Consider the following 64,890-nt stretch of genomic DNA (forward strand, 5'->3'; position numbering starts at 1 on the left):
CTTTTTTGGAGTTTTTTTTTAGCCAAACAATAGTAGACGACTTATTTTTCAGTCGTCCGAAATAACAGATTTCAAAGTCAATTGCAAAAATAACCTCTGCGTTGACCAGACGACGTATAGTTTAGTCGTCTGGAAAACTTAGATTGAAGTCGTCCGCGTCTTCTCCGCTAGTTTTTAAGTCTTCTACGTTAGTTTTTGAATAACTTATATTTTTAAGAGTGATAAGTAACTTCAAGATATGTAAAACTCATATTTACAAAATATGTTCTCTCCCTTAGTTTTACTAAATTTGACTAAGTTTTTCAACCCAAACTTATAATAAAATATGATATGCTTTGACTAGTTACTATTGTTTGTTTCCATCTCTTAAGTATTATTGTTATAGACAATAACGATGACTATTGTTATGAGTTGGAAGAAGGGTTAAAATGCTTCTTAAAATGTTGTATCAATATAAAGCTACCAACATTCTTTTTTATTAAGATGAGAAAAAGGCCATTGGAGTTTATTATTGCATATGAGAGATCCAAAGATAAGAAAAAGGCTACTGAAGTCTATTATTTCATTGATTTGTAAATGTGTAAACACATTGTTAGCACATTTAATACATCTTGGAAAACATTATTACTGATTTTACAAAAAATTCACAACTAAAAGAGTAGACATGCAATTCACAAAACAGACCACAAACAAAAGAAGTCCAGACGACTTCCAGGAAGTTCAGACGACTTTGTCAGAAGACTTTTAGGAAGTTCAGACGACTTCCAGACGACTTTACAGGAAGTCCAGACGACTTTACAGGAAGTCCAGACGACTTTACAGGAAGTCCAGACGACTTTGTCAGAAGACTTCCAAGAAGTCCAGACGACTTACAGACGACTTCCAGACGACTAACAGGTAAGTCGTCCCAGAAGTCTTCCAGATCTGAAAAACCTGCATATTAAATCCAGATCTGAAAAACCTGCATATCCAAAAACGTTCAAATGGCTTAAAAACAGAAAAAATGAGTGAAAGATTAGATAAATCTACCTTTACAGAACACACAAAAATACATATCTAAAAATAATAGATCTACCTTTAAATTAGTGGAAGATAAGTACCATCTAATTAAAAACCTGCAAAAAAGATAGATTAGTAAGAAAGACATGAGACAAAACTGGAAAATTCATATAAAGTTTGGTGTTTTCAAGTCAAAGAGATTAAAGTGGGTTTGGAGAGTTTTAGTTTGGGAAAAAAGTAAGAACTTTATACAACAAGAAGTTACCAAATACAGAAAAATCAGACATAAGAACTTACCAAAACGCTCAGATCTATTATGAAAGGGAGACTTCGTCAGAAGACTTTCATGAAGTCCAGACGACTTCCTGGAAGTCCAGACGACTTCCTGGAAGTCCAGACGACTTCCTGGAAGTCCAGACGACTTTGTCAGAAGACTTCCAAGAAGTCCAGACGACTTCCAGACGACTAACAGGTAAGTCGTCCAAGAAGTTTTCCAGATCTGAAAAACCTGCATATCAAATCCAGATCTGAAAAACTTGCATATCCAGAAACGTTCAAATGACTTAAAAATAGAGAAAATGAGTGGAAGATTAGATAAATCTACATTTATAGAACACACAAAAATACATATATAAAATTAATAGATTTACCTTTAAATTAGTGGAAGATGAGTACCATTTGATTAAAAACCTGCAAAAGAGATAGATTAGTAAGAAATACATGAGACAAAACTGAAAAATTCATATAAAGTTTGGTGTTTTCAAGTCAAAGATATTAGAGAGAGGTTGGAGAGTTTTAGAATGATGAACATTACATTTTTGTTGCAGCCATTTGAGAGGAGGAGAGAGAATGTATAAATTTTTCTTTATATATGGAGACAAAAAATCCAATTAGGTTAAATATTTTTGACTCAGACGACTTCCTGGACGACTTACGTTTCAGTCGTCTGGTGAAGAAATTAAAACAGACGACTTACATGTAAGTCGTCCAGAAGAGTTTAATATTTTTAGCGGGAAATTAAATATTTTTAGCGGAAAACTAAAATAGAAGACTTTCCAGACGACTTACAAGTAAGTCATCTGGTTTAAATTATTTAAGCGAGAAAATAATTTTTTAAAAAAAATTTAGGCGGGAATATTTGGACGACTTACATGTAAGTCGTCTGTTTTAATTTCTTCACCAGATGACTGAAATGTAAGTCGTCCGAGTAAATTATTCAACAGACGACTGAAATATACGTCGTCCGAGTAAATTATTCAACAGACGACTGAAATATAAGTCGTCCACACCCTAAAATAACCCCTAAACTTAATTATCTAATTAAAGACTTCATAAAATCAAATCAAACTTGAAAAGTGTTTACTATACACATAAATAAACACATATAAGTGAAAACTAATTTTTGAAAAAAACATTTTAGTTTTCCAAAATCTAACCCTAACAATACATACAATACTACAACATATGTTTGCCAAACTCCTAAACCAAAGTATTTCATGATTCACTACTTCCACTCATCTATCTTCAAAACAAATCAATTTTATCATATCTTAATTTATATCACTTAAAACTGTTTATAATTACTTGATTTTTATTTTTCACACATCAAAATATTTTTTTACAAGATTTATAAATTATTTTTAAAATAAACCGGTACCAGACGACTTACACTTCAGTCGTCCAGACGACTTCCAACATCTCAGACGACTCAGACGATTTACTAGGGATATATTCGTAAAAATGGCTTCTGTTTTTTTGTTTGGTCACAAGGGGCTGAGCTGTAATTTCACTAGGCTTTTAGGTTAGTTTTGCATTTGATTCAAGTTTGGGTATAAGTTTGGGGTTAAAATCAAGTTGTGGGTTAGTTTTGGCAAAAACCCCAATAATTATTTGATAGAAATTTTATTTTTCTAAGTCCTAAACAAAATATAATAGTAAATGATTATGTAATATTAATTTTATTTTCTAAAATCCTAAAAAACTGTAAAAGAATAATTGATAGTTATTTCCTTTTTATAAAAAATATCCTAAACAAAAGAAATTTGTATCATATTTTTAAATCCTAACCAAAAGAGAATTGTAAAAATTTATTTGATAATATTTTCAAGATAGTATTTGATGAAGAACATGATACTAAAAATTATTTAATTAACAAAAGAAGTGTAAAATTAGTATTGATACGAATTGCAAAAATACTAATTTTAAAATTATTTATTAATAGCTAAAATTAATTATTTGATAGCAATTTATATTTTTCTGAAATTTTAAAGAGAAGATAATTTAATAGGTTATATGACAATAACTCGGTTTGAAAAAAATCTTAAACAAAATTGTAAAAGAGTATTTTATATTATTTTTTATTTTTTAAATTGTAAATAAAAGAAGATTTATGAAATAAAATGTTTTCCTTTTTTAAAAAATCTTAATAAAATAAAATAAAATAAAATTTTAAAGTCTTATTTAATAAAACATTAAATTATTACATAAGAACATGTATAATGTTGTCATTGATTCGATTGGTGTATTTGACTTTCATTTCTTTTTACTTTTTATTCAATTTCTTATTTCGGGTTGTGTTCAGTGTAAACTTTTAGGTATAGTATTTTTTCTAATCCTAAGTACAAAGTTTATAACAATTTATCTATGCACCATGATTATAAAATACAAATATTAACTTGAATTTATGTGTGAAAACGAGTTTTAGTTATAAAATAAATATCAAACAACATATGCAAAAAACAATCATAAAACTATTATAAAATGATTTATTATTTAATGGTTTTTATTAAATTAAAACATCAAATAAAATTTGTTACAACGCAACGGGTTCATATCTTGTGATATAATAAATAATAATGGATTAAAGTTACCGTTTTCTTTGTTACCGTTGTCATAGTTCTAGTGAAAATCATTTTACAACTTATATCTTAAAAGTGTCTTTTTTTTTTTTTGTCACACATATCTTAAAAGTGTCTTAGCTCAACTATTTAGGCTTTAACCTAGGGCCCATTAATATTTAACCGCCAGGGAAATTTACGCCGTTGCCCCTCTTAACTGAAATCACAACAACGGCGCCGTTTTGGTTTAGTTTAATTAACTTCTTTTTTTTTCTTGGTAATCCAAGTTAAGATATTTACGAAGGTTGCTTAGCTTTCGAGCTGTTGTAAAAAGATCACGATCGCAACTTGTGAAAGAGAGAGAGAGATATCGAGAGATTCGGATATGGCTTGGTTAGCTAGATCCATCGCGAACTCACTCAAGCTCGACGAGGACGATGGAGATGATGAAAAGAGACTTTCTGGTGAAGATTCCGTTCCGAATCAGTCGGTGTCGGAGTCACAGTCTCCTCGAGGGGTTAAGGAAGACATCTCCGAGCTCACCAAGACCTTGAGAAGCCAATTCTGGGGCGTAGCTTCGTTCCTATCGCAACCGTCTTCGTCTCCGGATCTCCAGGAGAGAAATCAGAGTCCAGATCATGCGGAGGAGGAGGACGAGGATCTGATCGCTGGGATTAGGAACGATTTCGCGGAGATTGGAGGGAGATTCAGGACGGGGATTTCGAAGCTCTCTGAGAACTTGCCGGTATCCGATTTCACCAAGATCGCTTCGAACTTCTTACAGTTAGGTTCAGAAGGAGCCGATCCGAAGGATTACGGTGACATAATCGGAGTCACCGAGGAGCTAGTTGCGTTCGTGAGGGATCTCGCGATGCATCCCGAGACTTGGTTGGATCTTCCTTTACCTGATGAGGATGATACCTTTGATGGTAAGTCTCTTAGCTTCAGGAGGATCTTGAGCTTGCTTTGTCACTCACTATAGATTGTTTTATCTTGTGAATTTGATGCTATTTTTCAGAGTTTGAAATGACTGATGATCAGCACGAGCATGCTATGGCCGTTGAAAGGCTTGTACCGAGCCTTTCTTCTTTGAGGATTGAGCTTTGCCCTGAATACATGAGTGAGAATTGCTTCTGGATGATTTACTTTGTGCTTTTGCATCCTAAACTCACTCAACACGATGCCTCGCTTCTCTCCACTCCTCAGGTAAAAATAGTATCATCTCAGGTTTCTTGGGATGTAAAAGTTTAGCTGATGTGATTCTTGTGTAGGTACTCGAAGCAAGAGCAATGTTATCTCACGAGTTACAGAAAATAAACAGAGCACCTGTGGAAGGAGAGAGTTCCGAAGCTAACGCTGCAGTGGTTGAACCTCTTACCGTAAATCCGCAGGAGTTTGAGACAGACAAGCACACAGTTGAGAGCAAGGAGATACAAGTCGTTGACAAATCTGTGATTGAAGAAAGAAACTCATCAACTGATTCTTCTTCTTCATCCAGATTTGTCAACGTGCAAGCTGAGGACGAAGAAGAAGAAGAAGAAGACGCAGATGATTGGCTGAACGATGAAGAGAGTTCAGATGCTGTGAGCGGCATGGAAGGAGGAGCAACTACTAAGCATCCTCTTGGTGAAGAAGACGAAGAAGATGTGTCATTCAGTGATCTAGAAGATGACGATGAGGAAAGAGACGTACAGGTGAGTTCCAAGAGATCTACTAACTCTAGTTCACCAGACTGGGTACAGATATAAGACAACCAACACAGGTCAGGTAAAAGAGAACAAAGAATCAAACCATTTGCTCAATGTCGATGAAATGTAATTTAAATGACCTCTAGTGTTCTTTTGGTTATATAAAAGATATAATCTCTTCTATCAATAATCTGTTCGATGAAAACTCACTCATACGAGGCCTTTATTAGAAACTACAATGTTTGTATAAAAGGTAGAATTTGTTTATCATTACGATTGTAGATTAATAAGAAATTGATCTTTAGATCCTGGATTCGAAGCATGGTAACTAAACAGAAATGTTTTAATGCAAAAAAAAGAGAGTAAAATGCTCCCAAGTGTATCAAGGACAAAACTGGTCTCTCTTGTCTTGTCTCGTCACTATTAGTACCTCTCGAACTTAGTTTTACCGCCGGGTCTGCCACCACGACCTCTGTTAAACTTATTATTAACAGGTTCTCTCTTGCTCCTGTACCCGTCTCCTTCTCGATGTATCTTCAGCAATAATTTGGGTGGTGATGAGAAACAGAACGAAGCCGCAACCTCCTGCAGAAAAAAAAAAAAAGATTTGCGTTTTACTCAACTCAAAACTGCAACGTATACTAAGATCATATAACAGCAGATTTTGGTTGGTTACCTTGAGATCGAGTCGGTGAGCATTAAAGACATCTTTCATAGAGTGAGAATCATATCCTGATATGTAAGTCTTGTATGCTTCTTTTGCTGACACGCTCAATGCACTGTTTTCAGATATCGTCTTTTCCTGCAATTTTATTATTTAAAAAACATTAGTTAAACAAAACCTCTATGCTCTTGAACGTAGTATATAAAGAGTGAATAAAGTTTTCGGAGAGAGACAAATGTTTTACCAGGAAAGCCTGCACATTGAGCAACTTCTCTTCCTCAAATTCATGTTCTTCAACAGGAATTTTAGCTGCCTGGAATAATTCAGATTCTTCACTCAGTTATATAGTCCGTGCAACAATGTCATCAACTTAATGAAACAATTACCTTGAGATACTGAATAAACTGCAACTCCGCTGGAGTTAGAACAAGCAGAGCCTTCCCTTTTGCACCCTCTCCACGAGCTGTTCTACCTACTCTATGAATGTATTCCTAAATATTAAAAGTAAAGATACATCAGAGTGATTCTCACATGCATATGAAGTACAAATTATATAAGTAACATACCGTAGGATCATCTGGAGGATCATACTGCACAATCCAATCCTAAAACAAGCAGACAATATTCAATCAAAGACCAAACACCAACTAATAAGATTACTTACAACATTTAAAAAAATTGTTGAAAAGGAAACATACCACACGTGGGAAGTCAAGACCACGGGCACCTACATTAGTACACAATAAGACACCAGTTTCCAACTTTACGAACTGGAAAAACGTTGAAGTCCTTTTGCTCTGCTCCATCCCTCCATGGATGGCGAGGCAATCTATTTTGATGTACCGAAAGAGTTCCGTGTGAAACTTTGTCGATTTGCAAGTGGAGAAAAATACCATGATCTTCTTCTTCCCGTGAAACGTCTTCAAGAAGGTGAGTAAAAAGAGTAACCGCTTTGCACTTGGCACAACACAGTAACCTTGCTCCAAGCCTTCATTTGTAACCTACAGTTTTCAATTTCCACTTTAGGAAATGGAAAAGAAGAAAAATGTAAGAATAGATCAAAGAACAATGTGATCATCTGCTACCTCTTTTCGTCCTTCGTCCACATCAATATAAACAGGTGATGTAAGTGACACCCTAGCAAGATCCTCAACCTGTGGGTTTAACCGAATGTAACCAATCTTAATAAGCCTTTGCTAATAAAATAATGAAGGAACTATACAAAACAAACCTTGGATGTCTGTGTGGCGGAAAACAGTGACGTCTGCCTTGTCTGCATCAAATAAAAAAGACAATTTAGACACTATGTCCTTATTGAATCATTAGTTACTTCAGTATGCAAAGCCGCGAGAATACCTTTGGTAGAAGCTTAATGATCTTCTTCATGTCTTCTTCAAAGTTCTGTTCCAGTATCCTATCAGCCTCATCCATAACCAGAAACTGCAGTTTAACACATAACAGTAATTGCATTAACTCAAAAACCATGACAAATAGACAGTACTACCCAAAAATTGAAAATCAGAGTTTTTGTGTGTTACCTTCAAGTTCTTGAATACAAATCCATCAGTATTCTCAAGGTGATCGAGAAGTCTGCCAGGGGTAGCCACCAACAGGTTAACACCTTTGACAAGAATTTCAACTTCTTTCTTTCTGGGCTCACCACCAATAACCTTTCCCACGGTCTGAGAATGGAACTTAAGAAGCTCTTTCGCCACTAAATACGACTGAAACATGAAAGATGTTTTGAGTATTCACTCATTGACTTGATTCAAGTAGTGACAAATATAGAAGACCTGAATGGCAAGCTCTCTTGTTGGACAAATCACAATAACACCGGTTCCATTGCGAGGAGTAAACCGGACATGGTAAAGAAGCTCTACAGCGGGTATAAGAAAAGCCAAGGTCTTTCCAGAACCGGTTCTGGCAGCTCCGAGTACATCTTTCCCCATCATCAACGGCGGAATCGCTTTAGCTTGAATCTGCAACATTCAAGGATTAGTTTTGTAAACGGGTTAATAATAAAAAAGGTTGAATCTTTTTACCTGAGTCATGCGTGCGAATCCCATCTCTTTGATGGATTTATGAGTGTTATCAGATAGCCCCAATGACTCAAACGTTTCGTTAGTCATTATACCGTTTCCACCACTTTCCTCTCCTTCTTCTTCGACCTGCTTCGCTTTCTTCTTCTTCTTCTTCTTCTTTGGTTCTTCATCGCTAATTGCTTCGGTCTCTTCATCCTCTGTCGCAACCTGCTTTAGTTTCTTCTTCTTCTTCTTCGGTTCTTCATCTGTTATTGATTTTGGCTCTTTAACCTCCCTCTTCGCTAGCTGCTTTAGTATCTTCGCTTTGTCTCTGGATCTTTTCTTCTTCGTCTTCATCTCTTCCTTTTCGGGTGAATGCTGCTCCAAATCCAAATTCCCCATGGTTTGAAGGGCTTTTCTTCTTCTTCTTCGATTTGAGGCAAGCAGAGAGACTTTGGTTTTTAACCTCTATCAAAATCGAAATAGGGATACAAGATTATTAGGGTTTATCAAGGTCTCTCTGTATATCAGTATTTCAAGAAACCGGACCGGAACAGAGTTGGTTTAACTGTATTAAACTAAAAAAAAATCTCTAAACCGACGAACCCAAAAGAACTACAATGGGCCGGGTTTTATGTTTCTATTTAAAAAAAAAAAATTCCAAAATTTGCCACATGTCTAAGATTACCAAAGAAATTAAATGCATGTCATTGATTTTGACATAACGTAATGACTAACATTTATGTCATTTATTATCTGGTTCTATCATTTATTCATGTAATCATCCAGTGACTTTGTGTTGTTAGTGATGATGTGGCAAAAAAAAAATATGCTAAATAAGATATTTAAATATGATGTCAACAAAATGAAATGTGGCTAAAATTTTGTGCACACTATTGACAACGACATTGTCAAAATCATCCAAATCACTACTTTTTACCTCTAATAAGTAAATCTATACTATAATCACAGTAAATTATAAACCAAATATAATAGATAACTATTTTACTATATATTTAAAAATTTTCAGCAATGGAACATACATATTAAATCCTATCCACCCATTTAAATATTAAACCCTAGACAATCCCCCTAGTTACTAAATCTAAACCCAAATATAATCTTAACCATATGTTGCAAGTGTACAATTCTATCTCAGTGACATAGTACAATACCCAAGATACGGTAAAAACTATACATAACAAACCCACCTAAAATCGCTGACTACTATACACAAACCTCTATTTAGTAATTCTAAACTCAAACCAGAAACCTATAAATCCAAATACATTCTATAAACTATTTTTCAATATTAGACAATCTAAACCCTAGCAAGAAACCTATAACACGGCAAATTATTACATATTTAATAAATAGTATAGAACTATTGACTCAAATAGTATAGAACTTATAAATAGTATAGAATGCTGACTCACACCCAACTTTAAATATTAAACCCTAAACTGTTATCACTAAACCCAAAACTCAACCCTCACCTTTCAAATACTAAACCATAAATCTTAATCACAAAATCTTAAACCATACCACTCATTTAAATATTAAACCTTAAACAAACTCCCTAGTTACTAAATCTAAACTCAAATATAATGTCTATAATTGCATGAAAGAAGTTAATGTTGATCCCAACCATACCCCCTCACCTTCTAAATAATAAACCCTAAATTCTAGTCACTAAACTCTAATCCAAATATACCCTAAACCCTAAACCTAAATAAATAGATTAAGCTAAACCCTAATCAAGGAAGTATAGACCCAAATAGAATGTATATAATATGGTTTACTATACCCAAACCTTTACTTTGTAAATCTAAACCCTAGGCAGGAACCTATAACCCAAATACAATCTATAAATTGTTTTCCAATATTAAACACTTCAAAACACATTTACTTGGTTAGCATGTTCCATATCTTATATTCCATATAGTCTAAGTAGTATAGTAAACGAATGTTCCAAATAATCAAATTTGTCCAACACTCGAAAAATGAATTTCATATTACAATCAATCACACAAAATGACAAAGAAGAGACCTATCAAATTTAAAAGCATGACATATTATTACATTTTTAAGGAGTAGTATAGAAATATGTCTCAAATAGTATGGTAACCGTACATAGGTAGCTATACTTAAAAATATATATTATACTATTCATTTCACCAAATATAGTATAGACGGCGAGTTCATCTTCTTCAATTCTTTTTTTAAACAGACTGATACACATTCATTTATTTCACCACCATATAGAGATCGTCTTCATCTCCTCTCTTTTTCCCGACACGATGATGCTTTTACTGACTCGCCATCGTTGTTCTTCACCACTGGATCTGTAAAATAAAAACAGAAACGAAAACAGAGTATGTAAACAAAAGCATAATTGTGAAGAATCAATTGATTTAAGAAAAAAAAGGAGAAAAAAATGAAAGAGTTGTTGTGTGTGTTCACCGTCTACGCTTTCATCGTTGTTTGTTCTTCACCACTGGATCTTTAAAACAAAACACAAACGAAAACAAAGTATGAAAACAAAAGCATGATTGTGAGAATCAATTGATTTTTATTTTTAAAAAGGAAAAGAAATGAAAGAGTTGTTGTGTGTGCTCACCGTCTATAACTTCATCGTTGTCTCTTCTTTTGAACAATTGATTGTTCTTTTGGTGAAGTATTAAAAGAGAAAAATTATGTGACAGAAGAAAATGTATGATTTTGTTGATAATCTGAAGAAGAAAGAGAGACAGTGGAAAGAGATGGTGGAGTAGAGACGTGGCGGTGGTGGTGATGGATTAGAAGAAGTGACTAAAAGTTTTTTATATATTTTTTAATTATTTTTGTTAGTAGATTTCACCGGTTGGTTTTAGAAGGTTAATATGAAAATAATCTATAATGTGTATAGTGTATATTGAAAAAATAGAGCTTTTAGATATTGGATGAATTATAATTTGTTTGATGGATGTAGGATGCAATTTCCCATTTTTTTTTCTTGATCAAATCTATTAAAAAATTTAGGAAAAATTTACTGGATATTCATGGGAGACTTAAAAATTAAGAATATGTTCATTCTACCCCGCAAGACCCTAGATGTGACAGGTTTAGCCAAAGATGTCTTGTGTTTTCAAGGGCTTTGGTTCTTCGGCACTTAGTTAGCAATACAATTTGATGATGATGTTGTCACAACACATGAGGGTCTCTTTAACCCAGTTTTTTATTTTTAGTGAAAGAGTAACCAAATTAAAGTCAAATCGAAAACGATCGGTTAAGACTTTATGTTTTCGATTTCAGTTTTCTTAATTAGATATATCTCTGTGGGCGATGAAGAAGAAGCCGATGGAGATCACGTTCAGTTCCTTGGTTAAAGGTGACGTCCTCTTTTATTTCTTTTAGTTATTTTCCATTTTTTTTAATTTTAATTGTCTTTTTAATTAATCTTCCGTGTCACTTTGATTGGTTTTACGAATTGAGGTGAATTAGAAGGTTGTGTTATAAATCATATTGTAAATGTCCATAACCGGCCCGGTCCATAACCGACCCGGTTCATAACCGGCCCAATGCTAGAGAGAGAGACTCGACCGTGAGGAGAGAGAGAGAATCGACATCTTGTCTTTTCCTTATTAGATTATGATTTGTACTCTTTCCATATTTGTATTTCATTTCTTTAGTCTTTCCATTATTCTATGACGGTGTAATTCTCTATATATAAAATGCTCCTTATGTTTATGAATAATATAGAAACATAGATTTCATTCTCTTGTTTCACAACACGTTATCAGCATGATCACGCTCTAAACCCCTAAGCTAAACAAACCCTAGCCGACGAATCCATAATCCCCTCGACGATAAACCCTAACCGTTGAGAACTCCCGATCACGAACCCTAAACCTAATTCTCATCTTGTTCCCGTTCGTGACACGATCCCACCTCGCGACCTCAGACCGTCTCAGCTCGATCCCGAGACACGATCTCAGCCAGCTCACGATAGACGACTCGATACCGCTCGCGACAACAGCTTGTTTCCGTTCGTGATCAGACGATCTCAGCTTCAGCTCGCGTTCCCGATACCAGCAAGGACAACTCGCGATCCGTTCCAGCTCTAGACGACCTCAGTTCGTTCGCGTATCAATCTCAACGTTCAGCTCGCGGTTCTTCTTCTCATTGGAGGTCCATTCAACCCCACTTGAGGTTAAGGTAATTCGAAACCTTAAAGAGAACCCATAATCGAATGTTGATTGCTTGATATGAATTGAAACCATAAAATCTTAAACCCTAATCGAAACCATAGGGTAATAGATCAAAACCCCAATGAGTAAATCGAAGCTCATAATCATAATTTTGATACCCTAAACCCTAATAGAGATTGATTGTTTAATCAATTAAAATCAAAACCTTAATGGTTTTGAATCTCAAAACCCCAATGATCTAAGATCAAAATCGAAACTCTAATATCCATGATCCTAGCCGGCATACATGCTTATTGCATGAATGCATGAAATCAATTTTATTTAAAACCCTAATATTAAAACACATTCGATTTTATAAACCTTAATTCGAAATCAAATTGATTGATTGAATGAATTAAAATCGAAACCCTAATCTAATGATTTGAATCGAAATTGATTGTTTGAATGATTGTATGTTTGGATATAGTATGCTAGCCTTGATTAATTAAAACCGTATTGAATTTGATCACATAGAAATCGATTGCTAGGATTGATAATCTCATTCTTGAATTTGGTTGTTTGAATTGATAAAACCGATTGAATGATTTGTTTGATCGAAACCCTAATGTCTTGAAATTAAAATCGAATATTATCTTGTTTGACTGATTAAAACTGAATGCTTGAATTGAAATAGAAATTGCTTGCTAGGTTAAATGATTTATGCATTCACGTCTTGATAATGATCTGTCTAGTATTGATAGTTTTCATACATTCTCGAATGAACCATAATTGTTGCATTGCTCGACTGTTTGATTGCAATTACACATTGAACTCTTAGAAAACCGTTTGCTAAGATTGAAAACGAATAACCATTGTATTGATTGCATTGAAACCGTTTGCTAAGATTGTAGTCGTGCGGCTTGTTTGCATCATGCATGCATAATAGTATGAACTGATTGCATATAGAATCTGAATGCTAAGATTGAACATGTATGCATCATATACGAATGACCTATTTGCATCATACCTAGAATCCGGATTGCTTGAGCATATTGATTGCATTCGCTTGAACACTTTTCAATCTAAATTATGAAACATATGATTTCAGATGTCAAAAATCAACAACTTGGATTTTGCTGCCCTAAATCTCTCTGGAGATAATTACTTGCAATGGACACTTGATGCTAAGATCATCTTAAAATCCAAGGGACTTGGTGAGTGTATCACCAAGGACAATAATGCAAGTGAGAAAGATAGATACAGTGCGATATTAATTATACGCCATCATCTTATTGAGAGTCTCAAAGATCAGTATTTGACTATTGAGAACCCTCTAGACCTTTGGACAGAGTTGAAAACGAGATATGATCACCAGAGAACGGTATTATTACCAAAGGCTACATATGATTGAAGGAATCTCAGAATCCAGGACTTTAAGTCCGTGGACGAGTATAACTCAGCCCTGTTTAAAATAGTTTCGAAACTCAAACTGTGTGGTGAGGATATAACGGATAAGGATATGCTTTAGAAAACCTTTTCCACCTTCCACACAAGCAATGTGTTGTTACAACAACAATACCGTGAGAAGGGCTTCTCTACTTATGCTAATCTGATCTCTTGTTTATTGCTTGCGGAGCAGAACAATGAACTGTTGATGAGAAACAGTGAATTGAGACCTCCTGGAACAAAACCCATTACTTGAGGCACATGTGACCGTAGAGGCTAAGAAAGAGTTGAACCATGTCCAGAGTGATAGCCAACACAACCGTGGTCGTGGAAAATGGCATGGACATGGTGGTCGAGACCGAAACTCGTTTGGTCGAGGCCAAGGCAACTCATATGGCTGTGGCTCCTATGGAGGCTGTGGTACATCTTTCAAGCCACAAAACTCGACCAAATCCGAGTGCCATAGATGTGGTATGGATAATCATTGGGCTAAGACATGTAGGACTCCCAAACATCTCGTTGACCTCTACCAAGAGAGTTTGAAAGGGAAGAATCCTGAAGCTCATATGACTTATCAAGATGGTGAAGATGATTTCAATCATGAACGAGACGATCTTATGGATTATTAAACTTCAGATTGTTTAAAAGAATGAAGTTGAATTTGACATCTATGTTTTCGTGTTCTTTGCTTTATGTTTTCTATGTTTTGATTGCTTTGAACTTATTTTATCAATGAATGAAAGTTTTTATATGAAGTCTCTAAAGTATCATTCCGGGTATAGCCAGTCTCATAGAGGGCTACGGCCAGGCTAACATCCTGTTGCCTAAGGGTACGCATCTAGAGATATCTGATGCATTGTATTCACCCAGCTCTAAGAGAAGCCTATTGAGCTTTAAAGACATTCGAATGAATGACTTTCATATTGAGACTAAGGGCGAAGGAAACAAAGAGTGCCTTCAGATCATAGAGATCGGCCAAGGCTATAAGAAAGTCTTAGAGTCTATACATGCGCTTTCTACTGGGCTTTTACTATGCTAAGGTCGGAATGTTAGAGACCAATGCTGGTGAGTTCACGTCCCAAGCATTTAATGATTACTGTATGTCCATGGGAGTAAGTGTGGAACACTCCGTGGCACATGTACATACACAAAACGGCTTGGCCGAATCATTCATAAAACGAATTCAGCTAATAGCTATACTATTGCTTATGAGGTCTAAGCTTCCGGCCACAGCTTGGGGACACATGGTCTTGCACGCGGCCGAACTGATTCGTATCAGACCGTCTAGTGAACATAAATATTCCCCATCACAATTGCTTATGGGTCTTGAGCCAGATATATCCCATCTTAAGACATTTGGTTGTGCCGTCTATGTACCAATTGCTCCACCACAGAGAACAAAGATGAGACCTCAAAGGAGGATGGGGATATATGTTGGATATGATTCCCCCACGATTATAAAATACCTTGAGCCAACTACGGGTGATATATTTAAGGCCAGGTATGCGGATTGTCACGTTGATGAATCCGAACATCCAACATTAGGGGGAGATATCAATAAGCTCGTAAAAAAGATTACATAGAATCAAACATCTTTATCTTGGCAGGATCCTCAGAGTCAGGAATGTGATTTAGAAGTTCAAAAGATTATACATTTACAAAAGCTAGCTAATCAATTGCCAAATTCCTTTGCTGACCCGAAAAGAATGACTAAGTCATATATACCAGCTGCTAATGCACCAATCAGAATTGATGTTCAATAGGGACACAATCAAATTGCTACAAAGTCTAGAAAACGTTTGAAACGTGGTAGACCAATAGGTTCCAAAGATAAGAACCCTTGGAAAACTAAGAAAGGTGCAGAGAATGAAACCGAGGTTGTTGAAACCCTAGACACGACCGCGGCCGTTCCTAAATCCCGGGACTTAACCGCGGCCGATCCCAAAACCCTAATAGCGATCGCGGCCGATTATGAATGCTTAGATGCGGCCGGCCCTGATGTATCTAATCCTGATTCTTGGGACGCCAAGATTCAAGGTACTGAATGTCCTGATAATAATGAGATCTCAATAAATTATGTCTTGTCTGGGATACAATGGAACAGAAAGAATGTCGACATTTATGATATATTTGCATATAAGGTAGCACTTGAACTTATGGATTTGAATGAGGATCATGAACCCACGTCTATTTATGAGTGCACTCAATGATCAGATTGGATCAAATGGAAAGAAGCTATAAACGTGGAGTTAAACTCTTTAAAAAAGAGAGATGTCTTTGGACCAAAAGTCCGGACACCATATGATGTTAAACCAGTCGGCTATAAGTGGGTCTTTGTGAGGAAAAAAAAATGAACACGGCAAGGTCGTGAGATATAAAGCACGGCTTGTTGCACAAAGATTCTCACAGAGACCAGAAATCGATTATGAGGAAACATACTCCCATATGGTGGATGCTACTACTTTTAGATTCCTGATAAGTCTGGCTATAAGAGAAAAATTAGACTTGCGGTTAATGGATGTTGTAACTGCATACTTATATGGGCCACTGAATAATGAGATTTATATGAAAGTACCAGAGGGTTTATAGTTGAAAAACTAATCGAGTACTCGAGAACAACACTGTATAAAGTTGAATAAGTCACTTTATGGATTGAAACAATCAGGCCGAATGTGGTACAATAGGTTAAGTGAGTACCTAGAGAGAGAAGGATACAAGAATGGTCCGATCAGCTCTTGTATCTTTATAAAGAAATTCAGCCAGAGCTTTGTGATTATAGCAGTGTATGTTGATGATTTAAATATCCTAGGAACCTCTGGAGAGATTTCCCAAACAGTTGAATATCTTAAGAAAGAATTCGAGATGAAAAATCTTGGAAAAACAAAGTTTTGTTTGGGATTGGGATTACAGCTTGAGTACATAAGAGATGAAATCATTGTGCATCAAATGGCATATACAGAAAAAATACTCAAGAGATTTAACATGGCCGAGTCTCACCCCTTATCTAGCCCCATGGTCGTGAGGTCTCTCGGCATGGACACTGATCCATTCCGTCCTAAGATGGATGATGAAGATGTCCTTGGTCCCGAAGTGCCATATCTCAGTGCCATAGGAGCTTTGATGTATCTGGCTAGTCACACAACCAAATATATGTTTTGCCGTGAATCTATTGTCTAGATTAAGCTCTTGTCCAACCCAAAGGCACTGGAACGGGATTAAACATGTTCTTCGTTACCTGCAAGGAACGAAAGACTTGGGTTTATTTTATACTAACCAAAACAAAAAAGGTTTAGTTGATTTTGCTGATGCAGGTTATTTTTCGGATCCACACAATGCTCGATCACAGACATGCTATGTTTTAACACATGGTGGAACGGCCATATCATGGTGTTCCATGAAGCAGGCGATCGCAGCCACATCTTCAAACCATTCGGAGATCTTGGCTGTTCTTGACGCCAGCTGCGAGTTGTTCAGAACAAGGGGAGTAATACGTGTTGTACTCTTTTTCCTTCACCAAGGTTTTGTCCCACTGGGTTTTCCTGGTAAGGTTTTAATGAGGCAACATCTTAAGCGTATTACAATCCCTGTATGGTTATGACATCCAAGGGGGAGTGTTATAAATCATATTGTGGATGTCCATAACCGGTCCAGTTCATAACCGGCCCAATGCTAGAGAGAGACTCGGCCGTGAGGAGAAAGAGAGAGAGAGAATCGACATCTTGTCTTTTCATTATTAGATTATGATTTGTACTCTTTCCATATTTGTATTTGCTTTCTTTAGTCTTTTAATTATTCTATGACAGTGTAATTCCCTATATAAAAGGCTCTTTATGTTTATGAATAATATAGTAACATAGATTTCATTCTCTTGTTTCACAACATGTTCATGGGGTGAACCCAAGTTTTGATCAATGTCAATTTACCTCCTTTCTTTACAATCCTCTGCTAAGAGAAAATTAAAAAAAAACAATGAAAATGTAATTGGGTTGAGTCAACTATTACAGTTTTGGTTTAATAAATCCATTTCATTATGTGATATATGTCAAAACTAAATCCAATCCCTTTTAATTACATTTCATTCAGGAAAACACATTCCTAGTTCAGCTATATTTACAATGATAAATCACGTGGACAACCGAGAACAAATAAAGAGAGAACTGGAGACTTCACAAGGATCTTATCGTCTTATCGACGTCGACAACCTCTCCAACTTCGACCATAACAATCTTCCGATGGACGACTTAGCTCTGTTTTCCTCCTCCACATCACTTGACGAACCTAACCTCGTCGACACCATCCCAACTGTCTTAACCGCCGACACAACCACTCCATGCAATTCTCTTACAACCGCTTCAACCGCATTCGCATCCTTCTCACCACCGCTCACCCCCGCAACATAAAACGAACCAACCGCATTCTCACCTTGAGTACTCATCTCTGCTCTCGTTATCGACAAACCGTTTTCTCTCACAGTTCTCGTCACATCCGACAACAAACCCATCTTGTTCTTTGTCCGAACGTCAAGCTTGAACCCGCGTGAAGCGCGTCTCGATATCGCAGCTACCAAACAATGCCTTAGTCTCTCCCTTTGTCCTTCCGTTTCTAACGTGCACCCGTTCTTCTTCCTTATGAAATACTCTTGCTCCGCCGTTGAGCCCCTTGCTCCAGCGACGGCATGAAACACAACGAATTGTAACTCCTTTAACGCGCATACCGTGTCGAACAATAGTTTTGGTCTGTCTCTACACTTAACGCTCACCATTGAATAACCATTGCATGCTTCGATCGCTACGTGTATCCTCTCGCATCTTCCCCTCCACAACGCATCACACCTGTTACATATAATGTGGCATGTAACTAAACAAAATATTAATGTAACAATATTTTTTTTATTACGCACCTGTCTCCACTGCAGCAGTCGCAGCCAAAGCAGTTCTCGTAGTCTCTCTCAGCGTACATTAGCTCGTGAAGACGTCGCTCAGTGTGGGCCCATCCGACCGGAGCTCCTTTAGCCTCGACCACACTCACGACGACACGAGACTCATCGCCGACTCTTTGATGGGCCTCCATGACTATATCAAGATGGTCCTTCACTTGGGCCTTTCTTATTGGGTCGATAATCGGCCCACCGTTGAACCCGTCTTCTAGATAAATCACCATAGCCGCTCGCTCGTGGTGGGTCCACGCAACAGCTGCAGTCACATGACATCCAATGTCGGAAAGTACGGCAGAGATCTCAGACAGTAGACCCGGTCTGTCAATTCCGGTTATCTCAAACGCCGTGTGCTCTGTTGACACGTGGCGCTGCTGCACTTCACGTTTTAGATTACTCTGCATCTCTTTTGTGATGCCTCCCTTTCTACTATAACATATTGCCTGAATTAAACAAAAATTAATTTTAGAAAAAAGTTTAAATTGCTCAAAAAAAAAGTTTAAATTATGATTAAAAATTATTATTTAACCTGCTGAATGTATAGAATCAGGCTTCGGTCTGTGAGCTTGTTCCCGAGTTGGTCCGTCACGTGAAAGACTAACAAAGAGAAATATTTCAGATGTTATGTCAAATAGCTGGTCCACCATGACGACATGTGATGATGAAGAAGCTGAGACCTACCATCCATGAACCAGTCGCCATCAGATGAGATGTAAGATTTGGAGATAACGAGATCGAGATCAGCTAAAACCTGGACCATGTCCAGTAATATCCCGTACTTATTCGCGCTATCTACCTGATTATATATAAACACACACAGATGATTAACTAGGCTTTTTATGAGTAATTAACTAATCGTTAACTGTTAGCTTAATGATTAATTAAGAAAAAAAAATCATCAAGAGCTTTTAGATTACCTTAACGAGTGTACAATTAGGGTCTGAGTCGTTGTCTACACAAACACTAATTAACGCAAGAACCCAGCAATAAAACAATAGGATTATCATAATGATTGGTTTAAAATAGATGAGAATCTACAAAGCACGAACCTGGGAGGATTGATTCTCTCGACGAGTGATTCTATCTCGGAATCAATCCGAGGCTGATAAGCTACCTCCATCATCTTGTTATTCACCGCGAGTATTGTTTGGTTAGCTCTCAAAATTCAGACCTATATATAAAACAACACATAAACCTGTTTTTAGTAGGAATGCGAAGAGGATTTTTGTTATTTACTATTTATATTTTTAATGTGTAATAGCAATTGTCTAATTTCACCAAGTAAACGAGGTGGTGATATATAATGAAAGAACAAATAAAAGGTTAATGATTGTATTATAGTCTAGATAAATAAGAAAGCAACCCGTATCTTCGGGTTCAGATTTCATATGCATTTATCTCCTTTTTCACTCTAGGATTAATTAATTAATTAAAAGTCCGTACAAGGCTAATCATTCAAGATAATTAAAACTGAATTAAGCTTTTCTAGATTACGATAATATCTATGACTTGTTCGTATAATTTGAAGAAATACAAACAAAAATGAACTCGCATTGGAAAAAAAAAAAATACTTAAAAGCAGAAGACGAACCCAAAGTTGTCTTCGTGAGAAAAGAAAAACAAATATTCAATCCTTTGTGCTCATGAACGCATTTATGAGAGAATCTGAATCCAAATTGTCTTGAAAACCTAGAGATTTTGGTTCTTGTTTTTTTTCTCAAGAATTTCAAGACGAAAAGAGAAAGGAAAATGAAGGGAGAAAGATATACCTTTGTGTTGAGGTTCTGATTCAACAGAGACTAATGGATGAAGAAGAAGGATCCTAAAAATGGAGAGATTTTATGGAAGAAAATAGTGAATAATTCTTCTTTAGCTATAAAAGAGGAGGGATACTTGTGTTGGTGGACGAGAAAGAGAGAAGCGAAAACCCAAGTTATATCGTATCTATTTATCACATGTCTTGTATCTATGTATATACACATACATTGTAAACTTAGGGAGAAAGTATATTTTGTAAACTGTCTGTCTTTCTCATTGATCACGTCGGATACATATACTCTCGGATATATATACTCGATCATCGTATCTTTACAAGGAGATTCTACTATATCTACAACTACCCTTACATTATTATCTTCTAATATGTTGTACTTATCTCAACAACCCGAAACTTATCTCATTGGTTTGGTTCAGCAGACTTCACTTAACCATACCACTCTTAACACTCCCCCTCAAGTTGGTGAGTGTAAGTTCCTTACTCCCAACTTGTTCATTAAATAGTGAAACGCGGAACTACCCAAAGCCTTTGTCATTACGTCAGCTAGTTGTTCCGTTGTCCGAACATGTCGTATTGTTATTAGCCGATCTTGCACTGCGTCTCGAACACTATGACAGTTCGACTCGATATGTTTGGTCATTTCATGAAACACCGGATTAGTAGCGATGTATATGGCTGATTTGCTGTCACAGAAAAGCTGCATAGGTTCATCATGCTTCACTACCATGTCCGCAAGAAGCCGTTTCAACCACTTTAGCTCACGCAGAGTCGCCGCCATTGACCTGTATTCTGCCTCCGCGGAAGAGTGAGATACTGTATCCTGCTTCTTCGTCTTCCAAGAGATGGGTGAGTCTCCCAACACTACAACAAACGCGGACATGGACCTTCTCGTCAGAGGACACGCAGCCCAGTCGGATCGCAGAAGGATCTTATGCGAAGATCACTAACTGCTTTCAACATAATTCCTTGACCAGGACAACCCTTCAGATATTTGAGTACTCGCAACGCAGCATCCCAATGAACTTCTCTCGGCTTCTGCATTACCTGAGACAAGACGTGTACATCATAACTCAGCTCCGGTCTTGTGATCGTGAGGTACACGAGCCATCCTACCACTCTTCTAAACTTCTCGGGATCCTTAAACATAGGTCTTTTATCTGCCAATAACTTGTGATTCTGCTCCATTGGAGTTGCTACCGGTTTACAACCCAACAATCCCGATTCAGCGATGATCTCCAGTGCGTACTTTCTCTGTGTGAGGAACATCCCCAATGGTCCGCGTGCCATCTCTATACCGAGGAAGTATTTCGCTTTGCCTAGATCCTTCATCTTGAAGCAATCGCTCAAATAAGATTTGAACTTCATCATCATGCTCAAGTCATTACTCATAAGTATCAGATAATCCACGTAGATCAAGAATCTCAAGCTTTTACCATCTTTGATAAACGTGAATAATGAGTAGTCAGAGTAAGACTGCTTGAAACCGAAACGCTTGAGTGCAGTGGTGAGCTTTGCAAACCAACATCTCGGTGCTTGCTTCAACCCATAAAGTGACTTTCTCAGCTTACACACTTTTGTTGGGCTATCACCATAGAACCCAGGGGGCATTTTCATGTATACTTCTTCTTTCAATTCTCCATGCAGGAAGGCGTTTTGTACGTCCATCTGGTGTATCTCCCAATTCTTCGCGACTGCTACTTCCATCAGAGTTCGAACTGTGGTTATTTTAGCGACAGGCGCAAAGGTTTCTCTATAGTCCCTTCCTTCTACTTGTTTATTACCGCACACCACCAGCCTTGCCTTGGGCCTCTCCATCGTTCCGTCAGCATTGAACTTGTATTTGTACACCCACATACACGCTAATGCCTTCTTCCCTCTCGGCAACTCCGTAACATCCCAAGTTCTCTGATCTTCCAGAGCAACTACTTTAGTTGACATCGCTCCTCTCCATATGGGATCTAACATCGCTTCTCTCCAGTTCCGTGGTTCTACATACGATGAGAGAGCTGCAAGAAATGCTTGGTGTTTCTCGGAAAACACCGCATCAGTAACATAAGCCAAGATAGGATAGGAGCAGGCAGAGTTACCTGGACTCGTTTCTGAGTTCCGTGAAGGAGCAGGATGAACTGGAGATGTGTTGTGTTTATCGATAGTGCAGCTTGCGTTGTAAACCACGTAGTCACGTAACTTCACTGACGGCCTAGAAACTCGTTGTCCTCTCCCGAGACTCTCATCAGGAGCTTGACCACTTTCCTTATTTTGATCCGCATCACTAGCTTGTGTCTGCTTCGTTGCTGGCCCGACAACTGGTATTACCGTCGATGTCGTCATTTCTGTTTCAACTTCGTCACTGACTAGCTCTTTTGCTGATACATAAACATCATCACCCCCCCTGGAGTCCAGTGCTTGCTCAAGTTCCTCACTATAGTCAACATTCGGAGGAGAAGGATTGGCTGGAGGTTTTGTACTCTGGGAAACTTCTTGGTACGGGAACACTGTCTCAAGTCTCGACAAACTCCACGTCACGCGAGACAAAGAACTCTTCACTATCCAAATCGTATAACTTCCATCCCTTTTTGCCGAAGGGATAGCCAACGAAGATGCATCTCCTGCTTCTAGCCTTGAACTTGTCTTTGTCACGCAATGACTTGTGAGCGAAGCAAAGACACCCAAACGTTTTAAGACTCTCATATGACGGACGCTTTCCATACAAGCATTCGTAGGGTGATTTACCGTGAAGAAAACTAGAAGGGGTTTGGTTTATCACATGCGCTGCGGTGAGAACACTCTCGCCCCAGAACTTGATCAGAAGATTTGCCTGAAACATTATTGATCTCGCAACGTTGAGAATGTGTCGGTGCTTCCTCTCCACTCTACCATTCTGCTGTGGAGTTGCTACACAAGACGTGTGATGCACAATCCCATTCTCTGCAAAATACTTCGACAAACAAAGAAACTCCGTCCCATTGTCGCTACGTACAGTCCGAACTGGATGCCCAAACTGACGAAGCACAAGGTTACAAAAATTTGGCAAGACGATTTTCACTTCCGATTTTTCGAGTAACAAATGTATCCACACTGCTCGAGAGTAATCATCTACGATCGTCACGAAATAGACAGCACCACACGAGGCTGGTTCGCGATAGGGACCCCATAAATCAACATGAATTAACTCGAAAGGAACTGAAGCTTTATTAGAACTCTCGGAAAAACACCACGAGTCTGCTTTGATTTAAAACAAATGTCACAACCTCCAAACTTGTCGGGGTTGTTTGAAACACCAAATAAAAGTGGTAAAAATCCTAAAACACCAAAAGACGGATGCCCCGTCTGCGATGCCACAAAGCCTTGTCCTCCGCGGCTTTAACCCTGAGACCTTGCCTGACTGTCACATCTCGATAAACATACACACCGTTCCGTTCTTCACCGGGTCCAATCAGGGTCCTCGTAAAACGGTCCTGCAAAACACACAGTGTATCAGAAAACACGGCAAAACATCCTGTCTGCTTTAGTAATTTCGCCACAGACAATAATGTACAATTCAGATCGGGAACTAGTAAAACATTAGGCAATATCTGTTTCTCCGACAGTCGCAGAACACCACAGCGAGTAGCCTGAACTGCACTTCCATCTGCAAACCTTACTGGGCAACCAACGACATCACACATATCACTGAGCAAACGAGCATCTCCAGTCATGTGGTGTGATGCTCCAGTATCGAGAATAACCTCTCCCATCTGTTTCTTACCATTTAGTTTATCTGGTATCGGGTGTGACCTCTGCTGCTCCAGGAGTGCAGTCAACGAGGCCCACTGGTCCGCCGTCAAAGTAGGAATATTCCTCCCACCAGAAGGTTGAGCCTGCATTGCATTTGATCGTGGCTGGTTACTGCGTCCACAACCTCTACCTCCTCTGGCTCGTCCGCTCCGATCTCCCCCTTGGTTACGCTCAGTCCACCAGTCAGGAAACCCAATGATCTGCCAGCATTCTTTCTTCTCGTGCCCCGTCCTACCGCAACGAGTACACACTACACCACCTCAACTCTTTGCTACCGCAGAAAGCAAGCCATTGATGTTCGCATTGTCTGACTGAGACGGCTCTGTTTTGGTCACAAAACCAACAGCATCTTGCCTTGTCTCGACACGAGTTGAAAGAAGTCTCCTCTCTTCTCGCACGACTCTTTGATAAACAGAGTTTAAATCTGGTAACGGATCCAACCCAATAATATTGGTGCAGACATTACCAAACCGTGCGTCATCAAGCCCCATGAGAAACATGTGGACTTTCTCTTCTTCGTAGTCTTGGCTGATCTTCGCCGAAGCTCTGCAGGTACACGCCGGAAGGGGCTTGTAGTTCAGCAGTTCCTCCCACTTAGATGAGAGCCGTCCGAAGTAGTCCAGCATGCTTGAACTTTCTTGCTTGCACCCTGCTAGTTCTGCTCTCAGCTGATGCACGCGCACCGTGTTCCCAATCGAAAATCTCCGCTTCACGTCATTCCACATCTTGTAAGCGTCCGGTGTGAACGTCATGGTGGATCGGACAGTTGGAGATATCGAGGATCAAATCCAACCTACGATCATGGAATTGACTTGTTTTCACAACTCAGCCTCCGTTGGTTTCTCGTTCTCATCCGGCATCAACAAGGTGCCATTGATGAATCCGATCTTACGCTTAGCACGTAGCGCATTCTCCATCTCCAAAGCCCACTCGGCATAGCTCTCACTAGTCAACGAGACCGGTGTGATAGACACGCCTGGATTGTCAGACGGTGCTAAGAAATACGGAGACGACGTGATACTCGACGCCGTAGTATTGTCGCTGCTACCAGCAGTCGAAATGATTTCTCCCTTTGTCATGATTTACGATCTCTCAAAAAAACTTTCGATATGATCGTTGTTACACAAGCTCTGATACCATGTAAACTTAGAGAGAAAGTGTATTTTGTAAACTGTCTGTCTTTCTCATTGATCACGTCGGATACATATACTCGATCATCGTATCTTTACAAAGAGATTCTACTATATCTACAACTACCCTTACATCATTATCTTCTAATATGTTGTACTTATCTCAACAACCCGAGACTTGTCTCATTGGTTTGGTTCAGCGGACTTCACTTAACCATACCACTCTTAGCATACATCCTACCTTTTATACTGCCATCTTTTGATATTTTGGAAAAGAATACTTAATTTCCTAACAAAATTATTTGATCATGATCTCATACCCTTAAACGTGTTTATTGTTATCAGACTTTAACGGTAAAAATAATTATGAATACTGAAAATTAAGACTAATACAAATATTTTCTTTAAATGTTTTTTTTGGGTGGGGGGTGTCAAGTTGTCAACCTTCCTTTAAATGTTGTTATTTCGAATATTTTGTGGTTTTAAACGAAAAACGCTAAATTCAGAAGACGCCTGTCGACTCTCATTAGGATCTTGGATTTGCTCGACGCTGATTACGCAGCACCACATTCACCTAAAATTCATACAAAACTTAAAATAAAATAAAGATAAGAGAAGAGAATATCAAACGTGTAAATTCTGAAAGATGATGTGTTTTATCCAGCCAACACTAGATATGCCACGTATAAAAATTATAAAGCCACATGGCATTATGGGTGGACGTTGAGAGTCGCGACGGCTCGACTCTTCAGAATCGCAAGAAACAAGCTGGCTACGTGTTTGGCTTCCGTTTCAAGTCAGTTTCTTAAATTTCGTCTACAGAAGATGCACTTTCTACACTCGTTAGTCTCATTACTATTGAAATTTGAGCAGGTAAAGGTGTATCTATATAGTAATACATACGTGTATGAATGTTTTGATGTGGTTTACTTACAAACCGTGTTCTGATCACACAAACTAGCCCAGCCCATGTGTAACTTAAGTCTTTGTAATGGCTTATACAATTGGCAAAAAAAAAAATCATTATAAAGTCAGTATATTTTTGTCAAAAGTCAGTTGGTTACTTAGTTATACCATTTATTAGCACGTTTTAACAAAAAGTATAATTATGATATCAGTTAGTTATATAACATTATTAACACATACTATTGTTTTCTAGATTAACATTCATTAGTTTGTTCCCTACTAAATTATATTCCAACAATAAACTGAATTAGGTTACCAGTCAATTGGATCCTAATACACAACGTTTGAATCATTTTTATGACTAGAGTGATGAGGTACAAGAAAACTGTTTGGTTCAAAATGTTATATTATTGATGAATCTGTCTAGGCAATACGAGAAAGAATTTTTTTAATGTTCTTCCTATGTTGGATATTATGGAGAATAAGGAACGTTCTTATCTTCAGAATAGAGAAATAGTACTATTCAATATGGTTCTTATTGATAAAATGTTTTGAAGAGAATAGCATTTAAGCTTTTGACTGATACATTATTGATGACTTATAGGCAGGAACAGATATATATCAATGCAAAATGTACTAGTAAAAAAAACTTATGTTTATTGCTTTTTGATAGATGCATGGTGGAGACTCTTTTCAGAGAGCAAGCGTTGTTGACTGATGCATCCGACTTAACTCTGAAGCGGAAGTTATAGTTCTTCTAATGATTGTGCAACGGCAAAAAGTTGCTGGTTATGCAAATATAACACCAAGTGTTGTTGTATGATCCTTGTTGTCCTGTTCGCTCCAAGGCAGAACGGTTTGAGGCTCGATTGTCTTCTTGATTACATGTTTTTAATTTTTTTGCCGTGTAATCAAGCATAGAAGTCTACAGTTTGTTTTAACATCTTGTAAATTTCAAAGTTCATTTCGTAATGATATTTACCTTTTAGCAAAAAAAAATGTCGTTGTATGATGTCCTGCAATTCAAGGATAAGCATTTTTTTTTGGTATAGAAACCCCAAACCTCCAACCCTAGTATATCTATGTAAAATACATCTTTAGATTTAACATTTATATAACGTACGTTCTTATGTGTTCACGCAAAGCGTCGTATGATGTGATGCAACATATTGTATACTTAGTTTTTTTTTATAACTAGATTTTGATCCGCGCGTCCGCACGGATATATTTTTTTAAAAATATGATGCTATTTGTTTTTTATGTCATTATTTAGGGTTGAGAAAAAAACTCGAATTCGAAAAATCGAACCGATCCCAATCCGAATAAGTAGTACCAAATCTGAACCGAAATTGATTAAATATCCAAATTATTCAAAATTTTGGTATTTGAAGAACTGAAACCTAATCTGATCCGAACCGAAGTATTTTAGGTATCCAAAATAGATTTATATACTTATATATATTAATTATTTGTAGATTTAATATATATAAAAACATCAAGAATATATATGATACTTTTAAGTTCGTTTAAATACTTGAAAATATATACAAATAATCAAACGTAAATATCTAAAATAGTTAAAATATACTCAAAACTCCAAAAATACTTAAATAATTATTAATTCTCTATCTAAATATTATCTAAATATTTAAACCAAACCAATTTAAATTGGTTATACAAATCCGAACCAAATCCTCAAAAATCTGAACCGAACACGAAATCCCAAACAAACCCGAAAACGAACCCGAACGCCCACCCCTAATCACTATTATATATCATATATGTGTCATCATAGGTTACAAAAATATGTGTTATCATATAATTAATCGTATTTTATACTTACCATCAAATAAATTTTCTTATAATTAATAATATTTTATACATACAATCATATAAATAATCACATATATTATATTTTTAAATTTCAATGTGAAATATACAAACCGTAATTTAAGTTGGTGTTTGAAATTGGACTTTGTATTGTGTTTTTCTTATATATATTGAAAACATTTTTGTAATGGTTATTGGAAAATATGTTAGTAAAAATCAAATTTTGAATATATGTATATTTTTGAATGAATTTTTGATATAAATCAATTTTAAATTATTATTTTGATTTGAATATGTATATCAAGTAATATAAACCTATTACTTTTTAATATAATGTAATTGACTTATAATTTTTTTTAATATCATAAACCCATTATTTTTTTTCCTAATTTACTGTTATCCATGTTTTCTAACAACGCTATTTCTTTTAACTGATATTTATGTTGCCAAACAAAAACTTAACAAAAGGTTAAAATACTTCTAATTTAATAAGATAGATAATATATGGATGACGATGTATAGCCTATTTCTACCATAAAAATTATTTTCCAAATAACAAAATCAGACCTTTGTAGCAACAAATAACTCCGTATGTAAAAGATGTATTGAGCACCATGAGAGATGAGAGAGAAGAGAAAGTAATCTGTTCTGTTACGAACTCAGCAACGGCATTGAACGTCATTCCAAACTCTTATCCAATATGCCAATTCTCTTTACATGTTTATATTCGTCCCTTTGAAAGAATCTCAACTTGTTCTTTGTTGTATTGTCATAGCTTGCAAGAGATTGACTGATCATATGGAACAGAAAAGTTGTTTTCGATTCTATTGAAATCCGAAAAGTGGAGACCGAAGAATTTTGATAATCAATGTTGATGATATAACGATTTCAGGTTAACAAGAATAGCTTTTATCAGGTTAGTTTCCTCATCTGTAAACTGTAACTAAAATGTGTCAAAAGGGATTTTGACTTCATTCCAAGGAAGAAGTGAATGATGCTTTAGGGTTTATCATTCTCCTTCGATTTGCAAAAACGTAATACGCAAGGCACTTACAACATTATTACACTTTCTGGCATTTTGTATCGCATCCTACACTAAAGAATGCTTCTTTATATAGTTTCGCAAACAATTATCGAAGCTCTTTAGTTTATGGTCTGTGATTTTACACGAGTCTCTGGTCATAAAACCAAAATCTTTAGGAAGATTATGCTGCTTTAATCTGAGCTCTTTTCAATAGCTTCCTTGGCAGCAGCTCCTCCTTCGAGCTTCTTCTGCCAATACTGATCTAGTGGTGGCCCGAAAATCGCTTTACCTGAAACGACACCAATCCTGCAGAATAACCAAAGAACGACAAAACCTATTCAGATCGCTAATTACTGATCCCGAATGTCCGATCCTCAAAAAATCATCTCGAATTCCACATTTACAATGTTCAGATCCATTCTTACAAAACCTAAGGGCTTTCGAGGAACTATGATACGCAATCTAACTTATCACTCAATTAATAAACTTTTATCACCAGATCTTCCGAAATAATCGTAATCTAAAGGAAGAACGCGAAGAACCATATAAAGCAAGATTTAGATTTCGCCGAGGAGACGAGTGAGGATGAAAAGAGCACTTACACAACAGCTCCAACGACCATCGGAAGAGACAAGAACCTGTTCCTCCGAAACATTCTTTCAGATCCAAATCAATCGCCGCCGCTCGATCCGGTCGCCGTCTTAAAAAGCCATCACAGTTTATTATCACGTCCTAACTTCTAAATGGGCTTGACCCAATCTTAGATAATCTAACATGTCTGCCCATTTAAAAAGCCTTTTGTATGCTTTAATATTGGTTGTCAACTCAACGCCTTCCTTATACACGAGGGAAAGAGAAAAAGACAAAGGCAAAAGGGACCACAGATACATATGTCACCGACCCTTCTTTCTTCTCCATTTCTTTTTCTTTTTTGATTTTGAAACCTCGTGGTCTGATTTTGACCCTTTCGAAAATCTCCATGGCAATATTTTTCTAATTTTGTTTCTTTCATACTCATAAGGGAATCCAACGAAAATAATTTTATCGTTTTAGATGCTGACAAAAATGATTTTAGATGTGGCAAAAAAACATTTTATATCACTTAAGAAAGTCGTATCTTCAATAACATTATGTGTTGAAAAATCTGTTCTCCCAGTAAGCATTTATTAACATATAACCAGTTTTTGAAGAATTTATAACAAAAAAATTCACAGGAAAAAAAAAGAGAATTTGCTAAAACATGTGTATGTTCATTGACCTAAGCTGTTAATCTGTTATTGATAAGTTTGTGGTTATGTTTTTAACATCCACACAATTAATGTTCATTGACCTAGCTAAGCTGTTATTCGATAAGTGTGTGGTTGTGTTTTTAACATCCACACAATGATCTGAAAGTATGTATGTCTACACATACTTAGATGGAGATGTGTCATCATTTTGATAGGTGTATGCTTTTATTATCTTTAATGCGTTTGCGAGATATGGAAATAAAAACTGGTGATATATGAAAAGTAGGGAATTAATTTCCACAAGAAAGTCAGCTGCTTTCATTTAAGACAACATAAGGGAAGTAATGACGGAATGAGAGCTTGTGTGGTTGCAGACTCAAAATAAATATCAGAACTTATTATTATTGAAGATGAGAACATATTCACATAATACTTGTAATTAAGTTTCGCGTTAATAATCAAAACCCATAGTATATATTCATATTTTAAGTAGCAGCGATGATTACAAATGTGACGTAGCACTACGAGAAAACAGCGGCATACTGAGGGAAAAAATTGTCGGTATGTCGTCGGAATAACGCTATTCCGACGACATACCGACGAAAAAAGTCCTCGGAAATATCTCTCCGGAAATTCATCTTTCCTCGGAAATCCCTCGGAAATTTCCGACGGAATTCCGAGGAAACCCTATTTCCTCGGAATTTCCGAGGACCACAAGTTCGTCGGAAATTCCTCGGAATATTCCGAGGAAGATGTCGTCGGAATATTCCGAGGGATAAACTTCCTCGGAATATTTCCAAAATTAAAAAAAAAAATTATAAATTTATTTTTTTAAATTGAAATTCGAAAATATAAAATTAAAATTGAAATAGAAAACAAATTAAAAATACAAAAAATAATAAAATAGTTTTTATAAATAAAAAAAATGTTTTATAAATACAAAATTAGTTTTAATAAATATGAAATCATCTTTTTATAAATACAAAATAGTTTTTATAAATACAAAAAATAATAAAATAGTGTTTATAAATCAAAAAATATTTTATAAATACAAAATTAGTTTTATAAATATAAATATTTTTATAGATATGAAATCATCTTTTTATAAATACAAAATAGTTTTTATAAATACAAAAAATAATAAAATAGTGTTTATAAATAAAAAAAAATATTTTATAAATACAAAATTAATTTTAAAATATGAAATCATCTTTTATAAATCCAAACATCGAATTTATATACAAAGAACAATTTGTATATTTAAAAATATTTTTTATAAATACAAAAATAAAAAAAATAGTGTTTATAAATCAAAAAAATGTTTTATAAATACAAAATTAGTTTTAATAAATATAAATATTTTTATAAATATGAAATCATCTTTTATAAATCCAAAAATCGAATTTATATACAAAAAACGTTTTGTAAAATCGAATTTATATAGAAAAAACGTTTTGTAAATACAAAAATAATGAACAATTTATAAAAAAAGTTCTAAATCAATTCAACACAACCAAATCACAATTCTAAACCTATTACACAACAAATCACAATCCTACCCAATCACCCTAACAAAAATCTATCAAAAACCTTCTAAAATCATCAAATCTACTTAAAACTTAACAAATAGGACCTAAGAGAGTGGGATAGGGTCCTTACATGATTTGTAAGGGAATGGAAAGGATTCGCCGGAGAGATCGTCGCGAGAGAAGGTGGAGAACGCCGGAAGGAGAGAGAGATCGCTGGAGAGGAAGAAGAGAGAAATGGGGAAGAAGATGCGTTTGGAGTTTATAAAACCTTGGGTCCGACGGATATTTTCCGTCGGAATTCCCTCAGTATTTTTAATTTCAATTTTCCCGAAATATTTGGCGGCTTGTTTTCCCGGTTAAATGAAAATATTCCGAGGAAATTCCGACGGCCACTTAAATATCCGTCGGAATTTCCTCAGAATATTTTCATTAATTCGAGGAAAAAGAATATCATGTGCATGTATTTCTATTAATTTATATTGTTCCTCGGAATTTCCTCGGAATATTCCGAGGAAATACCGAGGAACTAGTGTTTGGGGTTTCAAAACATCAATTTTTTTTGCCGTATTTCATTTCTTATACAATTGTAATGCATACCATTGAGGATTCTTTGTATAGATGAGCATAAACCATGAAATAACAAATTTCAAAACGAATTGTAAGTATTCCCTTTACCGTTCATTAAAGTGTATAAGTGTTTCTCTTATGTTGTGGGGATTTCGTTCATACAATCGGAAAAGTGTTTATTATAGGGTAAGGAACAAATTTTTGACTTCATAATGAACGTAAGACACTTAATAAGAGTCATATAGGTGTTATTCAAACCGCAAAAACGTTGTTTTCGGTTTAAAAACCCTATTTCCTAGGAATTTCCTCGGAATATTCCGAGGAAATTCCGAGGAGCTAGTGTTTGGGGTTTCAAAACGTCAATTTTTTTTTTAAACGGATCGATCGATGGATATATGTCCAAAACCGCATCGATCGATCACTAAGATGGACCAAAGCGTAACAATGTGATCGATCGATGAGATTATCCCATCGATCGATCGAGGATATCAAGTGTTCCTCAGAATTTCCTCGGAATATTCCGAGGAAATTCCGAGGAAATTCCGAGGTACTAGTGTTTGGGGTTTCAAAATCTCGAATGTTTTTTTATAAACGGATCGATCGATGGACATATGTCCAAAAACGCATCGATCGATCACTAAGATGGACCAAAGCGTAACAATGTGATCGATCGATGAGATTATCCCATCGATCGATCGAGGATATCAAGTGTTCCTCGGAATTTCCTCGGAATATTCCGAGAAAATTCCGAGGAAATTCCGAGGAACTAGTGTTTGATGTTTCAAAATCTCGAATGTTTTTTTACCAAAAATATAAATCAACATTAAATGAAATTATCCATGCCATATTTTTCCGGAAGCCATGTCATCAATTTCAGTAGTAATGTCATATTTGTTTTGTGAAATTGATTGTAAAGGGACATGTGGCAAAATCACTTTTCAAATATAGTATAAGGGATTTAGCCTAAATAATAGTTATAAAATTTGTAGATATATAAGAAACTAATTTTCTTACGATTTGATATTTAAATTTTTAAAAAAAATTGTAGAAATTTTTGAAAGTTTTAGTAATACAAATTGTATAATTATACAAAAATAATAATATTTTGAAATTTGAAATGTTATATATGAATACATATTTATTTTATAGATGATGTATGAGCTATTGCCATATTTAAAAAAAGTTTACCAAAAATAAATATCAATATTAAATGTAATATATGAATTATTACTATATTCTAATAAATTTATCAAAAATATAAATCAACATTAAATGAAATTATTCATGTCATATTTTTCCGGAAGTCATGTCATCAATTTTAGTAGTCATGTCATATTTGTTTTGTGAAATTGATTGTAAAGACGATTTGCGACAAAATCACTTTTCAAATATAGTCTAGGGAGTGAGCACCATGAGAGATGAGAGATGAGAGATGAGAGATGAGAGAAAGTAATCTGTTCTGTTACGAACTCAGCAACGGCATTCATTCCAAACTCTTATCCAATATGCCAATTCTCTTTACATGTTTATATTCGTCCCTTTGAAAGAATCTCAACTTGTTCTTTGTTGTATTGTCATAGCTTGCAAGAGATTGACTGATCATATGGAACAGAAAAGTTGTTTTCGATTCTATTGAAATCCGAAAAGTGGAGACCGAAGAATTTTGATAATCAATGTTGATGATATAACGATTTCAGGTTAACAAGAATAGCTTTTATCAGGTTAGTTTCCTCATCTGTAAACTGTAACTAAAATGTGTCAAAAGGGATTTTGACTTCATTCCAAGGAAGAAGTGAATGATGCTTTAGGGTTTATCATTCTCCTTCGATTTGCAAAAACGTAATACGCAAGGCACTTACAACATTATTACACTTTCTGGCATTTTGTATCGCATCCTACACTAAAGAATGCTTCTTTATATAGTTTCGCAAACAATTATCGAAGCTCTTTAGTTTATGGTCTGTGATTTTACACGAGTCTCTGGTCATAAAACCAAAATCTTTAGGAAGATTATGCTGCTTTAATCTGAGCTCTTTTCAATAGCTTCCTTGGCAGCAGCTCCTCCTTCGAGCTTCTTCTGCCAATACTGATCTAGTGGTGGCCCGAAAATCGCTTTACCTGAAACGACACCAATCCTGCAGAATAACCAAAGAACGACAAAACCTATTCAGATCGCTAATTACTGATCCCGAATGTCCGATCCTCAAAAAATCATCTCGAATTCCACATTTACAATGTTCAGATCCATTCTTACAAAACCTAAGGGCTTTCGAGGAACTATGATACGCAATCTAACTTATCACTCAATTAATAAACTTTTATCACCAGATCTTCCGAAATAATCGTAATCTAAAGGAAGAACGCGAAGAACCATATAAAGCAAGATTTAGATTTCGCCGAGGAGACGAGTGAGGATGAAAAGAGCACTTACACAACAGCTCCAACGACCATCGGAAGAGACAAGAACCTGTTCCTCCGAAACATTCTTTCAGATCCAAATCAATCGCCGCCGCTCGATCCGGTCGCCGTCTTAAAAAGCCATCACAGTTTATTATCACGTCCTAACTTCTAAATGGGCTTGACCCAATCTTAGATAATCTAACATGTCTGCCCATTTAAAAAGCCTTTTGTATGCTTTAATATTGGTTGTCAACTCAACGCCTTCCTTATACACGAGGGAAAGAGAAAAAGACAAAGGCAAAAGGGACCACAGATACATATGTCACCGACCCTTCTTTCTTCTCCATTTCTTTTTCTTTTTTGATTTTGAAACCTCGTGGTCTGATTTTGACCCTTTCGAAAATCTCCATGGCAATATTTTTCTAATTTTGTTTCTTTCATACTCATAAGGGAATCCAACGAAAATAATTTTATCGTTTTAGATGCTGACAAAAATGATTTTAGATGTGGCAAAAAAACATTTTATATCACTTAAGAAAGTCGTATCTTCAATAACATTATGTGTTGAAAAATCTGTTCTCCCAGTAAGCATTTATTAACATATAACCAGTTTTTGAAGAATTTATAACAAAAAAATTCACAGGAAAAAAAAAGAGAATTTGCTAAAACATGTGTATGTTCATTGACCTAAGCTGTTAATCTGTTATTGATAAGTTTGTGGTTATGTTTTTAACATCCACACAATTAATGTTCATTGACCTAGCTAAGCTGTTATTCGATAAGTGTGTGGTTGTGTTTTTAACATCCACACAATGATCTGAAAGTATGTATGTCTACACATACTTAGATGGAGATGTGTCATCATTTTGATAGGTGTATGCTTTTATTATCTTTAATGCGTTTGCGAGATATGGAAATAAAAACTGGTGATATATGAAAAGTAGGGAATTAATTTCCACAAGAAAGTCAGCTTCTTTCATTTAAGACAACATAAGGGAAGTAATGACGGAATGAGAGCTTGTGTGGTTGCAGACTCAAAATAAATATCAGAACTTATTATTATTGAAGATGAGAACATATTCACATAATACTTGTAATTAAGTTTCGCGTTAATAATCAAAACCCATAGTATATATTCATATTTTAAGTAGCAGCGATGATTACAAATGTGATGTAGTTTGACTAATTAATAATAAAGAAATTACAAGGACACAATATAACGTTTACCAAACTGTTCAAACGATTATAAAGTAATTAGTCGTTTAAGGATGATTGTGGTTTTGGGTATAGATGTAATCAGTGTGAGCAACTAAAGTTCTTCGTATCAAGACACACTCTTCTTCGCCAACACCTTCACAGTTTTCCTCTCCTTGTTCTAGTTTCTGCGCATAACAAAAATATATACGCACGTGAGTATATTGTATCTCGACCATAATTATTAAGAGGTGTACAACATAAATGATTTGTATACAATAAGAACAGTGAGGGTATTGTTGAGAGACCTCGATGGAGATTTCTTCTGGATAAACGGAGGTTGAAATAGGCCGGGCTGATGCGTATGTTAGCGTGGAGAAGAGGAGGAGGGCGACGATGATGAAGAAAGTTGTGAGCTTCGCCATATTTTTATGGTATCTGACTAAGTATTGAGTATTTTTTTTTGTTTTTGAACACACTAAGTATGGAGTATATATCGGGTTAAAGTGAGGAGGAAGATATGTGAGACTTAACAAGTTTTATAGTTGAAGCGTATTTATAGAGAAAACCTGCGATGAGATACTAGTTCAGCAGAAACGTGAGCCATATAATCTTGAGTTTGCGTCATGAAACCATTACCATACCAAACACGCACATGCATATTTATTACTCTCTCCGTTTCATATTAAATGTCGTTTTAGAGAATTTTTTTCGTTACAAAATAAGTGTCATTTTCGATTTTCAATGCAAAATTTATAAATTTTATGCAAAATGTACAAAATTAATTGTTTCTTTAATCCGTGTATCGAAACCTAAAACGACACTTATAATGAAACAGATGGAGTATATGCTTAATTTGAGCTATCTATATATAAAGTTGGTTTTTTCCTTTCTTATGACATGTAGAAGAGGAGTTTGTTGACATGTGCCTTCATGTTATTTTTTTGTATTTTAAATCATTTTTCTTTTAAATTATTGCAATTTACTCCATAAATTTCTAATTGTATACTATCTAATCTTTTCTCGCACTTATTGGTCCGAAATAAATAAAATAATATAAATATAGTTTTAATTTTTAATTTATTCATAACTAAAAATAGCATAAACTTTCACCATTTTATTATTTTTACTAATTTTTTTTATTTTATTTACAAATTATATATTTATTTCACTATTAATATCATAAGATAATCAAACCAAGAATAAGAAATTAGAGCACCAACACAAATAACCAAGAAAACAGGCCAGATGGAGAATAATAATCGAAAGTCCAAAGCCACCAAGAAGCAGAAAGATATATGCTTAAAGCACCGGAATCACAACCAGTATTTAAAAGGTAAGAAACATCTCATAAACTAAACACGAACATACAATACGATCATGCAAGTGAAAAAAAACACAAAGCTCTGGATAGAAAGGACCAAAGCTCCAAGAGACTAACTCCGCACACCTATACCAAAGGAAATATGGAAAGAAAAGAAACAACTTGAGGGAGGGAGAATGGAAGACAACCAGCAAAAAATCAGAAACTAAACTTGAGACCAAAAATAACCTTTCAAGCCCACATAGCATACACGAACGAAAACATTATCTAAACCTCGAGTGGCAAACATGGTGAAAGAGAGAGCCACCAGAGATGCGATGAAAGCTGCAAAGAGATGCGAGAATAGAGAGGGAAAGAGAAACGAAACGAAATCAGCAAACTATGGAGCCGGCCTCGAACTATGAAAGAGAGCATAGAAGTCAGAACACCAAAAACTAGATCTTGAAAACCAAGACGAGCAAAGACTATTGACGGTATGCCAACGACGAGGAATAAAACATCAAAGACGACTAAACTCTGACCCAACCAAGGAGATGCAGTTCCTAACATCAGCTGAAATCTAAAGAAAAAGATGAGCAATCAATATTGACTGGAACAGCCTACAATACCGTGAGAATCAACCGAACAACTGAAAACTCAGAAATCTGATCTACAACAAATACCATATAATCTCACATGTGAAGAATCCAAAGAAAAACAAGAGAAAGAAGTGAGTCTTTTTGCGGTGATGGTAAGAAGCACCGCACACCAGAAAGATAACGAACTATATAGACGGTGACGGCTCAAGGTCAAAATATGGGGAGAGGACAAAAAATATCTTAAAAGTTATAATTTTCAAAAATATGAAAAATATAATACAATTTTGACGTTGAAACCGTTAATCTTAGAATTAATCAACAAATGCGTAGATGCGAGGTTATTGAAATTCAATATTCTTTTACGTTAGAAATTCACTTCATTATTAACAAGTAATATACACACAACAACCCATCATTCAAAAAAAAACACAAAATATATTAATCTATCACATACTACTACATAACACATTAAAACACCAAATAATGTTTTTAACAAATAAAAATGACAACATAATTACATTATCCAAAAAATCATGCTTTTATCAATAATAAAACAATATTCTGCGCGTAGCGCGGACACTCCGAGTACATATATAATGTTGACAAGAATAAACAAAAAATATAATTAACGATTGTTTTGGGTTGGTTAATCAGGCAGATTCTAGTGAAATTTATCAACGTGGAGTCAACTATATCTTAAATATTTTACCGAGGAAAGTTGGTGGCGGATGTATGATGGATCTGTATACTCAGAGATTAACCTTATGATTCGCATGTGAAGTTAACTGCAGTGTCACTAATGAGTGTTGTAGTTACTTTGTCTTCTTTTTTTTGTATCCCTTTTCTTGTTGAAATTAATGAATAACTGTTTATTACTTCCAACTGTGTTTGGTTATATTTGTATATATTCTTTACCATCTTTTGTTGTATTTAAGTAATTATTGTACATATAGTATATATGAGGTGGTGATAGAATCACTATATAAATTCTAATGCGAACAAGTTGAATGGAGATAGTACTGTGCTATGTTTGACGTTTTCATCCATGTTTTTATTGTCGGTCATCCACGTTTTCACACATATGTAAATTTTTGCTGCAGATTTGATGTAATATTTCATCAGATACAGTTGCATGTATTATAAAATCATGTTCACTTTTTAAAGTGGTTGATGTTACATAAGATGAGCCGTGTTCGTTGAATATATATAAAGGTGTGGGACTCGCTGCACTATTTGCACAGTGAATCATACTTTTTTCACGTCTATATAAACGAACGTTTGTGTTCGACGAAAGATACACCATCTCCTCTCCTTTTTAATAACAAATTTTCTATTGGTATCAGTGTTATCTCCTATCTACGGGTATAAAATTTTGCCCTTATTTAAATTTCCGCGATACAATAAAATTCCAGTTCCTTTTATAACACGTTATCAGCATGATCATTCTGCGATTCGGTAAAATTTATTTGTATCATTTATACCCTGTTATAATGGCCGGAATACCGTCTATATTATTTACTAGTAATTTAATTTATTTATTGGTCGGCCGAGCCGCCTTATATTCTGTTTATTATTTATTGGTCGGCCGAGCCGCCTTATATTCTGTTTATTATTTATTGGTCGGCCGAGCCGCCTTATATTCTGTTTATTATTTATTGGTCGGCCGAGCCGCCATATATTCTGTTTATTATTAATTGGTCGGCCGAGCCGCCGTATAATTTATTTATTACTCTGCATTGATCGGCTGAGCCGTCGCATGATTTGTTGTTATAACATAAATATTTCATAGCCATAATTTTTACTTTTATGAAATTTTATAGATTTGATTGACCGTTTAATACGATATTTTCAGACTGATTTTTAGTGCACTCGATTTAACCCCAACGGTCACAAAGAAATTTTTTCAAAATTTCCCCTTTCTCCAACGGTCATGAACAGTAATTTTCATCTATAAATACAACTCATTTTCACTCCATTTTCTCATCCAAAACATTTCATCTTCTCTCAAAAATATTCAAATCGCTCTCCTCCGATTTTTCATTTCAAGAAAGATGATTCGCGCACTTTTGTTTTTATGTGCCATTTTTATTTGTGTTTCTATTTATGGTTTATTCGTTGGAGAATTTACTCCGAGTGAATTTAAGATGAATATCGGTTTAATTTTCTTTACATCGCTTCTCCTTGTAATTGCTTGCATGATTAATGTAAACGGTTCCTTTTAATATTAATAATATTCTAATAATTTTTATTTATGTGCTTTAGAAATACAAATGGCAAAAATCGAGAAACTTCAGTTTCCGGCATTGGAAGTAACTGGGACAAACTACACGGCATGGGTTACAAACATGGAGCTTCATCTAGATTCCGAGAAAATACTCGGAACAATAAAAGACGGCAATATATCAACCTCTCATGAAAAGGCTAAGGCCGTGATATTTCTGAGAAGGCATCTAGATGAAAATCTTACGCATGATTATGCGAGAACCAAAGATCCCTTAGATCTTTGGAAAGCTCTGAAGGAGAGGTTTGATAACCAAAAGAAAATTACTCTCCCCCATGCACTCGATGAGTGGAAAAATCTACGATTTCAAGATTTTGAAAAAGTGGAAACGTACAATTCCGCTATATTGAGAATAGCGGCGCAATTAGATTATTGCGGTAAGCCTGTCTCGGAAGCAGAAATGCTCGAGAAAACTTACCAAACGTTCCACAAAAATCATTATGTTCTACAAGAACAATATAGAAATTGTGGGTATACGAGGTTCTCTGAACTCGCTGTGGCGCTTATAATAGCGGAGAGAAATAATGAACTCCTCATTAAAAACCACAATGCCCGACCCACGGGAACCAAAGCATTTCCTGAGGTAAATGCAACGGATATAAAAAATCCGGAAAAAGGAAATTATTCCTATCGTGGGCGTGGTCGTGGCCGTGGTCACAATCGTGGTTTTGGTCGTGGTCGTGGTTATCGATTTAACCGCAACCATGAAAGGAGTAACAACCCAAGAGGAAGGGGATCCAACACATGGAATCGATCTGATCGGGTAAAAGGAAAAGAAACCCAAGAAAACCCTACTCATAAAAATGAGAACGTCTGTTACAGATGTGGATCGAAGGGACACTGGTCTCAAGTATGTCGAACTCCTCGGCATCTATGCCAATTGTACCAAGAATCTATTAAAGGCAAGGCAAAGGAAGTAAATCTCAATGAACACCTTGTGGGTACAACATCGACATACCTCGAATCCTCTGACTTTATGGGAGATTTCGACGAGGCCACTCATCAAAATAATTGAAGTGCTTGTACTGATCAAGCTTAATAATGCCTAGTGATGCCATAAAATATTATGTATTTCACTTTCAAAATAATGTTGTATTTCAAAATATCTAATGTATAATTATTGTGTACTTGTTATTGATGCATAATATGTTTACTTATGAAAGTTTATTTTCTTTATTGATATTAACTGTGTGTTACAGAAATGGATAAGAAAGCAAATGGAACAACAACTAAACAAATTGGTAGAGAAGTTTGCATACCAGATAGTGGCACAACGCACACTATACTGAAGGATAAGAGATATTTCTCTACTTTAAAGTCAGTAAAAATGACTATAAACACAATATCAGGTCCTACAGACCTGATCGAAGGAATTGGCAAGGCGAACTTTATGTTGCCTAATGGAACAAAGTTTTCCATAGATAATGCCTTATATTCTCCAAATTCTAAGAGAAATTTGTTGAGTTTCAAAGATATATACCGTCAAGGGTATAACACTCAGTCTGCAACTGAGAATGGAAAGAAGTATTTGTATATAACTTCTGAAAAATCAGGCAAAGGCCTTGTACTGGAAAAATTTCCAGAACTTCCTTCTGGATTGCATCACACTTATATTGATGCTATAGAATCACATCTTGTGATAAAAAGAAATCCAGAAGATGTTACATTATGGCATGATCGCCTTGGTCATCCAGGCACTACAATGATGCGAAAAATCATTGAAAGCTCACATGGTCATTCAATAAAAACCCAAGATATATACCAAAGTAATAAAATGACATGTGATGCGTGTGCTCTTGGGAAATTAATCATAAGACCATCACCAACCAAAGTTGACAAAGAATCACCAAAGTTTTTGGAAAGAATCCAAGGTGATATTTGTGGACCAATACATCCACCGTGTGGACCATTCTACTACTTTATGGTATTAATCGATGCATCGAGTAGATGGTCACATGTTTGTTTGTTATCATCTCGAAATATGGCATTTGCGAGATTTCTAACTCAGATAATCAAATTAAGAGCACAGTTCTCAGATTATCCAATTAAAAGAGTTAGATTAGATAACGCTGGTGAATTCACATCCCAAGCTTTTAATGATTATTGTATGGTATCAGGGATTGAAGTAGAGCATTCTGTTGCTCATGTTCATACACAAAATGGTTTGGCAGAATCATTAATTAAACGGCTGCAACTAATTGCAAGGCCATTGATCATGAGATCAAAACTCCCAACCTCTGTATGGGGACATGCTATTTTGCATGCAGAAGCACTAATTCGGATAAGACCAAGTGCATACCATAGATATTCCCCATTACAGTTAGCATTTGGAAAAGAACCAAATATCTCTCATCTAAAAATCTTTGGTTGTGCGGTTTATATTCCAATAGCACCACCACAACGTACAAAGATGGGACCGCAAAGACGGTTGGGAATATATATTGGCTATGATTCTCCATCAATAATAAGATACCTAGAACCACAAACTGGTGATGTGTTTACGGCACGATTTGCCGATTGTCATTTCAATGAGAAAGAATTCCCAACTCTAGGGGGAGACAATAAACAAGTAGGAAAAGAGATCAAATGGAGTGTACCATCGTTATTACACCTTGATCCTCCTACGAAACAGTCAGAACTAGAAGTTCGACGTATCATGCATTTACAAAATATAGCAAATCAGCTACCTGATGCATTTGCTGATACCAAAATGGTAACTAAATCACATATACCCGCTGCAAATACTCCTGCTCGTATTGAAATACCACAAAATGGTGGAACGGCAGTTGATACACGTGAATCAGGAACACGTTTAAAGCGCGGTAGACCTATTGGTTCAAAGGATAAACTTCCTAGAAAACGTAAGGAATGTGAAAAGCATGATACTCCCAAAATAACAGAAAATATTTTGGACGAAGAAAATTGTGAATCTAATGACAATATAAAGCATCTTGAATCTGAAGGAAATCATGAGATTTCTATCAATTACATCCATAATGGAAAGATATGGAAACGAAATGAGATGGATGATATTGATGACGTTTTCTCATACCTTTTAGCAAAGGAAATAAATGAAGAAAACGAAGATCCAGAACCAAAGTCTGTATATGAATGTCAAAAGAGACATGACTGGATAAAATGGAAAGATGCAATTCAAGTCGAATTAGATTCGCTTAACAAACGAAATGTATTCGGACCTATTGTGCTCACACCCAAAGATGTAAAACCAGTTGGGTACAAATGGGTGTTTGTCCGAAAAAGAAATGAGAAAAACGAGATTACAAGATACAAAGCTCGTCTCGTAGCCCAAGGTTTCTCTCAAAGGCCAGGAATTGATTATGAGGAAACTTATTCTCCTGTCATGGACGCAATCACATTTAGATTCCTGATGAGCCTAGCGGCCAATGAAAATTTAGAAATGCGTCTCATGGATGTCGTTACGGCATATTTATATGGATCATTAGATACTGATATCTATATGAGAATCCCAGATGGATTTAAAATGCCAGAAACGTTAAGTTCCAAACCTAAAGAGTTATGTGCAATAAAATTGCAAAGATCATTATATGGGTTAAAACAATCTGGACGAATGTGGTATAATCGTCTCAGCGAACACTTAACAAAAGAAGGATACACGAATGATCCTATATGCCCTTGTGTTTTCATAAAGAAAACAACATCCGGATTTGTGATAATCGCGGTGTACGTTGATGATCTTAATATTATTGGAACTCAAAACGAAATCCAAAAGGCATCAAACTATCTGAAAGGAGAATTTGAGATGAAAGATCTCGGCCAGACAAAATATTGTCTAGGATTACAAATTGAGCATTCTCGAAAGGGTATATTTGTACACCAGTCTACATATACCAAACGAGTATTGAAACGCTTTAACATGGATAAAGCAACTCCTCTTAGCACCCCGATGGTCGTTAGATCACTTAATGTTGAAAATGATCCGTTTCGACCATCTGAGGAAAATGAAGAAATACTTGGTCCTGAAACTCCATACTTAAGTGCAATTGGAGCTCTTATGTATCTTGCAAATTGTACTCGACCTGACATATCTTTTGCCGTTAATCTTTTAGCGAGATTCAGTTCGTCTCCTACGCGAAGACATTGGAATGGAATTAAACATGTCTTTCGTTACCTTCAAGGAACAACTGATTTAGGCTTGTTTTATCCTAAAAGTTCAAAAGGTCAAATGATTGGTTTTGCAGATGCAGGTTATTTGTCAGATCCACACAAAGCTCGATCCCAGACAGGATATGTTTTTACAATTGGAGGCACCGCCATATCTTGGCGTTCTCAGAAGCAGACACTTGTTGCTACTTCTTCAAATCACGCTGAGATCATTGCACTCCATGAAGCAAGTAGAGAATGTGTATGGCTAAGATCAATAAGCCGACACATCTGTTCAAGCAGTGGGATTAACGAAAATACGGAGCCAACTATTCTATATGAAGATAACGCGGCATGTGTTGCTCAAACGAAGGAAGGATATATCAAAAGCGATAGAACCAAACATATACCTCCGAAGTTCTTCTCATACACTCAAGAGCTCGAGAAGAATAAAGAGATTGAAGTAAGATATGTTCGATCATGCGACAATGCAGCCGACCTCTTCACAAAATCACTCCCTACCTCGGTATTCAGAAAACACATCCATAACATTGGGATGCGCCATCAGAAGGATCTATGACTGTTCATTCGAGGGGGAGCTTACGTAGTTGTACTCTTTTTACCTTACTATGGTTTTTCCCATTGGGTTTTCCTGGAAAGGTTTTTAACGAGGCAACAAAGACGTTAAGCGAGAATGGATAGTGACACCGGTCCCCAAGGGGGAGTGTTACGAAAGACAAAAGATAAGATGAGCCGTCTTCGTTGAATATATATAAAGGTGTGGGGCCCGCTGCACTATTTGCACAGTGAATCCTACTTTTTTCACGTCTATATAAACGAACGTTTGCGTTCGACGAAAGATACACCATCTCCTCTCCTTTTTAATAACAAATTCTCTATTGGTATCAGTGTTATCTCCTATCTACGGGTATAAAATTTTGCCCTTATTTAAATTTCCGCGATACAATAAAATTCCAGTTTATAAAAGTTGATATAATAATAAAGAAGGATCAATAGCAATGAAAACAAAACAAAAAGTCAGGTCAATAATAGAGGGAAAAGGGGCTCCGCAAGATTCGTTTCAAACATGAAAACAATTTGTATATTACCGTTATTTTCAACTGTTTTCATTTGATTATTCTGTTTTATTCTTTCGTAGTGTGGATCTTATAAATCAAGATCAGCCATCCGTGAACTTCAGGCCTTCACTCACTTGGGCCTGTACTTTTATCATATGAATTGCATGTTTGGTCCATTTCAAAAACACCTTGCGTTTGTTTGTTTCCTGGTCTTGTTATTCTCTCCCTATAATATAACGAACCTCTTGGAAAGGTTAGAAGTATATTTTAAATAAAGTACTAGATCCTGATCCGCACGCCAGCGCGGATATGAATTTTCATTTTTTAATTATTTATTTTATTAAATGATGTATTTGTAAAATTCATTCATATTATATCCATTAAGTAAATATTTTTCTTTTTGCATCTTAAACTATCTATTTTTTTACGAATGTGTGATATCATATAAAAAATGAGTATACATAGTTAATTAGAAAATTGTAAAAACATAAATTTTTCTTTCGTTTGCGATATCATATAAATAATGATCCGCCCAGTTAACAAAAATCATGATTTTTTTTAGGTGTAATTTTTTTTTATTTTGACAATTTCTTTAAAACTATATTAAATTTTACATATTTTAATTAGAGTATTTTTACCTTTTTATTTGAAATGCAACTCAATATTTTTTAACAATTATAAAAAAATATTTAAAAAATATTTTTAGAATTTGTTTGAAAAATATAAAAATTACATTTTAAATTAAAATTATCCTAAAATATGATAAGTTTTGATGTAAACGAGAACTCAAATTATGTCAAAAATAATGATATTCAATGATAATAACAATTTTAATTGATTATTTTTTAAAAAATACATTTACAAAAATATTGTTTGAAAGAAAATTCATTTATCTTTCAAATATAAAATAAAAATATTATAATTAAATAATAAAAAATATAAATAAAAACCATAAATTTAGCAAATGACAACTGAGTTATATTATGCTAAAATTTTCTTTCTAACAATTTATCAAATGACAAATGAGTTATGAGCAAATAATACCATATAATTTTTCAAAACATAGCCATTCTTACATATTTTTTGAATAAATAATTATTTTTAAATTTAATCAACTGAAAATAATATCCGTACAATTGTGTGAGTCAAATTCTAGTTTTATTGATGCATGTTATATATTAGTGCTGCATGTTTTAGGTAACATTTTAATGAAGCACATTTTTAAAAATCTCCATTATTAAAATTATGCACATAAGGATAACTCATGAGTTTTTTTGGTTGATTAAATGACATTATGTCCAAATTTATTTAAGGATATTTCATTAAGGTAACTGAAAAAGATAAACAATAAAATAGGAAGTTTAAATTCATTTAAGCATATTTCATTAATGTAACTGAAAAGACAAGTAATAAATTAGGCAGTTTTATTCGTTTTAGGATATTTCATAAATGAAACTGAAAAAAGCAAGCAAAAAAAAGAGACTTTAATTAATGAAGTAAGAACATTTTCAAATGGATACTTCTCTTTTAATAATATAGATTGTGATCAATTTTTAAAATATATCTAATCGGCTGATCCGACCGATACGAATTTAAAGCTACAAAATACATTAGATACCACATTGCATGAGTCGGAATGAATTCCGGCCGATTGATGTTTAAGGTAGTTACATTGTATGTTACTGAACTATATGTAAACTTTTTAAATCGAAAACTAAGCTCAGGCCAGTTAAATAACAGTAATTTTGTTTGTAACGGGAAACAAACTTAACATATACAGGTTTACGCCGTGCTCCAAACGCTTTTACTACTAGATTATCACTATAATTTGATTATGTATTGTGATAATAAAAGACATATTTATTTTTAACTAATCTTTGATTGTTAAGAATCCAATCCACTAGTAAATGATAAATTCAATAGATTTATAGGTTATCTTGGTGTTTGTTACATTGCTACCTAAGTTTACTGAAACCTAGTTGTAAGGAGAATAGTGATTTTGAAATTTTTTAAAGCTTTTAGTCTGGTAAAAGTATTTAGTAGTTAGATTTGATTTACTGATGAATTTCTGATGGGTAAGTTTGTGACAAGTTCTTTTAGATTGAGAAAACTGACTTCAACTTTGATACCTGATCAGGAAAACCTAGTGATTTCCACAAGAGGACTTCAACTTTGATACCAGATCAGGAAAACCTAGTGATTTCCACAAGAGGAGGAGTTGCCCTGTTGGTGCAGGCCAGGGATCGAAATTATTAGTTTCATATGTGGCCACGCGGATATGGGCTAATGGCCACGCGGATATGGGCTCATGCTTACGGACCATTTGAATATCCGGGAGATTATCCATCTGTGAGTTGCACGTCCCACCCGAGATTAGATCTGTGTCTTTAATAGATCCAAGTTTAATCTTTTTAGTTTTAAAAAAAAATTATTAGGAAAACATGGTAAATATATAGTTTAAGTCGTTTATAGATAAAAGGAAAGTTGAACACAAAAGTTAAGAGAGACCAAGAGAGAAAGAAAGAAAGAGAGAGAAAGAAAGAAAGAGAAAGTAGATCTGATCGAGGGTCCGGCGGACGGCCGGCGCGTGAGCGAGCGTGCCGTCGCCGGAGCCCTCCATTCTTCCGATGAGAAAGTTCCCCGGTTTATATTACGCGTCCTCTTCCTTTTGCCTTGTCGAAGCTCTGGTCCGGGTCTTTTCCGTCGTCGTCACCTCCGGGAGTGAACCATCATCTTTGGGGGCGCGGCGTCTGGAGTAACGACGCAATCGTGTGGAGGATTGGGTGGTGAAGCTGGCTGTTTTAGAGTAGGTTTCGTTTCCGGGAGGTAGAGGCTTCTAGAGCTCTATCGCCGCCGGCCTTGTTTTCGGGAGGTGGAGGCTTCCTCAGCTCCGCTTTCGCCGGCTCTAGTCTCCGGGGGGTGAAGGTGTTCTTTGCCTTGCGTCGCCGGCTCTTGTTTGTTTCCTAGTTGCGTTTTTTTAGGGTATCATTTTCGTTTGTGCGATGTCGAGATTGATCTGATGGAGGTGCTCTCGTCGGAGGACGATTGATGCTCTCTGGTGGCTTTGTGCGTTTCAAGTGGTTGTCGGCTTGCTTTAAGCGGAGGAGATCTCGATTGGTTCGATGCATCTCTCCGGGAAGAAAGATCTAGCGTTGAAGAAAGGTGGTGGTTTCGACGGAGGCTCTTCGGTCTTATGAGCTCCGTCGGAACGAGTTTTGCGGCGAGGCAGTTCTGGCGATGTTTCCAAGCGGTGACGGTTGAGTGGAGACGGAAGCGATGCGTGTCACTCCGACGGTCCTGATCATTCCACGTATCCGGTCTCCTCGACGCGTGGACCAGCCGAAGTCGTCGGGTGTCTCGTGGTTTGGGTGTTGGGTCGTTGGCCCATTAACTGTTCTTGGACGGTCTGTGGGCTTGTTGTCTTTTTCGGATTTGTAGTGTATGTGGACTTCGGTCTTGTAATTGGGCTTGGCCCCTTCTCCATTTATATCAACAATTTGGGGAAAAAAAAAAGATAAAAGGAAAGTTAGTGTACTATGTGCACATGTATAAAGTTGAATGTGTCTGTCATTCTTTTGTTTTAAAATTTTGTATTTTTAGGGTGCATAGGGCTGCTTAAGTGACCCGGCTTCGCCGTTAAGAAAACTAACTCCAAAAATATTATCAAAATAAAATTGTTCAAAGAGATGTCTGGCTTAGTATCCAGAATCATGCCTTATACACACTTCATTATTATTTATCTTTTTGCAACCAATACATAGTACCTAATAACATAGAGGTTATACTATGCAAAAATCACTATATTTAAAATGTGTTTTCATGGACGGCTACGTAGGCCTGAGACTTTTATCCGAGATTTGGATTCGATCTGAGATTCGATCTGAGATTCGATCCGGATCCGATCCGAAAATCTGGAGGAACCGAATCCGGATCCGGATTGTAAAATATTGGATCCGTTAAAGCCGAATCCGGATTCGGATATCTTGATTTCTTAGTCCGGATATCCGGATCCGTAAGTTTTATTAATAACTATTTTTAAGATAGTAATATCTATATATAAAAACTAATTTTATTTAATATATTTTCATTTTTATAATAGTATATGTAAATTTTATGTAAATTTTGTAATATTATACATAGAAATAATTAAAAATATTATATACTTTTATTTTTAAATCATTGTTAATATTTTATATGTATTAATATTATTTTTTTATTTATTTTAAAGATCCAAATCCGGATCCGGATATCCGCCGGATATTACAATTTTTAGAAGGATATCCGACACCCGAATATTCGAGAATCCCGGATCCGGATAAAGATAATAAAATTATGGATCCATCAGATAAGGATCCGGATCCGGATACTTTAAAATTGTCTGGATATCCGATCCGTCCCAGGTCTACGGTTACGTAAGTTAAAAGTTAAAAATGTACACTTGAACGGGTATTTAAAATATATATATATATATATATATATATTAGATATATAACTTTCAAGCACACGTGCTGACTTGACTGAATGTCGGACAATATTGTTTATCTGCAGCATGAAGTGTTAACAGCATTTGAAGAACTAAATCCAGAGCCGTGATTCAAGCATAACCAAAAAGACTTTTGTCTAGGGCCCCCAAATTTTATAGTTTTTTTAGGGTCCTAAATTTCAGAAAATAGTTAATATAGCATGGTGGTTTAAATTTGCCATTTATTTATTCAACCCAAATTCAATTCTTTAAATTGTTTTTAGAAAAAAATAGTAGTTTATTTTATTGTCAATTTTCCAAATTGAAAAGGAATATATGTTTCGTATATCAAACTCCTAAATAAACAAAAAAGTATGGTTACTTTATATATATTTTCTATATATTCCTAAGTATTCTACATACAGTTTTCATATCAGTCTAGTTTGATGTAGTCATGGGCATATTATTCGAAACCCGAAAACCGAACCGGAGCCGAACCGAAAAAACCGGGACCGAAACCGGACCGAAAATTACAAAAAACCCGAATGGTTCCTATATTTCTGAATCCGAAAAACCGAAACCGAACCGGGACCGAACCGAGAACCGAACGGGTACCCGAATATTTTGAATATACTAAAAAAATTATTATTTTTAATTTTAATATATATAAAATATAATTTATAAATAAAAAATATCTACAAAAATCCGAACTACCCGAATAACCCGGATATGTTTTCGGTTTTTTCCGGGTTTAGATTGGGTTTTCGGGGGTTTTTCGGTTTTTTGGGCTTTAAATCCGAACCAAACCCGAATTATTTGTAATACGGTTCAATTTCGGGTTTTATAAAAAAATAGAAACCCGACCCGAACCCGACACTATTCGAACCGAACCGATCCAAAAAATGTCCGGTTCCTAAACGGTTCCTAAACATCCCAATCCGAATAACCCGAAAACCGAATAAACCGAACCGACAACCCGAATGCCCAACACTAGTTTGATGGCATCTTGTACCAATTTTGAAGCAGCTTTAAAGCTTGGAAATCATTTTGATGTTATTGAGGATCGATGATTTGTGTTTTGAACTGATGGTTTTAAAAGAGGCTTTGCCACGATATTATAAAAGACCTCTTGAAGTTTTGAACTTCTTGAAAAGAACGGAAGAGTGTTATCCAAACTCATGGATTTCTTATCAAATATTATTTGACAGTTTAGTCGCTACTACTAAAAAAAAACTTTTCCAAGTTAAAGTTAATAAATTGTTATATGCGATATGTCACAAAAATGTTAAATAGTCTAGCAATCATCTTTATATATAAAAGAGACTTTCAATCACTCCTGGTGCTGCTAACAGGGACGATACGTCAGAAATTCGTTGCACGAGAGGACGACACGTGTCCAGCCAATGAAACACACCGTTTCATTTAATCCAATTCGGGATGGGCTTTCATTGTTTATTGCCTGTTGGGCTGTTAATTTGGACCCTCTTACATGATACATGAAGATCGTCTCTCTTCTCAGTGCGACGGCGAAGCGTGACGTCTGAGATTCCTTTCGCTGTCTGAAACGGTTCGACTAATCAAATCGAACTCTCATCTTCTTCTTTTATTTTCTCTTCTCTTCCCTCTAGAGTTTCAGGCAATTTCTCTTCCGCCTCCCTCCGTCGCCTTAAGAGGTTCTCAGTTTGATTAATTTCAAAATTATTATCCCGAATTGTGTCTGTGCTGGGCATGTCAATGTTCTTTCTTCTCGATCCTGTGATTTAACCTTTTAGGTGAGCTTAATTAATTAGTATTTGTTTCACTGGTAGATTGCCTTTGTTGAGTTTGTGTAATCTATCATTAATTGGGTTAACATTACTCTCTTTGCCCTATTCTTTCGCTTAAAAATCTGAACTTTGAGAGCCTTTGTGACTGCTTGTGCAGGATGTTAGTTGGGTTCAGAACATCAGATATTTTGGTTCTAGATGTCTGGCAACAAAGATGGATGATTGGGGTAAGATGTATACATTAACTATTCTTTATATATATATATAGATACCGACTACTTTCGGTTAGTAATCAGCCCTCTTGGAGCGAGCAGTACGTGTACGAGACGCTCTTTGTGGTGTTAGCTGAGTTTGAAGAGCGATGCAAGGAGCCGGAACGTGCTAGGTTTATCTACAATTTGCTCTTGATCATATTCCTACAAGGAGAGCTTAGGATTTGTATAAAAAGTTTGTGGCGTTTGAGAAACAGTATGGTGATAAGGAAGGGATTGAGGATGCCATTGCTGGGAATAGGAGGTTTCAGTATGAAGATGAAGTGAGGAAGAACCCTTTGAACTATGATTCTTGGTTTGATTACGTTATGCTTGAAGAAACTGTGGGGAACAAAGATAGGATAAGAGAGATCTAGGAGAGGGCTATTGCTAATATTCCACCTGTTGAAGAGAAATGATACTGGCAAACACACATCTATCTCTGGTGAGTTTATTCTTTTTCAGTTTGGTTTTGGCAATAATGCATAATCGATTTAGCTAGAATTAGAATATTTACTTCTTATGTAGTTATGTGAATCATGCTTTGGATAAGAAGGTTAATTTTTTAAACTGAGTTGTTAGAGTTTGATCATGGTTTGCATAATTAGTTTCTTTAACAGTGAAAGCTATTATTGTTTGTCTTTTATTTGCATATTCGGTTCTGCGATTTTGAAATATTGCAGAATTATTTTAGAATGTTGGGTTCATGGTTTGCGTAAAATGTTGATCATGCTACGCTTAAGAATGTTAATATGAGTTTGGGTTTGGTTGACTTAGTCAGTATTAGCTCTCATTGAGTTTTAACCTGCACATTGAGGTCACAATTAATTTATTGAAATAGATTGTTGCATTACGTGGAAAGCTATTGTTGTTTGTTTGTCTTTTATTAGCATATTTTGATGTGCGATTTACTGAAATTGACACTGATATAACTAATTGGTGTAGGATTAACTATGCATTGTATGAAGAGATTAAAACGGAAGATGTGGAGCGTACACGAGATGTATACTGGTACGCCAAAGCCTACCTATTCTGAAACTTGTGAAGTTACTTTCATTTGTGTTTCACTCTAGCAGTTTAGTCTGACTGTTTGTATTCATCTTACCAAACATTACATAGAATGTCTTAAGCTTATCCAAATTTTTCTTTGCCAAAATATGGTTGCTTGCTGCTCAGTTTGAAATCCGGCAATTGAATCTCGCCGGTGCTCGGTAGATATGAGGAAACACTATTGGGAAAGGTCCAAAAACTAAGGTAAGCATGAAATGTGCTTGAACGTTATATGTTTCATTGCTCTCATTTAACGTACTTATTTTTTGTTATATTTTTCTTCTGTAAACAGATATTCAAGAACTACATTGAGATTGAGCTCCAGCTGGGAAACATAGATAGATGTAGAAAGCTTTATGAGCTTTATCTTGAGTGGTTTCCAGAGAATTGCTATGCTTGGAGCAAATACGCTGAGCTAGAGAGGTCTCTTGCTGAGACTGAACTAGCTAGAACTATCTTTGAGCTTGCAATATCTCAGCCAGCACTTGACATGCCCTAACTGCTATGAAGGTAAAATATTCAGTCCAATAGATTCAAAAAAGTAAAATATTCCTCAGACTTTTGAATCGCTTGGATCATTGAATTTTTTTTTTTTTGTGTGTGTGGCAGGCGTTCATGATATCAAAAGGAGAATCGGAGAGGACACGAGCTTTATATGAGCGACTATTGGACCGCACAAAGCATTACAAGGTGTGGCGGTGTGGGTTTGGTTTGCAAAGTGTGAAGCTTCTGCTGCGGAACAAGAAGAAGACGAGGAAGAGGAAGACCAATAAAAAATAGATGCTATTGAACTCAACAAAGAGTGCATCAGACGTACAGGTAACATTATAACTACATGTTATAAGAATGTTGATTATAACCTTGAGACATGTATTAACTGTTAAGAGGGAATATTCAATGCAGAAAAATGTATTAATGGATCAGCTGCAATCACCAATTTATATTAAAATGAACAGGGGGTGGTGCTTGATATTTTTGTAAACGATGGAGGCTCCATCATGGAGAATCGGGGATGGTCTCTCAAGTGGTATATGGAGCTACACAATGTCTTTATAAATTAATCCAACTCTCAGAACAGATTTTTTTTTTCCGATCTCAACAATTTTATCATGTATTTTTCTCTGTTTTTCAATAAATTTTGAGAGCTCTGCAAATCTGTCGAGAACACTTAGCAATTGTAAAGGAGATTCCTTTTATTCATATTTGATATCGTGACATCATTTATATGTAACAACATAGTATGTAACCTACGGCTATACACATTAAGTTACAGAACGTAACCGATCTATATATGGTCAAATACTTATCAAGGTTACAAACATCCAACTTGAATAGAAAACACTTAACTCAAAATTTGTATTTATAAAAATTTGTAAATAAATTAAAACGCTTCAATTTATAAACCACTTTCTACTAACAAATTCATGATAAAGTACAAGATGTATCATGAATGGTTATTCGATTGTTTCTTATAAACTTTAATTTGAGATATGAGATTAATATGTAGTGTACAAATTAAATAGGATAAAAGTAATCACTGTTTTGTTAAAATGTATGAAAAAAAAATATAATTGTAGGATTATATTGACGCTTAAAATTTCTAAAATAAATAGATAAAATTGTTGTAAAACAATTATGAATCTTAATACTATTTTTAGTTAGAGTAAATTAAAAATTAAAACATAAATTTTCCTATTAGTTTATTCACATGCCCGTCCGTACGGGGGGTTTACCCTAGTATCTATATATGAAAGAAAATTAGTTAAGAATCTAGATTATGAAATTTGGATAAAAAATTTATCGAAAAATAGGAAAGAAATTTTTTGTGTTAGTTTCTTTAAGTCATTATTTTTTTTCAAATATATATTATATTCTCATAAAGATTACTTTTTATAAAAAAAAGGCTCCATTTTTATATTCGCCTCAAACCTCCATTAAACCTTCGCACGGCACTGACTAAATCATACAGTGCGCTCGCCAAACTTAAAGTCTAAACACAACTTTCTTTGGTTATCGAAAAAGAACAAACCGTGGCCGTCAGTTCTTAGAAATAAATAACTCATACTCATTAATGTATGGTTGAAAACTACGAAGAGAAAAAGAAGGCGATCGACAGGTTAGCAGCTTCACATGATCAGTTTAAGGAATCTATACATATTCGTTAATATCGTTTCCATTATTTAGTGTTTAAAAAAAACTAAAGGAAGTTTTATTCCAAGAAAAATTCTCATTGAAATCACAAAAGGGGCCATGCATGGTTTGTTTTCCTACGCGGTCGAATCCATCCATGCAGTATTTTACTATCACAGTTTTTTTTTTTTTTGTGAACTGACACTTTTAAAATTTATTGTCCACCAATATTTATCGGTTTGGCATACCATAAAAGATTAGCGAGTTACCAAGTATATATAAGCTGCTTATACATATAACCATCTCTATAATATTATTTGAGAAATTTCTTATTTTCTAAATATAAAAGTGATCACTACAAGAAAACGTGCCCATAACAACGAACATTTACGACGAAAATATTTCGTCGTAAATTTACATGATGTTTACAACGCAATTACGAGGAATCCAACTTTCGTCGTAAACGCCATGTAAATTTACGACGAATAGATTTCGTCGTAAACTCCATGTAAGTTTACGACGAATGTATGTGGAAAGAAAAATACGTCGTAATCATTACATCGACATTACAACGAAACATATTACCGTTATATTTAGGTGAAAACATGTATTCAATGTGCTTTAACTTACCTAATTTCGTCGTAAAGTCGTTGTAAATAATATGTTAAAACCATGTAAAATCCATGTAAAATATTCCTTGTAAAATCGTTGTTATATTTCAACTACCCAACTCGAAAATTTCTCTATATATATGTCATTTCCCACAACTCTCTTCCTCACAACACACAAACGGGAGAAAAAAAATTCGAAAAAAAAATCAGAAAAAAAAGATTTCAAAAAAAAATCTAAGAAAAAAATGGCCGGTGGCGGTAGTATTTACGAGTTACGGAGTTGGATGTATTTGCACAAAGATTCCGACGGGAGGGTGACGAACGCATTTCTGAGCGGGCTAGAGACATTCATGCACCAGGCGGGCTGTACACCGATCACACAGGAAAGCGGTAAGATGTTCTGCCCCTGTCGGAAATGCAAGAATTCAAAATTTGCACGTAGTGAAACTGTATGGAAGCATTTAGTAAACAGAGGATTTACACCACAATACTACATTTGGTATCAACATGGAGAGGGTTATGGGGGAAATGAAGCTAGTAGTAGTAATAATAATTTTGAGGATGGTCATCATAGTGAAGAACCGAATCATTTGCATAATGAATATAATTATCATCAAGATCATGAGCAGATGGTAGATCATGATAGGGTTCAAGATATGATTAGTGATGCATTTTTAGAAACAACTACAACAATAGCTGATGGAACTGGAAATGTAGAAGAACCTAATTTGGATGCAAAAAGGTTTTATGAAATGCTAGATGCTGCAAATCAACCAATCTACACTGGTTGTAGAGAAGGTCTCTCTAAATTGTCTCTAGCAGCTAGGATGATGAATATTAAAACGGATCATAATTTACCTGAGAATTGCATGGATGCATGGGCGGAGTTGTTTAAAGAGTATTTGCCAGAAGACAACGTGTCTGCTGAATCTTATTATGAGATTCAGAAATTGGTTTATAGTCTTGGGTTGCCTTCGGAGATGATTGATGTTTGCATCGACAACTGCATGATCTACTGGAAAGAAGAAGACAAGTTAGAAGAGTGTCGATTCTGCAAAAAACCACGATTTAAACCGCAAGGCCGTGGGAGGAATAGGGTACCGTACCAAAGGATGTGGTACCTACCAATTACAGACAGATTGAAAAGATTATATCAATATGAGAGGACTGCTGCGTTGATGAGGTGGCATGCGGAACATGTCCAGAGAGATGGTGAGGTTGCACATCCATCAGACGCAAGAGCGTGGAAACATTTCAACAAGGTACACGCAGATTTTGCTACAAATTTTTGGAATGTCTATCTTGGGTTATGCACCGATGGATTTAGTCCATTTGGAATGTCTGGTAGACAATATTCTTTGTGGCCAGTCATTCTTACGCCGTACAATTTACCGCCGGATATGTGCATGGAAGAAGAATTTCTATTTTTGACCATATTAATCCCTGGGCCGAAGCATCCAAAACGGTCTCTTGATGTTTTTCTTCAACCGTTGATAGAAGAGCTAAAGCAATTGTGGTCAGAAGGGGTGAGGACGTACGATTGTTCCTTGAAAAACAATTTTACGATGCGAGCAGTTCTGCTGTGGACGATAAGTGATTTCCCTGCTTATGGGATGTTGTCTGGCTGGACAACACATGGAAGATTATCTTGTCCATATTGTCTTGGATCGACGGATGCTTTTCAACCGAAGAATGGTAGGAAGAGTTGTTGGTTTGACTGTCATCGTCGCTTTCTTCCACTTGCCCATCCGTACAGAAGAAATAAGACATTGTTTCGGCACAAAAAAATTGTCAGAGACGGTCCTCCTCCATATCTCACCGGCCAGCAGATCGAAGCAGACATTGATTATTACGGAGCTCAGGAAACAGTTAAAGTTGGAGGAAATTGGCATGTTCCTGGAAATATGCCTGATGGGTATGGTGTGTCTCACAATTGGCATAAGAAGAGTATATTTTGGGAGCTACCCTATTGGAAGGATCTTCTCTTACACCACAATCTGGATGTCATGCATATTGAAAAGAACATTTTTTAGAACATCATGAATACATTACTTAACGTCCCTGGGAAGACAAAAGATAACAAAAAGTCAAGGATGGACTTACCTGATATTTGCTCAAGAAGTGAGTTACATATCAAGAGCAATGGAGACGTTCATGTTCCCATCTTCCGGTTGTCATCAGAAGCCAAAACAACCTTGTTTGACTGGGTTGCATCAGAAGTTAAGTTTCCTGATGGTTATGTTTCAAATCTGTCAAGATGTGTTGAACGAGGTCAAAAGTTCTCCGGAATGAAGAGTCTTTCCTTATCCTCGGCTTCGAACTTCCGGGATAAACTGGTTAGCTGCTATCAAAATTACACCTCGTGGACGCATTGTCGCTGGAGAAGAACCGCCCTTGCAAGAAGAAGACGCTATCAATGAAGTTGAGGTACCAGAACAACCAACTGATCAAATCCTTTTGATCGACCCGCAAAACTTTCAATATGAAGATATTCCCGAAGATGCGACAGATGAAGCACGTGAAGACGAGTTCGAGAGAAGCGACGATGATGATTGTAATGATAGTGATGGGAACGAAAACGATTTAGAGTGATGTAATATTGATGAGAACGAAAACGATTTAGAGTGATGTAATATATGTCTCTGATGTTGTATTTCTCTATTGTAACGTATGTTTAAAGAAATATTGTTTTTTTACCATCCTAATGTATGTGTAACAAATGTTGTTTTATATAATAGGTATTTGTGTTAATTTTAAAAAAATTATTTGGAGTTTTAGGGTTTTAGAGTTTAAGTTGGAGAAAGAGCACAAAGTAGTAGAGGAGAGATATGATGTTAGATGATATGTGACTTTGGGGTTTAGGGATTTCATTCTCGGTGTTTAGGGTTAAGCGTTGTAAAATCGTCGTAAATGGTTATCTATTCCACGTAATTTCGTCGTAAATGGAAAAACGCGGGCCTGGTAACTTCGTCGTAAACGTGGGCCTGTTAAATTCGTCGTAAACCGATGTTTTGACGTAATTTCGTCGTAAATCAAAAAACGCGGGCCTGGTAACTTCGTCGTAAATGAAAAAACGCGGGCCTGGTAACTTCGTCGTAATATTACGTCGCGTTTACGACGAAACCTTTTCTATATATTGGGACGCCGAGACGAGGTTGCCTCGTCCATTCCTCCCAAACTCCTCTCCTCTCCCTCTAAGGTACATTCTCTTTCTTCCTTTTTTTGTTTTTAAGTTAGTTTAGGTTATTAATTAGTTAGGTAATTAGTTTAGGTGATTATTTAGATAATTAGTTTAGGTGATTAGTTAGATGACGGAATACTATAGTTTAGGTGATTAGTTAGGTAACGGAATAATTTTTAAATTATGTCGTCATAATTGATTAAATTTATTTAATTTTTTTTTAGATGGCTCCTAGAAGGAAACCAGCAGCACCTACTTATGCCCAGTTGTTTGGCGATGGTTGCGGTACATCTTCTTCCGGTCCATCGTCTTCCGATGCAGTTCCAGACTCTCAGACTTCTCAGAGAGTTTTTTCGAGTCCTCCTCTTCCACCGCAGATGCCTCCACCTCCTCCTCCAGCGGCTGCACCTGAGCCTGTCCCAGAAGGTGCAGTTCATCTGGATTTACGTGTGCCTTCATATGCTCCCTTCGCGAGATATAGGTGGAGGATTTGCTTGCCCAGCCTGGACGGGAGGGTTTGGATGTTCTAGACCCCGATAGACCCCGAGGAACTTATTGGTAAGTTATTAATTTTTATTACTTTAAAATTTAATTAATTTTTATTTTCTAACGGTTAAATTGTTTTTTTTTTCAGGTTTGGGGCTAACAACCTTGTTAGCCGGAGCGTTTCGGCGACGATTAAGGGTTACTACGACGGGGCATACCCGAACTGGAGCAAGACACCAAATCACGTTAAGATCACGTGGTTTAAATGTTTTGCGGTAAGATTTTTAAATTTAATTAAATTTTCACTTTTAAATATATATATATATATATATTTTTAATATTTATTATTAATTGTAATTTTTTCGAAATTTTTATGTTTCAGCAAAAGTGACATTGGTCTTTGGGAATCACCGAGAGGGTGAAGGCGGAATTCGTTGCAAAGGCAAAGATACGCCTCTGCAACACAGTCTCTGATTGGAAGGACAAGTGGGAGATCTACGGGTATGAGGGAAAGCCCACTGAGCTCACGACGGATGTGTGGGATGGCCTCACGACCTATTGGGAGCACCCCTCTTCGATCAAAAAGGCCAATTCGTGCTCGGCTTCTCGAAGGACGAAGGATAAAGATGGCCATTTGCCCATGCTTCACAGAACCGGACAAAAACCTCATGCAGGAGTCCGTCTAGAAGCTGTAAGTTTTGTTTTAAATATATATTTTAAAATATTCAATTAATATAATTTATAATATTTAATTTAATTTTTTTTTGTTGTTCGAGAAGACGGGAGTCTTACCTTCTCTGTCTGACCTATTCAAGATGACTCACGCCACATCCGACGGAGTTTTTGTGGATCCTGCATCTGAGAAACTCTTCCGAACAATGGCTGGTTGGATTGAAGAACGGGAGACGCAACTAACCCAGGAGTCTCCCGATGGATTACCAGTCACATTGTCCACCGAAGAGGTCGACAGAATCTTCGAAGAGGTAACTTAAAATTTTTGTTTACATTATTTTAAATATTTTAACATAATTAACTATATTAATATATGTTTTGATTTTATAGGTGGCTCCTAAAAAGAAGGGACGGATAGTCGGTATAGGCTCTGTTAACGAAGTTGCAAGGGCAACTTTGTCATACACTTCGAGACGGGATGAAGAGACTGCTCAGATGAAGGCTCGAATGGATAGCCAGCAGGTTCGTTTAGACTCTCTTGAGGATTTGCTAGACTTGATGGCCGTGGGAAACCTGGTTATGCAGAGAATGTTGAGTGAGAGACGAGCCGCTCTTGGAATGCCACCACGAGATCCCCAAGAGTCCGATCCAACCCGTCAACAGCCGAGCAACCCCACCAACTACTTCGAGAATATGTAGTTTTTTTTATTTTTCTGTTTGTATTATGAATTTAAATATTATTGTATGACTTTTTAAAATATGTTTTCCAATTTCATATTTCGTTTTAAAATTTAAATTATTTTAAATTCTAAATATTAAATATAAATTAAAATCTATTATATACTAATTAATAATAATATAATAAGAAACGATGTAAACTCCTCGTAAACATTACATTGTAATGGAGTTTACATCGAATGTTTACGAGTGATTAACATCGAAATATTTACGAGGGTCTTACATCAAAATGTTTACGAGTGATTTACAACAAAAGTATTTATGTGTGCTTTACATCGAAATAATTACGTGGGCTTTACGACGAATATTTACGTGGCTTTTACGATGAATTTTTTTCCTGCGCTTTACGAGGAATATATTTCGTCGTAAACGTAACGAGTCGTTTGCGACGAAACCTCCGTTACGACAGACGTTTAACAACGAAACGTCTTTCGACGTTAATTCGCCGTAACACCCGGTTTACGACGAATTTACAACGAATACTGCCCTAGTAAAAAATATGTTTTCTTGTAGTGGGTTAATTACATACATAACCTTTGTAAATTAAAAATATTACTCATATATGTCATTATGAAGAAAACTGTTATGTCTTCTTTTTCCTTAATATTATTTAAAATTTTAGTTTGGTTTTTAAATATTTTATCACAAACCATATAGATATAAAAATGGAAATATCTTTATTTTTTTTAAAATATAAACTATACATATTACGTGAGTTTAAGAAGCAAATTTTACAAAAAGTATATATAACAAAGGAGTCAATTTCACCCAAAATAATATATATATATATATATCTTTTTTTTAAGTTACCCTTTGAGAAAAAATTATCTATAAATTTAAAAAACGAAAAATTGATTTTATATATAATGTGTTCATAAAAAGGAAAGTTCACAAAATAATATTGATTTAAACTTAATAATTTTCCCTTTAAAAGATAAAATTAAACAACATAACTATATTTTGAAAGTAATAATTATTTTATTTTAATAAATTTATTTATAAAATTAGTACAAAAATAATTTAAATAACATAAACTAAGATATCTTTTGGTTAAAAAAACTAAGATATCGTTAATGAATAAGAAATTCTTTTTATTTTATATTTAAGTTTATTCTTTTAATTTTCGAAATAAAACATTTATAAAAATTAAAATGAAAATATTTTCTATATATAATGTGATTACATAAAATAGTTTATAAAAATAATCTTGATATTAAAGTAAAGAAATAATCTTTAATTTTAAAACTTACTTATTATGCTTATATCAAAGTAAGGAAATAATCTTCAATTTCAATTTCAACTTCGTGCCAATTCACTTTCATTTTTCTAATTTTATTTTTAAAATAACATATTCCAAATTATTAAAATATCAAAAACATATTTACACATCTACGATGAAGAACTAAACTGATACAATGAATACAATTAATTCAATTTGGCTGAACGAGATTCAAAATGCTTGTACTTTAATTTGAGAGAATGTATAATATATGTAACACAATATACTCACAAAATGAGTAATTGGACTAATCCAATTTTTTTTAAATCAAACAAATTAAAATATATATTATTATTTATTGTAATATTTTATACATATAAACTGTAGCACGACTCAACATATCAATAAATAAATATAAAATTATCAAATAATATTATTGAGATATTAACCAACCCTTTTAGTTAAGTTCTTTTGTATAATTTATATATGCATAGGGTTGTTATATTCATTTATGTAACTTTGAATCGCTCAATACTTTAGTTTATTTTTACTATTTAATTCCAAACAACGTATATTAAATTATAAATAATCTTACTAACTATATTTAAAATCTAAGGCAATAATCAAATTAAATGCAAATAAAAAATGATTTTTAATCTTCACCGTATTGCAATTACACGAAAGAGAAATGGGACTTCAGTTTACGCATTCCGTGAAAGGCGAAAGCAATCCAGTATATCTTTTTTTTTTTTTTTTTTTTTCAATCCAGTATATCGTCTTTGTTGCCATTTTCACTACTAAAAGCTGTTATCCAGTTGACAAAAAAAAAAAAAAAAGCTGTTATCCAAACCAAAACTCGTTTTATCCCCACAGGAAAATATATTGTATCATCGCTAGCGGTGAGTATTATCCACAGGTGGGTTGATGTTATGCAACATATTAATAAAAAGTAAATCTTCGATACTTTATAACTTTTTTTTTTAAGGGTCTGCGACTTGTTCAAGTATGTCGGAACCCGAATATTCGGAATAAAGGTAAATGCGTAAAAAAGCCAGAGTGAAAAAGACGGTCCTCTCTAGTTTGCTTTGAGCTGCATCTAGTCCGATAGTTACACGTATCCAGATACTGTCGCTCTCCTGACTCGAACCACTCCCACATTTTTCTGGAACTATGGAAATCTAAAAGAAACGTTATGTTATGTTATTAAGACGAAAATACCCTCTTATAGGGCACACGAAGTCTGTCCATAAATATGGGCCTCCTACAACGCAATTCTTCCCTTTTCCCTTTCTATCCTTCTCGCCTAACATTTTGAGGAAAAATATTTTTGTTTTACATTTTTGGTTTTAAGTTGTGAGAACCATCATGTCCTCAATTTTTCCGGTTTTCTCATCTGAACCTGGTACTTGCTCGGCTCTGGAATCTGGATTAACTCCATGGAACCATGCCTCAGATATATTCTCCATGTTTGATTCACCAGTGTGCCCCGTGGAAGTAAATCCCGGTTTAGAGAAAACAAACTCATGTCCAATTCAAACCAAAAATAATCCCAATCCCGGTTCAGAAGATACTCATCTTCCGGATAAAGATGAGCGGCGAAACAAACGAAAAAAATCAAACCGAGAATCTGCTAGGCGGTCCAGGATCAAGAAACAAAAACACCTAGAAGAGGTGAGAAGCCAACTTAACCAGCTCAAAACTGAAAACCGGGACCTACTCAACCGGCTTCGGTACTTTATGCACAATTGTCAACATGCAAAGATGGAAAGTGATCGTCTAAGATTGGAACATAAAGTTCTCCTCGATAAGCTGTTGAACTTGCGACAAGCTTTGGTGCTGAGTCCAGCAGAGCTCAACATGTGCATGCGTTGAGAGTACCGTTGTAACGGTCTATCAGAATCCGTCATGATAAGGGATCACGTCAATTGAGATTTGCGGAGAAAACAATACTGCGTCGTCATCGACCAAGCGGGAATATTACTACTGTACTACTAGTCTTTAATATTTGTATTGTATAGAGGTAAGGCATAGGCTTTAGTTACTTTATCTCGGAATATATATATGTCATATACAAATTAGGAGAGTTTCTCTTTTTATTTACTTATATGTTTTAAATGGGTTATTTGGAGAATCTATTGGTTACAACATACCATTTCTAAGTTTCAGAAGAATAAAAAACATACCGTTTCTATTTTACTGAAATGTGAAGATAACATAAGTGCTACAAACCTCTAGATTTGATTAAGTGAGAAGTATGTGCATGATAAATAAAATAATAGAATTGGTCTAGATTTGATCATTCAAACACTATCCGCTAATCATTAACCGCGCGTAATTCGCAGCAGTTTATCAGTGTAGGAAGTCCAAAATATTGCACGAAGCATATAATATTTGGCTATAAATTACATTTGACGATTACTTTTTAATGGTCGTAAGAAAATACTAAATTGGAATCTAATATTATGAAATAGTTTGAGACAACGTTGCATATCCCTATCCAACATTGCTTTTATTAAACTTTTGGTATAGTGTTTCATGCTCACTAGACATGGTGATCCACGTTCACTTTATTATGCTTTACCGTATACGATTTTGAACATGTGGATTACTTTTTTTTTCCTTTTACCAAAACTGGATATATATTACAGGAATGGTCTACAATTATAATATCATAGGTTGTTGGTTCAGAGCATTTGGTATGTGTTTCACCTACGATTCTGAAGTGCTCACTTCAGAAACCTGGCTTCAGCACTTTGTTGCTATAGGAAAATCGACGAAGTTACCTAGAGCACTGAAGTGACCACTTCAGGAAGGCTGCAT

General features: G+C 35.5%; 5 protein-coding genes, 2 long non-coding RNA genes and 1 pseudogene across 15 annotated transcripts; 3 read left to right on the top strand and 5 right to left on the bottom strand.

Annotated features, from left to right (window-relative positions):
* Nucleotides 1-4,125: 4,125 nt before the first annotated feature.
* Nucleotides 4,126-5,832, top strand: BNAC03G48720D. Its single transcript, XM_013786006.3, has 3 exons — nucleotides 4,126-4,765; nucleotides 4,855-5,042; nucleotides 5,108-5,832. The coding sequence occupies exons 1-3, from the start codon at nucleotides 4,222-4,224 to the stop codon at nucleotides 5,582-5,584; spliced, it is 1,209 nt and encodes a 402-aa protein (XP_013641460.1). The 5' UTR covers nucleotides 4,126-4,221; the 3' UTR covers nucleotides 5,585-5,832.
* Nucleotides 5,719-8,784, bottom strand: LOC106348170 (DEAD-box ATP-dependent RNA helicase 27). Its single transcript, XM_013787849.3, has 12 exons — nucleotides 8,231-8,784; nucleotides 7,982-8,167; nucleotides 7,727-7,912; nucleotides 7,545-7,628; nucleotides 7,420-7,461; nucleotides 7,274-7,342; nucleotides 6,887-7,189; nucleotides 6,755-6,793; nucleotides 6,575-6,679; nucleotides 6,433-6,501; nucleotides 6,201-6,326; nucleotides 5,719-6,109 (listed from the first exon to the last, which is right to left on the bottom strand). The coding sequence occupies exons 1-12, from the start codon at nucleotides 8,609-8,611 to the stop codon at nucleotides 5,948-5,950; spliced, it is 1,752 nt and encodes a 583-aa protein (XP_013643303.2). The 5' UTR covers nucleotides 8,612-8,784; the 3' UTR covers nucleotides 5,719-5,947.
* A 3,359-nt stretch (nucleotides 8,785-12,143) lies between these two features.
* Nucleotides 12,144-14,477, top strand: LOC125583060 (annotated as a pseudogene).
* A 3,351-nt stretch (nucleotides 14,478-17,828) lies between these two features.
* Nucleotides 17,829-20,794, bottom strand: LOC106346628 (ACT domain-containing protein ACR1). Of its 4 annotated transcripts, XM_013786002.3 has the most exons (8): nucleotides 20,527-20,794; nucleotides 20,349-20,446; nucleotides 19,807-19,928; nucleotides 19,675-19,720; nucleotides 19,439-19,553; nucleotides 19,287-19,354; nucleotides 18,725-19,200; nucleotides 17,829-18,656 (listed from the first exon to the last, which is right to left on the bottom strand). In XM_013786002.3, the coding sequence occupies exons 3-8, from the start codon at nucleotides 19,878-19,880 to the stop codon at nucleotides 18,002-18,004; spliced, it is 1,434 nt and encodes a 477-aa protein (XP_013641456.1). In that variant the 5' UTR covers nucleotides 19,881-19,928; nucleotides 20,349-20,446; nucleotides 20,527-20,794; the 3' UTR covers nucleotides 17,829-18,001. The 4 variants fall into 4 exon arrangements, with proteins under 4 accessions (XP_013641456.1, XP_013641455.1, XP_048606567.1 ...); XM_013786001.3 differs by lacking the exon at nucleotides 20,349-20,446; XM_048750610.1 differs by lacking the exon at nucleotides 19,675-19,720.
* Nucleotides 20,795-23,034: 2,240 nt separating this feature from the next.
* Nucleotides 23,035-25,063, bottom strand: LOC106349828. Its single transcript, XM_013789797.1, has 4 exons — nucleotides 24,624-25,063; nucleotides 24,098-24,542; nucleotides 23,911-23,992; nucleotides 23,035-23,666 (listed from the first exon to the last, which is right to left on the bottom strand). The coding sequence occupies exons 1-4, from the start codon at nucleotides 25,061-25,063 to the stop codon at nucleotides 23,035-23,037; spliced, it is 1,599 nt and encodes a 532-aa protein (XP_013645251.1).
* A 4,106-nt stretch (nucleotides 25,064-29,169) lies between these two features.
* On the bottom strand, nucleotides 29,170-31,032 carry LOC125583538. Its single transcript, XR_007320554.1, has 2 exons — nucleotides 29,804-31,032; nucleotides 29,170-29,507 (listed from the first exon to the last, which is right to left on the bottom strand). It is a non-coding gene; the product is annotated as an uncharacterized LOC125583538 (long non-coding RNA).
* Nucleotides 31,033-36,039: 5,007 nt separating this feature from the next.
* On the bottom strand, nucleotides 36,040-36,683 carry LOC106346627 (phytosulfokines 5). The gene is made up of 2 exons (XM_022711466.2): nucleotides 36,429-36,683; nucleotides 36,040-36,308 (listed from the first exon to the last, which is right to left on the bottom strand). The coding sequence occupies exons 1-2, from the start codon at nucleotides 36,543-36,545 to the stop codon at nucleotides 36,189-36,191; spliced, it is 237 nt and encodes a 78-aa protein (XP_022567187.1). The 5' UTR covers nucleotides 36,546-36,683; the 3' UTR covers nucleotides 36,040-36,188.
* Nucleotides 36,684-51,433: 14,750 nt separating this feature from the next.
* Nucleotides 51,434-54,253, top strand: LOC106351311. Of its 6 annotated transcripts, none has more exons than XR_007320558.1 (8): nucleotides 51,434-51,639; nucleotides 51,890-51,959; nucleotides 52,029-52,428; nucleotides 52,929-52,994; nucleotides 53,160-53,237; nucleotides 53,326-53,543; nucleotides 53,643-53,852; nucleotides 53,937-54,253. It is a non-coding gene; the product is annotated as an uncharacterized LOC106351311 (long non-coding RNA). The 6 variants fall into 6 exon arrangements; XR_007320560.1 differs by having other exon boundaries at nucleotides 52,047-52,428; XR_007320559.1 differs by having other exon boundaries at nucleotides 51,450-51,738; nucleotides 52,022-52,428.
* Nucleotides 54,254-64,890: the final 10,637 nt, after the last annotated feature.

Source organism: Brassica napus, chromosome C3 (genome assembly GCF_020379485.1).
Source record: "Brassica napus cultivar Da-Ae chromosome C3, Da-Ae, whole genome shotgun sequence".
NCBI classification, from domain to species: Eukaryota; Viridiplantae; Streptophyta; class Magnoliopsida; order Brassicales; family Brassicaceae; genus Brassica; species Brassica napus.

What these genes read in the sequence shown, in the direction of transcription:
- BNAC03G48720D (XM_013786006.3), top strand. Translation starts at nt 4,222, where the DNA reads ATGGCTTGGTTAGCTAGATCCATCGCGAACTCACTCAAGCTCGACGAG. An exon ending in TGAGGATGATACCTTTGATG is followed by an intron (nt 4,766 to 4,854) that starts GTAAGTCTCTTA and finishes GCTATTTTTCAG; the next exon opens with AGTTTGAAATGACTGATGAT. An exon ending in CGCTTCTCTCCACTCCTCAG is followed by an intron (nt 5,043 to 5,107) that starts GTAAAAATAGTA and finishes ATTCTTGTGTAG; the next exon opens with GTACTCGAAGCAAGAGCAAT.
- LOC106348170 (XM_013787849.3), bottom strand. Translation starts at nt 8,611, where the DNA reads ATGGGGAATTTGGATTTGGAGCAGCATTCACCCGAAAAGGAAGAGATG. An exon ending in AGTTTATTCAGTATCTCAAG is followed by an intron (nt 6,502 to 6,574) that starts GTAATTGTTTCA and finishes GAATTATTCCAG; the next exon opens with GCAGCTAAAATTCCTGTTGA. An exon ending in CTCACCGACTCGATCTCAAG is followed by an intron (nt 6,110 to 6,200) that starts GTAACCAACCAA and finishes TTTTTTCTGCAG; the next exon opens with GAGGTTGCGGCTTCGTTCTG.
- LOC106346628 (XM_013786001.3), bottom strand. Translation starts at nt 19,880, where the DNA reads ATGATGGAGGTAGCTTATCAGCCTCGGATTGATTCCGAGATAGAATCA. An exon ending in CTAATTGTACACTCGTTAAG is followed by an intron (nt 19,554 to 19,674) that starts GTAATCTAAAAG and finishes ATATATAATCAG; the next exon opens with GTAGATAGCGCGAATAAGTA. An exon ending in GACTGCTGCAGTGGAGACAG is followed by an intron (nt 18,657 to 18,724) that starts GTGCGTAATAAA and finishes TATATGTAACAG; the next exon opens with GTGTGATGCGTTGTGGAGGG.
- LOC106349828 (XM_013789797.1), bottom strand. Translation starts at nt 25,063, where the DNA reads ATGACGTTCACACCGGACGCTTACAAGATGTGGAATGACGTGAAGCGG. An exon ending in ACCAAAACAGAGCCGTCTCA is followed by an intron (nt 24,543 to 24,623) that starts GTCAGACAATGC and finishes TCGTTGCGGTAG; the next exon opens with GACGGGGCACGAGAAGAAAG. An exon ending in AGAAACAGATATTGCCTAAT is followed by an intron (nt 23,993 to 24,097) that starts GTTTTACTAGTT and finishes TGTGTTTTGCAG; the next exon opens with GACCGTTTTACGAGGACCCT.
- LOC106346627 (XM_022711466.2), bottom strand. Translation starts at nt 36,545, where the DNA reads ATGGCGAAGCTCACAACTTTCTTCATCATCGTCGCCCTCCTCCTCTTC. An exon ending in CAGAAGAAATCTCCATCGAG is followed by an intron (nt 36,309 to 36,428) that starts GTCTCTCAACAA and finishes TGTTATGCGCAG; the next exon opens with AAACTAGAACAAGGAGAGGA.